Source organism: Papaver somniferum, chromosome 4, assembly GCF_003573695.1.
Source record: "Papaver somniferum cultivar HN1 chromosome 4, ASM357369v1, whole genome shotgun sequence".
Lineage (NCBI taxonomy): Eukaryota > Viridiplantae > Streptophyta > Magnoliopsida > Ranunculales > Papaveraceae > Papaver > Papaver somniferum.
Window position 1 is genome coordinate 26,972,764 of NC_039361.1, and position 72,089 is coordinate 27,044,852.

General features: G+C 36.1%; 5 protein-coding genes and 2 pseudogenes across 5 annotated transcripts; 5 read left to right on the forward strand and 2 right to left on the reverse strand.

Moving 5' to 3' along the window:
• Positions 1 to 19,461: 19,461 nt before the first annotated feature.
• On the forward strand, positions 19,462 to 21,709 carry LOC113275006 (glyoxylate/hydroxypyruvate reductase HPR3-like). Its single transcript, XM_026524435.1, has 2 exons — positions 19,462 to 19,988; positions 21,118 to 21,709. Exons 1-2 carry the CDS (start codon positions 19,539 to 19,541, stop codon positions 21,640 to 21,642), a joined length of 975 nt encoding a protein of 324 aa, XP_026380220.1. The 5' UTR covers positions 19,462 to 19,538; the 3' UTR covers positions 21,643 to 21,709.
• A 794-nt stretch (positions 21,710 to 22,503) lies between these two features.
• On the reverse strand, positions 22,504 to 23,986 carry LOC113273646 (probable WRKY transcription factor 56). The gene is made up of 2 exons (XM_026523295.1): positions 23,146 to 23,986; positions 22,504 to 22,817 (listed from the first exon to the last, which is right to left on the reverse strand). The coding sequence occupies exons 1-2, from the start codon at positions 23,739 to 23,741 to the stop codon at positions 22,640 to 22,642; spliced, it is 774 nt and encodes a 257-aa protein (XP_026379080.1). The 5' UTR covers positions 23,742 to 23,986; the 3' UTR covers positions 22,504 to 22,639.
• Positions 23,863 to 26,432, forward strand: LOC113272226 (glyoxylate/hydroxypyruvate reductase HPR3-like). Its single transcript, XM_026522100.1, has 4 exons — positions 23,863 to 23,869; positions 24,900 to 24,994; positions 25,309 to 25,599; positions 25,783 to 26,432. Exons 1-4 carry the CDS (start codon positions 23,863 to 23,865, stop codon positions 26,305 to 26,307), a joined length of 918 nt encoding a protein of 305 aa, XP_026377885.1. The 3' UTR covers positions 26,308 to 26,432.
• Positions 26,433 to 39,023: 12,591 nt separating this feature from the next.
• On the reverse strand, positions 39,024 to 40,850 carry LOC113272227. The gene has a single exon (XM_026522101.1). The coding sequence runs from the start codon at positions 40,848 to 40,850 to the stop codon at positions 39,024 to 39,026; it is 1,827 nt and encodes a 608-aa protein (XP_026377886.1).
• A 16,963-nt stretch (positions 40,851 to 57,813) lies between these two features.
• On the forward strand, positions 57,814 to 59,872 carry LOC113275008 (annotated as a pseudogene).
• Positions 59,873 to 60,177: 305 nt separating this feature from the next.
• Positions 60,178 to 62,056, forward strand: LOC113275007 (annotated as a pseudogene).
• A 402-nt stretch (positions 62,057 to 62,458) lies between these two features.
• On the forward strand, positions 62,459 to 64,147 carry LOC113272229 (glyoxylate/hydroxypyruvate reductase HPR3-like). Its single transcript, XM_026522102.1, has 5 exons — positions 62,459 to 62,463; positions 62,564 to 62,587; positions 62,804 to 63,209; positions 63,356 to 63,643; positions 64,025 to 64,147. Exons 1-5 carry the CDS (start codon positions 62,459 to 62,461, stop codon positions 64,145 to 64,147), a joined length of 846 nt encoding a protein of 281 aa, XP_026377887.1.
• Positions 64,148 to 72,089: the final 7,942 nt, after the last annotated feature.

The following is a 72,089-nucleotide window of genomic DNA, read 5'->3' on the forward strand; positions in this document are numbered from 1 at the left end:
TAAATCTAGTGTTGGAAGCGCTTTTGCTGAAATAACAAGAGTATGGGAATCACATAAACAACATCAAATAAGGCAATAAACAAGATCAATTTCAGCAAAACTCATAAAAAAGAAAAAAGAAAACTAACCTTGATGAATCCATGGAAGATAATAGCAGGGAGATTGTTTCGAAGAAAATTATGAACTATGAAGATTTGCAGAAGAAATAGTATGAAGATGAAGAAGAACTTAAAAAGATTGAAGAAGAAAGAAGAAAAGTTGCAATAATGGAATTTGCAGAAGAACGATGAAGTTGCAGAGAAGATAAAAAGAAAGAAGAAGAGAGTGAAAAGGAATATATATATAGAGGGAATTTCTCCTCGAGAAAATAAACACGATTAATACGGAAAGATATAAGCGGTTAAAAAGTAACGGTTACAAAAGACGTGTCGAGAAATAAATGGAAGAAAGAATACGTGTGATAAATGCAGAATATGAAAATATGAGCAGTTGCGGCATTTCTCACACCATTCTCTACTTTGCATAGAAGATATGAGAAAAGGAAAGATGTAGGATCAGAATCTCGCAATGACAATGTTTCAGCGAAATTATTAATGACACAACACAACAACGTCGCAGAACAATTTCAGAAATGATAAAATAAATGACGTCAACTAAGATCACGAGAAAGATATGATAGTCCTGCTGTCATCCACTATGTATTTCCTTATAAATAGTCGTTCGAGTTGTAAAGAAAGGGAGAGATCTTTTTTGAGTAAGAAACAAGTAAATAGGAGAGAGAAAGTTCAGAGCAGAGATCATTCTTGATTTCTTTATCTTTTCTTGTAAGAACATTCAAAGATTAATCAATAAAATTAAGAGTGTAAACCTAAAAATGAGTTGATTAACAATGAAATCATATGAGGGGTGTAGTGTAGGATTTCCTGCAACTACACTCAAGATTGTTTCGGAAACACAATTCATAGAAGTTTATAGAAGAACTATCCGCATGCATTTTTATTTCTTTATTTCAAGTTGTTGTGAGGTTTTTCTTCATTGACCATGCTGGATTTTACGGATCAAGAGAGGAGCGAGGGAGAGATTTTCATAAAACTCACATAAACAATTACATTGCTAAAACTATACCATCTTTCATTAATTACGGATCCCTCATGTAGGCTTATAAAAGAGATAACTCCACTAACCCATTACAAATAAAACTCCTAAATTTTGGCCACTAATTACCCAACTTACTTAATTAACTATCCATTCTAAAATCACGTCAGTTACTTCCTAAATATTTGGTTCCATATCCCACACGTTAAAGACCAGATCAATAAAATATCTAACAAACTATATTTTCATTGGATTGGAATTTTTTTACTGCATATTTTGAATTGCTACTTCCAACGTTTTCCCTTAATTCAGAATATATCTTCTTAATCATCAAGTCATCACCATCATAAATCGGAAAACATGGTCATCATTATCTTCAAAATAAGCAACATATTTAATTGTTTGTCGCCATCATCATCATCATAAAATCATCGTCGTCACGATGATCAACGTCAATCATTATTGGCAGATCAGCATGCCGCATCATTTCCACTAACCTAAAATATTATGCAAATCATATTTGCATCTTCATAATTTTTCTTTTCAAGTAGAATTTTTATCAATGTAGTTTTGAGTTTTACATTTATTTTAATCTCTCTCACTCCTCTCTGTGCCATGATGGATTTCCAACATGGTATTAGAGCTGGGTTGAGAGTTGAGTTAAAGGAGATGGTTATAAAGTAAAAGAAGTTTTAGAAGAGTTCAAAAACAAATGTTCAAAATTTTATGAAAATGTTAAGGAGTTTGAGAAATATGTTTCCAAAAGAAGAAAAAAATGATTTAATTGGTGTAGAAAAGGCTTGATGTGAGAAGGAAAATCAGTACGATGAAATACAAAATGATTTTGAGAAAGGATGCTATGAAGAAAATTGATGAGGATAACATTTTGTTGTTCAAAAATCATCAATTTTATTCATAGCAATTTTACTTTTCAAAATTATGTTTTATTTCATCATACTAATTCTCCTTCTCACATCAAGCCTTTTTTCACCAAATAAATCATTTATTCTCCTTCTTTTGAAAACATATTTCTGAAAATCCTTAAATTTTTTGAAACTCTCAAACATTTTCATAAAACTATGAACATTTGTTTTTGAACTCTTCTAAGACTTCTTTTTCTTTATAACCCTCTCCCTTAACTCAACTCTCAACCCCAGCTCTGATACCATGTTGGAAATCCATCGTGACATAAAGAGGAGTGAAAGATATTAAAATAAATGTAAAACTCAGAACTACATTGATAAAAATTCTGCTTGAAAAGAAAAATTATACAGATGCAAATTTGATTTGCATAATATCTTAGGTTAGTTGAAATGACGCGGCATGCCGATCTGCTAATAATAATGAGGACATTAATCATTGTGACGACGATGATTTTATGATGATGATGGAGATAAACAATTAAAGATGTTGCTGATTTTGAAGATGATGATGATCATGTTTTTCGATTTATGATGATGATGATTTGATCATTAATAAGATATATATTTTGAATTAAGGGAAGAGGTTGGAGGTAACTATTCAAAATATGCAGTAAGAATTTGTCGATCATGTGAAAATATAGTTTGTTACATTTGTTATCAATTTGGTCTTTAACGTGTGGGATATGAAACCAAATATTTAGGAAGTAATTGACGTGATTTTAGAATGGATAGTTAATTAAGCAAGTTGAGTAATTAGTGACTAAAATTAAGGGTTTTATTTGTAATGGGTTAGTGGAGTTATCTATTTTGTAATCTTATATAAGGCATCAATAGTGTTAATGAAAGATAGTGGGGTTTTAGCAATGTAATTGTTTATGTGATTTTTGTGAAAATCTCTCTCTCGCTCCTCTATTGATCCATAAAATCCAACATGGTGAATGAATGAAGAAAAGTTCACAACAACTCGAAATAAAGAATTAGCAATGCATGCAGATAGTTCTTCTATAAACTTCTGTTAGAGCACTGCTCGGTCAAACTCGCAAGCGTTGCTATCTCAAGCTTGTTTGTCAAGTTTAGTTGCCAAAACTATAAGTCTTGATTTCTAGTCTACATATAGCTAAGTCTCGGACTAGTATAGAAAGTGTAGTTGAGATCTAGACTCCACGGCGTTCATCATACAAAGACGAAGGACTATTCAAGGAACTGGTGGAATTTCATCGACTAAAAGGTATGTGGAGACTTGAACTTATCTATCACTCAAAAGTCTATCTACTCTATCTCCTATCTTGAGACAAAAGTCGTATTACTATATAGACTTCGATTATACACATTTGTTATTTCGGGCCGAGTTTATCTCGCTTATCTATTTCTAGAAATATGTGTTGGCAAGCTTTCACTTTGGCGAAGTTCATCTTTACAAGTGACGAAAGTCACGTTGATTATTTCAATATCTTGAAAATCATTTTGATGAAGAATACTGTGTGAGTAACCTCTATTTAACATCCTCTAAGAATGTTTCAATGATTGAAATGAGAGTTTAAAATATAACCTTGAATGGATATAAACATTGTATGTGAACTCATACGTGTGTAAGTCCATAATCCTTGAACCAAAGTATGCGTACTTTGCTGCTCAGGATAACCGAAACAAAAGTCTGCATACTGTCGAAAGTTCACGTCCCGTGAATTTCTACTGGAGTTTATGAACTGAAAACAAACTTAATCATGGTACTTAAATATGTGTACCGGTATGCATACTTGAGTAGGTTATTTTCTAAAAACAGTTTATTCATGAAATTAAACTTATATAAACTAAGGAATGCATATTTGCAAACCGTGGCTATAAAGTTCATGAATCGATTCGAGCGAATCAAAATCGTTTTTGCTTCGATTGTGTCTTATATACTTCTATGAGATCTAAGCAATTGAACAACTCTCTAACTAGTTCTTTTGAGTAATTTGAACTAGTTATGGTGAAGATGAATAAGGTTGATATGAAAGTACTCATATGGCTAACCATTTGGTTAACTACCGTTGAACCAACTAGGTGACACGTTTAGGTACGGTTACACAAACCTGAATGAACGTGCATTTCATTTGTGTATAACAAGCTAAGTTCGATCTAATAGTTGAAAGATAATAGCTTGAATCTAATCAGGTTTTCATCTAACGGTGAGTATTGAATGCTTTGTTACCTAGGTAGCATTGATTGCAAACCATGATTTGAAGACTATATAAAGAAGAACTCTAGCAACTGGGAAACCTAATCCCCACACCTCCTGTGTGATACTATTTGTATAAGCTAGAGTCGATTCTCCTTTAACCTTAGGTTTCTACCGAGACCTTGTAGGTTAACGACTTGAAGACTTTATTGGGATTGTGAAGCCAGACCCAACTATTTTCTATGTAGTTGCATGATCTGATCTTGCTGTTTCTATCGTATTTGAGTACAACCATAAGATTGGCTTGAGATTAATTTCTCCAATAGGAAAGATAGAAAAGTAATCACAAACACCTTCGTCTTATCGTTTGTGATTCCATAATACCTAGTTTCGCCATCATACGATTTAGATTATTGTGAGGTGATTGATAATTCTAGGTTGTTCTTCGGGAATATAAGTCCGGGTTATCAATTGGTTCCTATTCACCTTGATTTATCAAAAGACGGAACAAAACTCGTAGGTATTTCTGTGGGAGACAAATTTATCTATTCCTATAAACTTTTCTGTGTGATACAAATTTGTTTATTAAAGTCTTCGACTTTGGGTCGTAGCAACTCTTAGTTGTGGGTGAGATCAGCTAAGGGAATCAAGTGCGTAGTATCCTGCTGGGATCAGAGACGTAAGGAGCGCAACTGTACCTTGGATCAGTGTGAGATTGATTGGGGTTCAACTACAGTCCAGACCGAAGTTAGTTTGTAGCAGGCTAGTGTCTGTAGCGGCTTAATACAGTGTGTGTTCAATCTGGACTAGGTCTCGGGGTTTTTCTGCATTTGCGGTTTCCTCGTTAACAAAACTTCTGGTGTCTGTGTTCTTTCTTTTCCGCATTATATTTTGTTATATAATTGAAATATCACAGGTTGTGCATTGAATCAATCAATTGGTAAATCCTACCTTTGGTTGTTGATTGAAATTTATTAATACTTGAACATTGGTCTTTGGTACCGTTCAAGTGTTCTCTTGTATTCAATTAGACTCGCAGATTTTTATTTGCTTGAGTAAGTATTGAATCGAGAATTGAGATATAACTCTTGGATATACTTTTTATAAGATTGAGTCTGACTGTCTAGTTGATTCTCTTAAAAGTATATTGGTGTTTGTCCATACATATTGCTAAGCGAAATATTGGGTGTGGTTTTTAGACCCCCGCTTTTTCAATTGGTATTAGAGCAGGAAAACACGTTTAAAGACCTTATAAGTCTGTGTTTGTAGCGATCTGACTCTATGGACAAGAACTCTATCTCCATAAACGTACCACCAGTCTTCGATGGCTCAAACTACTTATGGTGGAAAATCGCGATGCGTGCTTTTCTTCAAGCTCGTGATTTTCAAACATGGGTACGTGTTGTTAATGGCTATGATCCTCCGGTTAATACAAAAGGCGATGTATCTATACCTCCGGATATTAGTAGATATAGTCGAGAAGAAATCCTTGCTGCAAAGCAAAATTCTGACGGTTTAAATGCTATCATACATGCCATTACCCCAGATCTTCAGCATCATGTGTCCACGTGCACAAAGTCTAAAGATTCCTGGGATATCTTAGAAACCGTATTTGAAGGGAATACATGTGAAAAAGAATATTATGATTGGGAAAACCTTCATATGGCAGATGAAGATTCAATTGATAAGTTTAATCAAAAAGTGTCTGAAATTGTTAATGCATCTTTTGCATTGGGTAAGACTATTCCTGAAAAGGACATTGTGATGAAGATTCTCAGATCTCTACCATCCAGATATGATTCTAAGAAGCATGCCATCGTTAAAGGAAATAACCTTGATGAGCTTTCCAGAAATACTTTAATTGGAAAGTTAAAAATTCTTTATTTTAGTCCAAACATAGTTAGGACATCTGCATTCAATACTGTGACCAACGCAAGTGAATCTTCTAACTTGTCTTGGGCTGATGAATGTTATTCCAATCATGATAAACATCTCTCTCCAGTTAATGCTTCAAATGATTCAACACAAGAAAAATATTTCCTGGGTGTCAACGTTTTGGATGCGTCTGATGCGTGCAATGAACTTTCAGCTCTTGCAGCAAGAACCTCCACCTACTCAATTTCTGATTCAGAGCTTGAGTTTGACTCAGATATTTGTGAATTCTTGAATAAAAGTAGAGAGATTCACCAAGAAAATCTTCAACTAAAGGCTTCGTTGAAAAAACTTGAATCATCGCTCCAAGTGAAAAATCTTGAGATAAATTGTCTTAATGATGAATTCACCAGAACCATGACTCTAAAGGAAAAAGAGATTGATACTATTAAGAATGACCTGCTAAGGTTATCCGGAAGTTCTGACAAAATCTCAACAATGTTATTCGGTCAGAAGTCCTTTGGAAACACAAATGGTTTGGGGTTTAAAAGCAAAACTGCAAACACAAACAACTTTTCTATTCCAACTAATGCTGGAACAGTGTATGGTGAATGTTGTGATAAGAAAAATGCAATTCAACAGAACAAAAATTCTTCATTGATTTGTTCGTTTTGTGGAAATGAAAATCATGTTCAAAGTATGTGTTGGAGATTTAAAAGGAACAACAAAAGAATTACCAAACTTCAGGAGAATATGCAGAGGATGAATCTGATGTTGGACGATCAACAAGTTTTTCATAAAAGATCCAGAAATTCCAGATTCCGACGAGGTAAGAAATCTGTTTATACAACAAACTTTGATATGCCACTAGTTGGTAAAAGATGTGAGCATTCAGCTCACTCTGTCACTGTCTAATACCAGTGACGTTCACATCCTCATCTTTAGCTTGAGAAAATGAGGCTTGCATCAAAAGTGGCTCAAGACCTTGTATATATATGTGTATTCTTTTCTTATTTTTGTTAATAAAATATTCTCATAATAATTTAGATAATGGATAATAAACCATGAAAGACTTTTTCAAAGTCATTCTAGGGTTTTGGAGGCCATAAGTCTATTTATAGTCATTTGTGATCAAGTCTTTCATCTCTTTTTCCTTGAAAGATACAATTCCATGGCTCCTGTAACTAGAGGTACCACCAAAAAGGATACAGTTGAAGAAGTTAATGTGTATCTGTGTGAAGGAATCACTTCCTCAAGGAAGAAGAAAGAGAGATTTACAAATGATGGAGAAGGTTCTTCCTCTAACTGCCTCTTGTCGATTTGTCATTTTGATAAGGATCTAAGAATTATGGTGAAAGACTTCATCAGCAAGAGAAATAATTTAAAATCTCAAATTGTTTCGTCTTTAGAAAATATAACTCACTATGAGCAAATGTTATCTCTAACAAAGAACACCCTGCGTGAGCTAAAAAGAGAACTTAGTGAGTCGAGTGATATTTCTGAAGATTTAAAGGAATTGAACGACCCCATAATCAATGGGTTTTTCAATAATGAGAAGGAATTCTCGGTAGATGCTCTGAGAAAGCTCTATAATGTCTAGGAAATCTTCTTATGAGAACCTTATTCTTGTATTTTAGGAAGAATAACTAGAGTTTGGAATAGCCATTATTGTGATTACACGTAGCTATATCCAACAGTTTCATCTTCTTTGTTTTTAGATTTATTTGCTTAAATTCTAAAGTTTGTTTGGAAGATGATTTTTGTAGTATTAATCTATATGATTTTATATATTGCAATTTGTTATGGGATGTGTGTGTTTGCGTCCGTGAACTATTATTGTCCCATACGTGGTCAAAAGTTAAGTCTTTCATATGTCGATATGCAAGTATTGATAAAAGATTGAATGAACTTTTGACAAACAAAAGTTAAGCCTTTTATGTCATCATGCAAATATTGATGGAAGAAAGGATGAGCTTTTGTTTACAAAGATTAAGTCTATTGTATGCCATTGGGCAAATAGTGATGAAAGATAGAATGAATCTTTGTTTATTCCGCAGTATTGATCTTTCCTGATCCATATTTTTTATGTATATACTGTTTGGCTCCGTAAGTTCTCTTATATATGTTGAGCATTTCCGATTAAATTAATCATGGGTTTTCTCGTGGTTAATATAATTTAGTATTTTGGATACAAAATCATATTCTTACGTGATTTGTGTTGTCCAAAGAAATCCTTCTTTTCTTGTGAAAGTAAGGTCGCTCTTGATGTTCTTTCGGGAATGACATTTTATGGGGGAGAGTTCTTAATCGAACTTGTGCTCAATTGCCAAATCTTTGTGGGGAGTGCGGCTGTGGAATATTATAGGGGTTATCTTGTATCTTTATAAACTCCTTTATGAATGCATTTAGTTTCGGCTATATGATTGCATCTAAAAAGTTGATATGTGCTTTATTTTGGTCATGAAGTGTCTCTATGGAAATTTCATCAGGATCCCACTAGTTTTCGTACCTTTGCCAATTTTATTGACAAAAAGGGGGAGAATTAATGTGTAGTTCACACTACAAATACATATGGTTTTCGGATCATTATGTAAGGGGGAGTGGTTTCCATGTGAGATGGAGTATTGAATAAGGGGGAGTGATACATATCACCATAGTATTGTTGTCGAAGTTGTGATACAATTGAACTTTGATGCTGTGTAATAATACTATGACACTGTGTAACAATGATTGAGAGATTTTGTTTTCTCATTGTTATGGCTACGGATTTTCAACAACGATGATGCTGAACTTACAACCTTTGGAATCATTTGAGTACTTGGAAGTGACGAAGATTTCGAGTAATGTTAAAGAACCAAGGAGATCATGCATGTGGAATAGAAGCTGCAAAGTTTATTTATTTCCAAATCCATATGTATTGATAGTTTTGTCACTAAAATTGACAAAGGGGGAGATTGTTAGAGCACTGCTCGGTCGAACTTGCAAGCGTTGCTATATCAAGCTTGTTTGTCAAGTTTAGTTTCCGAAACTATAAGTCTTGATTTTTAGTCTACTTATAGCTAAGTCTCGGACTAGGATAGAAAGTGTAGTTGAGCTCTAGACTCCATGGCGTTCATCATGCAAATACGAAGAACTACTCAAGGAACTGGTGGAACTTCATCGAATATAAGGTATGTGGAGACTTGAACTTATCTATCACTCAAAAGTCTATCTACTTTATATCCTATCTTGAGACAGAAGTCGTACTGCTATATATACTTCGATTATACACATTTGCTATTTCAAGCCAAGTTTATCTCGCTCATATATTTCTCGAAATATGTGTTGGTAAGTTTTCGCTTTGGCCAAATTCATCTTTACAAGTGACGAAAGTCATGTTGATTATTTCAATATCTTGAAAATCGCTTTGATTAAGAATAGTGTGTGAGTAACCTCTATTTAACATCCTCTAAGAATGTTTCAATGATTGAAATGAGAGTTTAGAATATATAACCTTGAATGGATAAAAACATTGTATGTGAACTCATACGTGTGTAAGCCCATAATCCCCGAACCAAAGTATGCGTACTTTGGTGCTCAGGATAACCCGAACTAAAGTCCGCGTACCTGTACGCGTACTGTCGAAAGTTCATGTCCCGTGAATTACTGTTGGACTTGTAAACTGAAAACAAACTTAATCCGGGTACTTAAGTATGCGTACCAGTACGCATACTTTAGTAGGTAATTTTCTAAAAACGGCTTATTCGTGAACTTAAACTTATATAAACTAAGGAATGCATATTTGCAAACCGTGGCTATAAAGTTCATGAATCGATTCGAGTGAATCAAAATAGTTTTTGCTTCGATTGTGTCTTATATACTTCTATGGGATCTAAGCAATTGAGCAACTCTCTAACTAGTTTTTTTGAGTCATTTGAACTATTTATGGTGAATATGAATAAGGTTGATATGAAAGTACTCATATGGCTAACCATTTGGTTAACTACTGTTGAACCAACTAGGTGTACACGTTTAGGTACGGTTACACAAACCTAAATGAACGTGCATTTCATTTGTGTATAACAAGCTAAGTTCGATCTAAGGGTTGAAAGATATTAGCTTTAATCTAATCAGGTTTTCATCTAACGGTGAATATTGAATGTTTCGTTACCAAGGTGGCATTGATTGCAAACCCTGATTTGAAGACTATACAAAGAAGAACTCTAGCAATTGGGAAACCTAATCCCCACACCTCCTGTCTGATACTATTTATATAAGCTAGCGTCGATTCTCCTTTAACCTTAGGTTTCTACCGAGACCCTGTAGGTTAACGACTTGAAGACTTCATTGGGATTGTGAAGCCAGACCCAACTATTTTCTCTGTAGTTGCGTGATCTGATCTTGCTGTTTTTATCGTATTTGAGTACAACCATAAGATTGGCTTGAGATTAATTTCTCCGATAGGCAATATAGAAAAGTAGTCACAAACACCTTCGTCTCATCGTTTGTGATTCCACAATACCTAGTTTCGCCATCATACAATTTAGATTATCGTGAGGTGATTGATAATTCTAGGCTGTTCTTCGAGATTATAAGTCCGGGTTATCAATTTGTTCCTGTTCACCTTGATTTATCAAAAGACGGAACAAAACTCGTAGGTATTTCTGTGGGAGACAAATTTATCTATTCCTGTAGACTTTTCTGTGTGATACAAATTTGTTTATTAAAGTCTTCGACTTTGGGTCGTAGCAACTCTTAGTTGTGGGTGAGATCAGCTAAGGGAATCAAGTGCGTAGTATCCTGCTGGGATCAGAGACATAAGGAGTACAATTGTACCTTGGATCAGTGTGATATTGATTGGGGTTCAACTACAGTCGAGACCGAAGTTAGTTTGTAGTAGGCTAGTGTCTGTAGCGGCTTAATACAGTGTGTGTTCAATCTGGACTAGGTCCCGGGGTTTTTCTGCATTTGCAGTTTCCTCGTTAAAAAATTTCTGGTGTCTGCGTTATTTTTTTTCCGCATTATATTTTTTTATATAATTAAAATATCAAAGGTTGTGCGTTGAATCGATCAATTGGTAAATCCAACCTTTGGTTGTTGATTGAAATTGATTGATACTTGAACATTGGTCTTTGGTGTTCAATTAGACTCACATATTTCTATTTGCTTGAGTAAGTATTGAATCGATAAATTGAGATATAACTCTTGGATATACTTTTTATAATATTGAGTCTCACTGTCTAGTTGATTCTTTTAAAAGTATATTGGAGTTTGTCTGTACAGATTGCTATTGATATATTGGGTGTGGTTATTAGACCCCCTCTTTTTCAACTTCCATGAATTGTGTTTCCGAAAAAATCTTGAGAGTTGGGATATCTTTGATATTAGAACTTGTTAATGGGAGAAGGTTTAGATGGTAGCAATGCCCTTCAGGACCCGTGCCGTTAGCAATCATCGTCCTATGAGGCCTGTTATCGTAAAAATCCAAGACATTGGATACACTTGGGAATGCTTCCAAGACAACCAATGATGCATGATAAACTGGTGAACTTGTAGATGAGGTTATTGTGGATGTTATACGAGGTATTGTTATGATAGTTATTTCGCAGACATTTTTGGGATGACATTATATTTGTTGTTAGTGTTGAGCCTTTTAGTAGAGGTTGTGAAATTGGTGAATACCGAGCGTAAACCTAATATGAATTACATCTATAATAAAATGAGAAAAGATCGAAAACGCTTAGAAAACAACTTGATTGAGGATGCTTCAGATTTGGAAATTATTAAAGAGGTAGTTGATAGAAGATGGAAACAAGAGCTTAATCACTCACTCTGTGAAGCAGCACATTACGTTAATCCTAGTTTGTTTGTTTTTTTTATAAGATCCACACATAACAAATGGATAGTGATATGAAGTATGCAACAATTAAGAAAGGTCTTTACAAGGTGATGTAGGTATTTATATCTACTGAAGAAGGGCGCTATCAGGCCAAGCTTCAACTGCGTAGCTACATTAATTTAGTTAGGGAACTGGGAACCTCAACTAATATTATATGAAGAGATAATTTGCAACATTGTAAGTTTTTCTTATTTTAAACTACAATAAAACTAGTTAATTCTTTTCAGTTTATTAAGTACAAAATTTTCTAGTTTTGATGTACATAACAGATAATTGATGGATTATAAATGGGGGAATCGATGTTTCAAACCTTCAAAAATTTGTAATCAGAGTATTGTGTCAAACTTGTAGTGCTTAACCATGCGAGCACAATTAGAGTTCATTCATTCATGCAAGTACAATTAACTTGTTCCCTTATGTCTTTAGAACATTAATCTATAATGTCTACTTCATTATTCCATATCCTCCTAATACAAATAAAACTACAATAAATACGAATAAAATATTGTCTTCATGCTTAGGTTTATAACGTCTCGTCCATTGGCTTACTTAGAAACTTTAAAGATTCTAAACTAAAAATTTAAGTATATATATGTTTCTTTATTCAGATCATTCAAAGAAACTGAACCGTTTCTTACAGAAAAGTATTGAATGATTCTATGTATATTCAATAATAAAATAAAAAGAACAGCGAAGATATGACATTGACCATAAATATAAAGTTGGTAATGTTATGAAACATATTTTCTTGGATGAACGTCATGAAAATGATGAATGGATAAACCCAGATAATGAGGATGATTTGTATACGCTAGGTGTTGATGTGCTAACTTTGGAACAATAAATTAGCAACGTAATGGGGCTTGACTCTGGACTAATTACTAGGAGAATTGCAACAACCTATGTCGTGCATGATATTCAATATCCAAACGAGTCACTGATGGATGGAGACGATAATGATTTGGATTGTGATGATGGTCTTAATGGACATGGTGGTGCAAGGTTTGAACCAATTGAAACCATGATTAATGGAATTCAGTTTGATCTTGAATAATTTAAAGTTGTAGTGTTTTTTTTTTGCTTCTTCAATAATCAAGACATTACACTTTCTAGTCTTTTATGTTCAAAGTTGTAGTAGTTTATGTTAAAAAGTTTACTGTTTAATTTGTTTGGACTGTGTGGAATGCATCCTTTGATGTTGAATGAATCAATGAATGTTATATAGAAAATTTTAAGTTGTATGGGTTTTAATGGTAATGTTAAACTTCTATGGTAAACTTTTTTGATGTTATGGGAATGTTATAAATACCCTCCATTTTGGTCGACCTTACACAAAAACCACCGAGGGGTAAAAAATAATTTTTTTTGGAGTCAATTTGAGAAAGTTGCTTCCAGTTTTGGAGACAACTTTGAGAAAGTTGCTTTCATTTCTGGAAGCAACTTATGCTAGTTGCTTGCACTTTTGGAAACAACTTGTGATAGTTGCTTCCAGTGAGGGGTATTTTTTTAAGTTGAACAAGGGTATATTACAAAGGGTTATTTTGAGGGTGGATTTTTCTAGTTGCTTTCACTGTTTTGTTCTTATGTTCCTTTTTAAGATGTTAGTCTACCTCGGTAGTTATGGTAATGTAAGGTTTCAAACTATCAGTAACATTCTTTCCTTGACAATGTGAAAGTGTTAAACTTTAATATTAAAATTTTATTTTTAACTAGGTAAAAGTCATGAGTACTATATATAAATCTCTAATAAGTAGATTCCGAGTATTAGGCTGAGTTTTGACGATTTCCAAGTCTAAACTCATTTCTCCTCGTTCCAAGCGACCCAACCAATTAGTATGACCGATGAGTGATTTCGACTACTTTGGGACTCATTGTGGAACTCAAGATTTAAAAACTGGTGACCAGGGCCATAAGAAATCCTAGGCATGGGTAGTCAATTGTGCACCCTTAGATGTACAAACTCTTTAGTAAGTTTTCCAACTCTTTGCAAGTTCGATTTGGAAATTAACCATGTTAATTAGCCCCCACAAAAAATCCAAACCCGAACTTTTTATAATTTCCTTCCCTTTTCAAATCCCGACTCCGTCTTTGTTGATAAGTAGGATTGAGGTGCCTCCACATCAACCTACATAATTCCACTTTAAATATATAATATTGACGATTGACGACCACAATTGTAACCAAAACCTTCGTAAGATGTGTAACAGTTCATACACATCAATTTTGCAATCATAACAAAATATATCCTGCACCGTGCATCTCTTACAAAGTGCAACATAATTATAATTTCTCTACAAATTCAATGACTTATGTCCAGTGCGAATTTGGTTATTGTTGATGTGGGTCCAAATCCTCTGAATCAAGTATTTGCTCCAATCCCATTCTTTTCAGGCCTCAAAATAACTCCAACCTTTTCTGGATCCGGACCAAAATTAATAAATGTGTATCAATACATCCTGAAATCAAATCATATCTATTAAAATAAAATATGATGTTTCTACTCATATCTAGTTGGACAATTGACTCTCCTTATTCTCCTCCCTCTAAAAAACTCAATCATGTACCATCTATGGTAAATAAATAAATTGTTTTCTCCATGTGTTGGTTGGGGTCTCTATGTAATATCTCGATTCAGCAGGTACGGTTCGGCAAATGGAATATCCCTAATGGTTTGTCCTTTTATAACATTGAGGCCTTTTCAGCACGACTGGATCCAGAGTTGAAAATATCTTTGTAGTTAAGCATGCTCGGGGGAATAATTCAGGGATGGGTGACCTCGAGGGAAGACGTTGCTGGATGACCGCAGCGGTGCCCATCAAAAACCATGCACCGTTGGATAACCGCAGTGACTAAGTGGGGATAATTTTCTTGGAAGTTCAGTCACTAGAGATAATACCAGAGCCGACAATGGGTCACCTGTTGAGGGTGAGAGAGTATGCTGGACGGGTTGAGTCTGATACTGGTCTCATGATTTTTGGGGAACGTCAGAGATCTGGACTTATATATATTCCAGAGGCTCCAATTTAAGGTGATGGGAAGGCAGGGTTCACCAAATGAAATATATACCTATGTAGTTAAGACTGCTTCGACAGAAATAATCCAGGAATAAGTGATCTCTCAGGATGATGTTGTTGAATGAACGCAGTGATGCCCCTTGAAACCCCCACACTGTTGGTATCCTAAAATCGGAGAAAAGGTAAAAGCGCTTTATTTCATTTTTTGAAAATGTGTTTATGAAGGTTGAGTACAAACAACCTCGCCTAAACCAATATAAATGGTATGTACAAGGGATGGTCCAATTAAAAGAGAGATTAGGGTTGGTCTAAGGGATGGAAACAGAAAAGAAAACATAGCTCAGAGAATTATAGGTTTGCAGTCTAAGTGTTGTTGAGAATGTTGCATTTAGCTTGGTGAATAGATGATTTATTTATAACTTAATTCTCTAATCTAAGGTCGGTGCATATAGGGATTACTTGTTGTGTGAAGCACTCTTCCCGTATTTTCAAAAAAACTAATAATTAACTAGGCCGAGTTTATTCCTTTCCACCCTTTACTCCCTTTTGCGGTGAGAAATAACCCGGATATTTTTCACATGTACGTAGATCGTCAGAACAAAACCTTAATTGATATCCCCAATTTTTGTGTGAATGAGTCATCCTTTGCGAAGATCTATTAGGGAGGGTAGGATATTCTCTATAGATAACATTGGTCGAGATATAAGAATATTCCCAGATTTATGAGCATGACTAGGATAAGTCACTCAAGACGTGCGAAATGCCTTAGAAATCGTGTGTAGAGCAGAGAAAAGCTGAGGTTGATCCTCATGCCTTGTGTAACCGGTCACATATATCATGTGGATGCCGAAGTTTAGCTAATGGGTTCCTTTGATGAGCATACAGATCTTAGGGATGATTATCCACGTTTTTTTGCAAGTGAATCAGACTCAATTTACTAGTTGTGAGCGTTTTTGAGAAGATGAAAAAGAGGCTTGTGCCTTAGGTGACACTTGTTCATGAGTATTGTGCTTGTACGAGATTTTTCATATGAGCTAGTTCAACTCAGATTATCATGACGCCAGCTGAGACTTAGCCACAAGATTAAGTCTCTTCAGAGTTAACTAGGACGTGTTCAATATAAAAAGTGATCCTTATATGCCTAATAATATCTCTATAAAACCATGGATAATTTTTTTTGAACAACGTATCTTGCAGGGATGTGTTAGGAGTCAGGTATGACCGTTTCCTATTATGGGGACAATATGACCAGTGTATCTCGAAAGGATATTTTAGAAGTCTGTCATAGGTCCCGAGGAAGAAATAACTAATGTATCTCGTGGGGATGTTCTAAGAATTATTCAAGAGGTATCAGTAAGTTGAGTTGGGGCCTAGGGTAGACATGACCAGCTGTATCGATCTCACGGATATGTACTTAGAGTAAGTTTCTAAATTCAAATAAGGATGAGTCGTAGTTACGGGAGACATGATGTCTCAACTTATGCTCATAAGTCAGTCGTGGAAGTTCTATGAGGCCATAAAACATTCACGACCAGTGTTTCTCGCGAGAATGTATGCTAGAAATCATGACTATAAAGTTCCTTGTGGGAAAAGGGCCGAGTATCTTTCGTGAGAGTTGAGTTTGACCATTAAATTCATCTTTGGACAGAGGGATGAAGCTGGGGATGAGGTTGTCTTTTAGGCGATGAGGGATGAAGATAGGGTTGAGATTGTGTTTCCACAAACAAGGGTTGAACCTAAGTATGAGCTTGTCTTTTGGAAACAGGGGATGAAGCGAGGGTTGAGCTTGTGTATCGACAACGAGGGATGATATCATCTTAAAAAATCATTGTTAGGTATCAGGCCTTAAACGTCTTTGATTTTGGTTTTCCCGAACTTAAAAAATGACTACTTTTTCCTAGGCTCGAGATGTCGTGAAAAATAACAACCCACTATATTTATAAAATTATAATTTTCCCTTAGTCCAATTTTTTTTCCTGAAATGGCCATTTTACCAATCATCAAAGTTTCACCATCTACAACTGGCTAAATGCGGTGAGGATAATATTGATGCAGGGTGGGGTCATTACACTATATATTATAGGCTTTCTACCTACGGATAAAATACCCAAAATCCTGGAAATAACCCAAGATCCATCAGGTTACGACCCTGTTTAATGGAACATCACCCATCGGGATCCTTCCTTATTAAGAATATTCTCGCTTTCCTAGCCTCGCCAACCGAAACACGTGATCGTGACCCCTTCTGGCATAAGATATGGATTTTTTTTTATAGAGCATGCTTGATTTTCCACATATTTTTCTTCACGCGAACAAGAGTGTGATTTTGAAGACTTTACTTGGGGAACATTAGCTATCCTTTTCTTTTATAGTTACAGAACCTATATCTAGATGATTATTCGTAACAAACCATGGATTTGATAGATCAGAAATCTCTATAATATATTTCTCGTTTATTTTGTGAGATAAAATCAATTAGGTTATGGAACATGAAAACCCTAATCGTTGATGAAAACTTTCTAAAGAGAATAGAAGTTTTGCTAGAAGATTTAGTCGGGCATCTTATAAAGAGAATTAGCGTTCTGCTAAAAGATTTACAAGAGAAATTCAAACAGAATCGATGTTATGTTAGGAGTTTTAAGGGTGCACAAACACAACTGAAACAGGTATTACATCTAGTCTGAAATCTGGTAGTAGGTAATTGGTATAACAACTTAAATCAGTGTGTGTTCAATATGGACTAGGTCCCGAGATTTTTCTGCATGATCATAGTTTCCTCGTTAATAAAACTTTCTGGTGTCTGTATTATTTTTTCTCTCCGAATTATATTGTTTTATCTTTATAACTGTGATATCACAGGTTGTATGTCGTTAATCTTAGATAGTATTAACTCAACTATAAAGAACATATAAGATCGTTCTTGTTGGTTTGTGTCATGAAATATAGTTTACAAGACTTGTTCTTGTTTGGGTTCGGTTCGTGTACAGTTCGGGTATATACTAGGTTTACCTTGTTAGAACAATCTTGTATACAATTTTGTAACCGAATGTATAGATTGTACAAGGATTGTTCATATAGGTTTCCGAATGGAAGAGTTGGTGGTGCACTAGTTAATTACCTTCTCATTTTTATAACCTTTCAAACACATCACAAATGGTGGCTGATTCAGTCACACAAACATGGGCATGTGGAGGGAGGAGGAGGGACATAACTTCAGGGCTTTTGGTATGATGATCTACGACACGAGTAAAAAATACCCAGATGTTTCTCGCCTCTGAATAAAATAGTCAGTCGAGGATATTATGGGAATCAAGAAATGTACTCGACTCATCCTTGTTTATTCCATTAATCACTGATGAGAGACTTATCGCTCCCCTCATCCTTATCCCCCGACTTGAGATCAGAGAGTTGAGCTATAAATATGTTATCAATCGATCTTGCTAAATACATCTCCCAGATATTCTTCTGCAACCAAGAATTACTCTGGTCTCTTTCTTCCTGCTTCCCTTTTTGAGACCAACCCTGATTCAGTCACCCTTGTGGCTGAAACCAGTGTTTGAAAGACCATAAGATTAGTTTAGGCAAAGACTATTCACGTTCAACCTTCTACAACTCATAAATTCATAAAATCTCACTTCTACTCAATCACAATTTTAGGTACCTTTAGTAATATAATAAAAGTGTAGGTTCTAATAAGTACTGATATATAAAGTTTTGATAAATTAATCTTGGATAAATTGGTAACATTGTATCTTTTTTCTTCTTTTTTAGACCTGACTTGGCCATGTTATTTTAATAATTTCACTAGATTTATAAGCATAATAAAAAAAATTAGGTTCTTACACATGATATTCTGTATAAGGTGATTTCAAGTTATCCATCCTCGGATGAAACATTCCTTGATTTTTTTTTCGGATGAAGCACTTTGGATGAGCCGGTAGATGTATCCTTTCGTTTTTGTGGTCCTTTGTATTTTTTTTTTCTGCTTATTTTTTTGTGGTTTTGGCTTTATGTACTACTCCTGTTTTTTTTTTTTTTTTGCATTAATGAATTCTAATAGTAAGTTTTGCTTTTAAAATAATGCAGCCAATATGTCTCTTGCATAAGTCAAGTGTGGTTCTGATATAAGTAGAAGTATGCAATGCAACAGAAAATAAGTTCGATTGAAAAGAAATAGGCACATGAGAAAGAGTCAACAACTTCCGACTTCTGCGCACTAAAACAAGTCTCACAGCACATTTACATATCAGAAATAAAAATATTTTTGATAAAGATGCAGATACCAAAAGATTTTGCTTCATAAAAAATTAATTCTTTTTTATTTTATAAGTCTTTCTGAAATTGTGTCGCTAGACTAATTTCTGGAATCTCAAACGTTAAAATTCGAAAAATAGCTAGCTAACGAATGTGTATCCAAACGCCCAGTTAATCTATGGCTCAAATAACCAACAATTTTTACATACCCACACTTGTCGGTAGGAGAACCTTACTAACTAGCTAGCAAGTGGAGTAATCTAGACATCCGGTGGACCATAACAACAACAGTAATTGTCTTTAACAAAAATTCCCAGTTCTTGCTCAAGAATCCAATTTCGATGGAAACAAAGAGGGATGAGTTACCAATTATTCTAACCCTACATCCATTCCCATTCATGCCTTCATTTGAAGAACAATTCTCCAAAAAATTCAAAACTCCAAAAAGAACTGATCTTTCAATACCTTTAATTGAATTCCTAACCACACATTGTGAATCCGTAAAAGCTCTAGTATGTGGTGGTGGTGGTCCTGTTCCAATTGAAACCCTCAATTGTTTACCTTCTCTAGGTTGTGTATTAACAACAAGTGCTGGTCTTGATCATATCGATTTGGTTGAGTGCAAAAGAAGAGGTATTGCTGTTTGTAACGCCGGTACTGCTTACTCTGAAGATGTTGCTGATCTTGCTGTTGGCCTTTTAATTGATGTTCTTAGAAGAATTTCGTCCGCTGATCGATTTGTTCCCGCTGGGCTTTGGCCTGTCAAGGGCGAGTTTCCTCTTGGTTCTAAGGTTCTCTCTTTTCTTTTTCAATTGAACTGCATGTGTGAATGTTTTTTGGTAACTTTCTAAATGGAATAGTCTTGGGCCTCTTGGCTAGTTCTTTAGCATGAAACGGCAAGGCTATCCAAATTCTGTTGCAATTTGAATGGTTTTGAATTATTATGTATGCAAAAATCAGGTATATATACATGTGAAATTTGGTTTGGTTGCATGTTATAATTTTCAATCAAAACCCCTTGAATCAAAGTTTGTATCTAAAATGGTGCATTACGCACTTGTCAGTTGGATAGCGAACACTTTCTTGTTTCTTCAGAGTTAGCAGTGCAGTTGTGTTGGTGTAGCTGTGTAGGTGGAATTGAGTTGCTGCCCCAACGTGTCTAAAGGCAAGGGCGGCAACCAGGTAAAATTTCAGCCTCCTGGATTTCTATTCAAGTAGAAGAGGCTGTTAGTTTTATGGATAGATAGATTTAAATCAGTGAAATACTGAAATTTCTATGTAGGATTCTGCCTACTTATTTAGAGCTCATGTCAGTTCCAAATTGCAATTGTTCTTTCTTTCCAATTGAACTATTTAAGTGCACTAGTCTTACCGAGGTTTTTTAGTATGGACTAAGCCATGTTGTTGAAATTTTGTTGCAATCATTGAATAGTTTTGAATTTCACCCTTTATCTTTATAAGTACTTGTGCAATTTGGTCACGTGTTAAAATTTTCCAAACAAATCAAAGACCTTAGATATAGTGAAATTCTGTAACGGAGCATTATGTGCCTATCAGTTGTATAGGGAACCTTATTGTTTCATGAGACCCAGCAGCACAGTTACGTTGGTCTAAGTGTGTAAGTTCGAATTGAGTTGGCGCAACATCCCTAAAAGCAAGGATGGCAACTAGAAAAAATCCCAGCCTTCCGGATTTTATTCAAGTAAGAATGACAGTATTGGTTATATGGATGGATAGATTAACATTAGTTGTATGAAGTACTGAAATTTTTATATAAGACTGTGGTGTCTTATTTAGAGCTCAGACAATTCCACACATTACAGTATTTCTTTTTCTCTTGCTTTTCTTGTTAAATTGATAGGAGTATGAAACATTACAAAAGATGACTATCCAATGTGATTGACGTTTGAATCCTCGCAGTTGGGTGGAAAGAGAGTGGGCATCGTTGGGCTAGGAAGTATTGGCTCCGAGGTGGCAAAAAGACTTGAAGCGTTTGGCTGCATCATCTCGTACAACTCGAGGAATAAGAAATCAACTGTTCCACTCCCTTACTATTCCAGTGTAACCGATCTCGCATCCAACAGCGATATTCTTATCCTTTGTTGTGAACTAAACGAAGAAACATTCCACATTATTAACAAAACTGTAATGTTGGCACTGGGAAAGAAAGGAATCATCATAAATGTGGGAAGAGGAGCCTTAATCGACGAGAAAGAACTTGTGAGGTGTTTGATTCAAGGAGATGTAGGAGCTGCTGGTTTTGATGTGTTTGAAAATGAACCTCATGTTCCTACGGAGCTTTTAGAATTAGATAATGTTGTATTATCTCCACATAAAGCTGTGGTAACTCCAGAATCATTTTCAGCTCTACATGAACTGTTGATAGCAAACTTAGACGCTTTCTTCTCGGGTAAACCCTTGTTGTCATTAGTCAAGAACAAGTGAACATAGTCTTCTGTAGGCTGAACTTCGTAGTGCTTAAACGATATATAGATACATGTGTAACGGAGTTTATATGCGCACCCATCATTTTACATTTTGTCGTTGTTGAGAGGAACAGAATTATCCTCAAATGGAAATATTTTAAGCACCATTTAATATTACATTGAACATACATTTGATCAAATATAAAAGAGCAGCCAACTTCATTAACCTTGAACAATCTAGAGATGATTGCCCAACTTTGAAGTGAATTTAGGGCTGTTTGCTATGCTATTTGGTCGTGCGGAATCAAAAGCTGAAACGTTATGGAGGAATTCACACGCAACAATCAGCATAAATGCCCAATCTTCTACTTTTACGTTATGTTGGAAAAGGTTCAAAAGTATACCGAAGTCCCAGTTAGTTGCCTCCTTATGTGGAGCATATTCTGAAACAAATGAAGTGAGAAAATGTGCGAAAAGCCATGTCGAACATGAGTCACATGACTAGGTGGCCGGCTGTCCACTGTTGTTCCCAGAGCTTGATGATTATGATCATTTTGTCAGGAACCGCTACCATGTGGAACAATGGTCCGGCAGCTAGAGTCTAATTGTTAACCCCTACTAGCAGGGCAAAATCAACCAGGCACTAGCCTCAATATTGCATTCTTTGTACAGTTGTCGTTCTCTCTCATTCGGGCCATACAGTATACCGTGTGAATGTGTGATCACCATTCCTTAATATATATAAGTGCTCTGTTGTTGCCATTGTTATGGCCAAGAGAAAGAAAATATTGATAGAAAAAAACGAAGAATTAAAAATAAGAAAATAAAACACAGATGGTGTGGTGCATATACTAAAAACTAAAAATGCATTGAGGTTTGAAGTATATAAAGATTGCATACATATATATGGATATATCTAAGTAAATTCAAAGACATATTAACAAGTTTGCGGTGTCAGGTCCTTGAATATTGATCAGTTGGTTAAACACGAGCATACATGCATGTGTGTATAAAGATTAGAACCTAGCAAGGAACTGCATTTGCCTCAGAAGCGGACTTAAAGTCTCCATAAGTTTCTCGCACGGATGATTATGAACACCTTCGTAAGTTGTCACCACGATGCTCGTGTCCTTTGAAAGACGTTGAATCTGTTTCTTGACGTTGCATGTATGATGCGTACAACGGTAGTAACTTCTTCTCTCATGTAAGAAAACAAAAGAAAATTAGCAAAATAAGCAGAACTGATATATGCATTGTTCCTGATAGTGCTATAATTGAGGGAGCACGTAAATGATTTTAAACATGAGTGCATGCGAACTTAATTTCTATGTAGAGTGAAAGGTTTAGTTATGGAATTTTAGTTTATTTCGGACGTCTTAGTGGCTCTGTAGCTGAGCACCCTTTTTGTGTATCAGTTTTTCCGTATCATGCATCTTTGTTTGGCAACCAAAAATTAAAAAGAACATGACTAATATTAAATGAGAACAATACATCTTCTTAGCTACATATACATATATATTACCTGGGATAGATGCTGTTCTTGACAGCTTTCTGTCCGTATTTCCTCCATCGATACCCATCGTCTAGGATATCTTCAACACTCTTTGTCTGAAAGGCAAACCTAGTAGGTCTATGCACCTTTTTCTTAATTCTGTTAACTTTCACTCCTACCTTACTATTGCTACTATCTTTACCCATATTTCCACAGCCTTTTTCTTCGGTTTCATCTGCTTCTTCTCGATCATTTTGATCACAGCCTACTCTTGTTACAGCAGATGATGTGGAGGCTGTAGTTCCAGTGGCTAACATATGACTTCCGGTTAATCCGATAGATGAGTTAAGGTTGTCGTTATTACCAGACAGAAGACTAACCCAATCTATGTCCATCAAAGAATTAATCTGTTGCTGTTGTTGCTGCTGCTGCTGCTGTTGTTGTTGTTGGAGGTGGTTTATAAGTAGTGATGATGAATTTTGGTGACCAAGTAACGATGATAATGGTGGTGGTGCGGCATCGAAAAAGAAATTGTTATTAGAATATTGATATTGCTGTTCCTGATCATGTTCTGTAGGTTCAAATGGTTGTGGTGGTGGTAGGGTTGCGTCTTCTGTAGGTTCCATGATTCTGATGAGAAGTGAAATCTTTTACAGGTTTTGAAAACAAAAAGAATAGACGAAGTTACTACTAGTGCAAAGCTTTGGAATTTATGTCTGAATTAGTTTGAGACAAAAAAAGGTGATAATGGAAGGTGAGAATAGGTTGGCCAGACACAAAGCAATGTGGTGATGACTTATGCATCATGCTGTGTATGTAGTAGTTTGATGGAGAGGATAGGAGCCTTGTAGCTTGCAAACCAAAAATTTGAAGGGAGGACCAACTATATGTCCAACTACATTCTACCTACTTCTGTTCAACTGCTAAGTCTGAAAAGGAGACGTACATACACAAAGAAACATAATATGTTTGATATCGTTATCCCCAATGCATGGAGATGGACAGATGGAGTATACTTTAAGTTTGTGTATCTCACCTGGCTTTTTATACCATCCATGCATATGGTTCACAGTGCACATTATAAAGTTTACTTTTGTTTCTCATTCACTAAATTGACATTTATGCAAAATTTACTGTGAAGACTCGTAGTAGTAAATACACAGTCCTAAATGTTGGTAGGGATTTTATCTGAGAATTCACTTCAAATTAACAGCTTGTTTGTTTGGATCTGAGTGGACCCTTTACTTGGGGCGAATCAGATATTAGACCGTTTGGTTTTAGTTTTTATCAGTTGTAACTCGTTACCTAACTCAAACGTTTTCTATGATGAACACGTTTGAATCAGGAAAAAAAAATGCCCTGATCATTGGATCAAGCAACTAACTGGTATTTCCCCAGCTGTCTGATAAAAAAAAAAAAACTGGTATTTTTCTTTTGAGTTAGATCTGACTCAAAAAATAAATACATCGAGTCAGATCCACATTAGTCAAGTGATTTCGGTCATATTTGGAAGGGAAAAAAAACAAACATGAAGGAATTTTGCCTATTTATTCATGGACATGCAAATAAGATCCAAATTTTCGTGATAAAATTTGAATCTACTAAGCAGCTGATAATTTGGTAGGGTTAACAACATTTTGCATAATTTGGGAATGGCAACCTCAAAAACGAGTGTGACAGCTCCTCATTTTGTTCTGCCCTTGAGTAGGTGAATTTTGTAGCACTGCAAGTGCAAAAATGTACAAACTTTTCCCAAGTCATTTTAACAGTGCAATTTTTTGCAGTAAATTTAGCCCAATCTGATGTACAAACTTTACAGGCGGAAATAGAGACCACAAGGATGAATATGGAATGTGACAGAGGTTCTGTCTACCCACATGTGAAGTAAGTTGAAAAAATCACACCCTTGTAAGAAATGTGTCAACTTCGCATCTCAATTAGTCCAATCATAGGACCCAACAACTAGGTAGATCTCATTAGTCCTGTTTGCGAAGTAGACTCCACTGAGCCATTTCAATATGCATTAGAAATCAATCAAATGGCAACAAAACCAGAACAACTTCCATTAGTTGACATTCTAACACCTTTCCCATTCATTCCTTCATTTGATGAAAAATTCTCAAACCAATTCCAAACTCTAAAACCAACAGAGCCTTCAATACCCTTTCAAAAAACAGTGTCAATCTGTAACAGCCGTTATCAGTGAAATCGAAATTTGTAGTCACTAAAGAATTCCTAGATTGTTTACCTTCTTTAGGTTGTATAGTTCTTACTTGTGTTGGTCTTGATAACATTGATTTGGATGAGTGTAAAAAAAGAGGTATTTTCATTGGAAATGCTGGCACTGTTTATTCAGAAGATGTTGCTGATTATGCTATTGGTCTTTTAATTGATGTTCTTAGAAGAATTTCTTCTGGTCATAGGCTCGTTCGTTCTGGGTTATGGTTATGGACCATCAACAAAGAGTATTCTCTGAGTTCTAAGGTTTTTCTCTCATTCTCTGTGCAAATTTTCTGTATTTTTAGCTAATTGTTGTTATTGGTATTTTATTTATGTTTCAATTTGCAATCTTGAGATCAAAACTGAGCTTGTAGCCAAAAATTAGTACACACAGCATGAAGTATTCAGAATTGTTTTGTTTCAATAACAACATTTTGATCCTTGCAGCTAACCGGCAAGCGAATAGGAATTGTTGGGTTGGGAAGTATTGGGACCGAGGTAGCCAAGAGACTTGTGGCGTTCAACTGCATTATCGCATACACCTCAAGGAATAAGAAGCCATCAGTGCCATTCTCTTACTATTCCAATGTTGTTGATCTTGCATCCCACAGTGACGTTCTCATCTTGACGTGTGAACTGAATAAACAAACCTTTCATATCATTAATAAGGATGTAATGCTGGCATTGGGAAAGAAAGGAATCATCATAAATGTGGGAAGAGGAGCTCTGGTTGACGAAAAGGAAATGGTGCGGTGTTTAGTGCAAGGCGAGCTTGGTGGTGCTGGGTTGGACGTATTCGAAAATGAGCTTCACGTTCCCATTGAACTCGTTGGAATGGATAATGTTGTATTGACTCATCACAATGCTGTGGAAACTCTGGAATCATATACAGATCTTCATGAACTGGTAATATCCAATTTGGAAGCTTTCTTCTCAAACAAACCGTTGCTGTCTTTAGTTAAGTACGATTGAAATGGCTGATCCATTTTACTTCTAGGTTCAGATTTTAATGAAATTTCATGTTTTAGTTGCAGTGTTTAAACTATGTTCTAGGCTCACTAGACAAAGAAACAACTCATTGGAAGTTTTATTTGACAATTACTTAAGCATCACTGCAATATACTTCTTGTTTTTTTTATAAGAATCACTGCAAGATACTGAAAAATATACGCAAGGCAGGAAGGCGCTACAAGTGCCAAGAAACAAAATTCTTGCAGAACAGAAAAAAAAATACAAATTTGATTTGTGGATTAGCTTTTGCACAGATTCGGCCGTGTAGCAGCCAAATGTCTTTGGATGTGCAATTTTTTTGGGTGCATTAGTAGCTGTGGTGGTAACCTCACTGTAAGATGGCTACATTTGGTGCACAAAATTTAGGATCCACATATCATTTTGCAAAATCAATATGAAAAGAGTGAAATTTGAAACACCTGAAAAATCAATAGAAAGACAAACATATTGCCTAATTTGACATGGGTGGTGGTGACATGCCAACTTTTTTTTTTTTTTTTAAGAAGTTTATTAATCATCATCAACAACAAGGAGTTTACAACTATTGGATGGAAGCCTAACAACAAGTTGTGATCCAATTCCTTTATTGAGAACCACACCTATCATATGAAAAAGAAAATCTCCAATAGAAACGTTCTCATCATGACTAGCCATATAGTTTCGCAACCTTTTCAGAAACTCTTCAGTATCACTCCCTAATCCACCTAAAGTCGTGAAGGCAAGAACACCAAACCCCAGCTTCTGACTCGTACATTTCTCCAAATACTTGGCCCTCTTTTTCGCTACCGCGTTGTCCATAGCCCGACCAAGATCAAAATTACGCTCCCAAGTGCCAGTGAAGGGGGAAACCACCGTGACATCCAAACACATATCATGGCCGTCATCCCACCCATACACAAGGATATCTGCAGGGAGTAAAGCCGAGCCAACATCCGAAAGGATTCCCAAATCTACTTCCTTTGTGGATGGGACACTCGCACGATAACAAATATCCGTGAAGGTATCACGCATTAGGTCATGCCTGTACTTGATCCCGACCCCCTGCTTGCAGTGCAAGGCGTGATCCCCAAAGATATTCATCCCAACACCACAAACAGAGCAGAAGTCTCCATTCTCAAAGAGGGGAATCCCGAACCTATACTGCAGAACAGCATGGAATTGCCTGGCCCCAATTGTCTGATTAAGCCCGTCAATAGGAATCGTCAACAAGTAGTCCTGAGCATGTTTAACTCGGTTACTCTGCCAGAGGGCCGAATCACGCTTCGACATGGTAAACTGAATGAGTATGTTCTTCTTCACAGCATCAAAGTATTTGACTGCCAAAGATCTCATAGAGTTGGGGGGGGGGGGAGTATCATCAATGCGTAAAAAAGAATCACCAATACCACATACATGTTTGAAGCGTGTCAAAGCGTACTCAAAACAGGAGCTTAGGCCCGACAACCCAGAGTGCCTCAAGATGGTCCCTTGCTGAGATCTCGTCTGAAAACAAGAAGCTACATAACAATATTGCTTCGCGTCCTCCATAGTATAAACCCCTAAACCACCATCTTTGATAGGAAGCTTAACCAATCTCTGCTGCAGCGAACCAAAACCCGACCCATCTCCCGTAACCAAGTGTCTCAGAAACTGTCTGAGATGGTCATCAAAAACCACCTGTGCCTCATCCAAAAACTCAGGTTTAGTGGTAAAGTATCATTGTTTCCATAGTTGGAACAGCGATACGTCATTACATCTTCATTACAGTCTGAATACTTAGATAATTTAGCATTGTCCAAAGGTTGTGATCTACCCAGTTATGTTTGATCATATATTTGTTACAAAAAACAGCTAGTTTTGCAGCCCAAATTACATTGTCTCTCCTCACCAAAGTAAAGTCTTGGACTATAAAGTTTATATCAAATTTTTCATTATTGCGAAAGTCTTCACTAATCTTGTATCTATGTTGTCGAGCTTTTGCATACATTCCTATCAGCAGCACCAAGATTGGCTCTGAATCACTTGTGAACGAAATCATGTGACCGCTCCACTGTGTTGCCCATTGGAAAGCCGCATACGCTCCAACTTGTTCTAACTCCTCTCTGGTTGTACAGTCAGCATAGAGCCCTCTAGCTTCCCTAACTGTATCTGTAAAATCACATAATGTCAGAAGAATTCCAACCTGTGTTGTACATTCAATCCTATTCAAGGCAATGTTTATTTTAAGAGTCATTTTTTCTTCTCATCTGTAGTTGTAGTCTGATTGGTCCAACTTCTAAGGGTAGTGGTAATCTGTAGTGTATCATCATTTTTTAGGTTTTAAAACAGATCATCCATTATACTATGGCCTGACTTGTTTATAGTATTATCACTATTGATGAACTTAATTATATTATTTGTCGTTATTGCACTATTTTGTCTTTCCTGTTTGAAAACTACCTTACACCTCACTTTCCAAATGAACCAGACCATGGTACTACATAAGACTTTCCAATCAATATCATAATCACCTCTTTGAGGGTTAGCAAAAAAATCAGTAAGCCAATCATGGAAAGAAGCAGTACCATTTCTAATGAAATCCATATCAAAATTAAAGTGCATCCATACCTGAGAGACGTAATTGAATTGCAAAAACAGATGGGTAAGGGTTTCCTGGTTCTCATTAGAAAGTTTGCACGTAGTTTCTATATCTGGGATAACTGCTGCCACTCGCATACTATTTGGAAATATGGAATGAGATGCCTTCCAGATGAAGTTCTTGATAGCAGGAGTAATCTCCATACTCCATATCATATTCCATTTTTTATCAACAGTACCACCTGTATTTATGTGATTATAAAGAGATTTAACTGAAAACGTACCTTTCTCATTTAGGGTCCATCTTGGAATGTCCAACTTGTTCTCCATAGGTATTACTATTTTTTTAATCTTTTCTATTGTTTGTTCATCAAAACACTTGGACAGTTTCATTAATTACCAGGATTTATGATTTGTCATCAGATCACTAACTTTCTTTATGCCTTCATTGTCCATGACAGGTCTCTGCATAGGAATTTTAGTATTTGGGATCCATAAATCAACCCAAATATCAATATTCTTACCATTTCCTACTTCCCAATAACAACATTTCTTGATTTGGTCTATACCATTTAAAAGACCTTTCCAAATCCAACTGTCCTTTCTCTTTGGTTTACTATCTATATGAAGGATATCACAGTTAGGGTAATACTTCTCTTTTAAGATAGTAGCACACAAAGATTTGAGATTTTGTTTCAAATTCCATCCCATCTTAGCTATCATAGCAAGGTTAAACTTTCTAACATTTTTTATACCTAATCCCCCTTCCTCAAGGGTTTTACAGATAGAATTCCAATTTTTTAAACACACTCTTTTTTTCCCATTTTTGTTTAATCCCTTTTCATTTTCCCCCCACCAATAGTCCCTCTGAAGTTTTGTTATTTTATCACAAATTTTAACCGGAATTTTAAAACTGTTCATTTGATAAACATACAAAGAAGTACTGACATTTTTAATCATAACAGTTTTTCCAGCATTATTTAAATTACCATTGTTCCATCCTATTACTCTAGTTCTCATTTTATCAACTAGAGGTTCAAAGCATTCTACCTTTGGTCTGTTAGTAAAAAGCGGCGAACCTAGATATTTATCAGTTAAGGGTATTGTTGTAACTCCTAAAATATCTTTAACTCTTCTTCTGATATAGGCATCAGTCTTAGGACTAAAGAAAACCCCCGAATTATTTAAGTTTATAAGTTGCCCAGAAGCAATACCAAAATATTTAAACAGTTTAACTAGGCTTTCACACGTCTTTTCATTAACTTTACAGAAGAGCAGACAATCATCTGCGAAAAGTAAGTGGCTTATGGGTGGTGCCTTATGGACTAATTTTATACCCTTGATCAGACCCGTGTTTCTGCATTCGAGATAGTTCGAGAAAGAGCCTTCATGCAAAACAGGAAGAGATAAGGGGAGATTGGATCTCCCTGTCTCAACCCCCTAGTAGGTTTAAAAAAATTGTGGGAGACCCATTTAACAAAACTGCTAGAGTTGTTGTCGAGATACATTGATGTACCAAGTTGTTAGAGCATTGCTCGGTCGAACTCGCATGCGTTGCTATCTCAAGCATGTTTGTCAAGTTTAGTTGTCAAAACTATATGTCTTGATTTCTAGACTACTTATAGCTAAGTCTCGGTTTAGGACAGTTGAGTGTAGTTGAGCTCCAGACTCCATGGAGATCATCTTACGAAGACGAAGAACTACTCAAGGAACCAGTGGAACTTCACCGACCAAAAAGGTATGTGGAGACTTGAACTTATCTATCACTCAAAAGTCTATCTACTCTATCTCCTACTCTTGAGACAAAGTCGTATAAGTATGATAGTTTTCATACATACACATTTGCTATTTCGAGCCGAGTTTACTCGCCTATCTTTTTCTCGAAATATGTGTTGGTAAGATTTCGCTTTAACCACTTTTCATCTTAACCTGTGACGGAAGTCATGATGACGTTTCAATCTTGGAAATAGCTTTGATGACGATAGTTGTGAATAACGACTGTTATAACATTATAGAAGAATGTTTCAATGATTGAAATGTAGAGTTGAGATTACGTACGTAACCAACAATGGATATAAGCATATATAGTGTGTTCGCACATTAGTGTATAAATCCATGCGCCGGAAACCAAGTGTGTGCATATGTGTGCATACGGCATTGGTGAAGGAGACATGTTGGGTACGCGTACCAGCGGAAGTTTTCGAACCGAAAATTTCTGCTGAGTTCGTAAGTTTGCAAACTGTTAAACCAGTCACCTTAGATACGCATACCCGTAGACCCAAGCAATTTTTTGACCGAAAATTTCTGCTGAGTTTCTAAGCTCAAATCCGGTAGCTATGGTACACGTACCCAAGCTGGTTAAATTTATCAAATCGGAAGATCGTGAACTTAAACAATAAATCAATAAGGAATGCAATCTATGCAAACCGTGGCTATATTGTTCATGAATTGATTCAAGTGAATCAAACCGATTTTTTTTTTCAATTATGTATATTCATAAAGACCTAAGAAATTGAACAACTCTTCAACTAGTTCTTATGAGTCATTTGAACTAGTTATGTGAAGAAGATGAATATGGTTAATATGGAAGTACTCATTTGGCTAACCATTGGTTAACTATTTTTTAACCAACTAAGTGTACACGTTTAGGTACGGTTACTCAAAACTAAATGAAATACATTTCATTTGTGTGTGACAAGCTAAGTTTCGATCTAACGGTTGAAAGATATTAGCTTGGTTAAATCAGGTTTTTCATTTAATAGTGAATATTGAATGCTTTGTTACCAAGGTAACTTGGATTGCGAACGCTGATTTGAAAAATATATAAAGTAGACATATAGAAACTGGAAAAACTAATCCCCGCACCTCTTGTGTGATACTAGCTGGTTTTTCTAGAGTCGATTCTCCTTTAACCTTAGGTTTCTTCTCGAGACCCTGTAGGTTAACAACTGAAACACTTCATTGGGATTGTGAAGCCAGACGAAACTACCTCTCTTGTAGTTGAGCGATCTGATCTTACCATTTTCTCCGGTAGGGCAAGATAAAAAGAAATCACAAACATCTTCGTCTCATCGTTTGTGATTCCACAATATCTAGTTTCGCTACCATACGACTTAGATTATTGTGAGGTGATTGATAATTCTAGGTTGTTCTTCGGGAATATAAGTCCGGGATATCAATGGGTTCCTGTTCACCTTGATTTTATCAAAAGACGGAACAAAACTCTTAGGTTTATCTGTGGGAGACAGATTTATCTATCATCGTAGACTTTTCTGTGTGATACAAATTTGTTAATTAAAGTCTTCGACTTTGGTTCGTAGCAACTCTTGGTTGTGGGTGAGATCAGCTAAGGGAATCAAGTGTGTAGTATCCTGCTGGGATCAGAGACGTAAGGAGCGCAACTGTACCTTGAATCGGTGTGATATTGATTAGGGTTCAACTACAGTCCAGACTGAAGTTAGTTTGTAGTAGGCTAGTGTCTGTAGCGGCTTAATACAGTGCGGTGTTCAATCTGGACTAGGTCCCGGGGTTTTTCTGCATTTGTGGTTTCCTCTTTAACAAAATTTCTGGTGTCTGCGTTATTTCTATTCCGCATTATATTTTGTTATATAATTGAAATATCACAGGTTGTGCATTAAGATCAATCAATTAAATTATCCAACCTTTGGTTATTGATTTAAATTGATTGACACTTGGATATTGGTCTTTGGTACCATCCAAGTTATCTCTCCAGTATTCGATAAATACTCGCAGTTTCCTGATTATAGATCAAATCGAGAGATTGAGATATTAACTCTTTGATATACTTTTATCTAGATTGAGTCTGACTGTCTAGTTGATTCTTTAGAAAGTATATTGGAGTTAGTCCATACAGATTTCTAATCGAAATATTGGGTGAGGTTGTTAGACCCCCGCTTTTTCAATTGGTATCAGAGAAGGGAAACGCGTTAAAGACCTTATAAGTTTGTGTTTTAATCTATCTGATTATGGACGAGTTTATCTCTAATAACGTACCGGTTCAGAAATTACCAGATGATTCTAAAAACTTGGATTCACCTGAGAGAACTGTCACATCTAAGTTAATATCTAAATATTCTCTTGATGTAAAAACTATTGATTGGGAAACTCTCCTAGAAGAACAGTTAGATGAACTTTATGATGAAGGTGATTCAGATATTGATAGAGATGTTGATGAGGAAGTCTCAGAGTATGTTAAGTTTTTGGATTCATGGAATATGAAGAAGATTACAACTTCTCATGTCTCACCTCTTCTGACTGCTCTCTGTCGAGAAAACAAGAAATTGAGAAGATGTTATGCAGGTGTTTATTTTTCGAATCGTTCTAACGAATCGATCCTCAAGGATTCTGAGAAAAACCTACATATGAAGCCACTTGAATGTGACAATCTTTATCAAAAGTACTTTTTGTTGGAAGAGAAACTTGCAGAATCTGAAGCAAGGTTTAACTCTCAACAAATTAGTTTTGATAACAGAAAAAGTGCTTGTCTCGCTCGAGAAAAACGCCTTGAGGCTGATTTAGCTGCTGCTCTTGATAAAATCAAGATGTTGGAAGATGACTTGAAAAAGTTCAATACTAGTTCAAGCAAATTAACAACTATGCTAGGAGCAAGTAAAAATCATCGTGATACACGAGGATTGGGATATAAGGGAATAGATGATCCAAGTATTAGCAAAGAGGTAAAATTTGTCAAGGCTAGTGATTCTTCTCAACAAAAGGTTTCCACTGATGGGAAAAGTGAAATACCTTCACAGGGCAGTTAAGGTTCGAAAGAGTAAAGTGTATCAACCTCCAAAGTCAGCACATACAGATCGAGGTAAGAACATTCCTTATGTTTTCCACTATTACGGAAATAAAGGTCACCTGGAAAGGAGATGTCGTTTCCGTATAAGGAATGAGAAACTTCATGATGTTCTTGTTTGGGCATCACAAGAAGTTGTGAAACCAAGATCATATGTTAAGGCTAATCCCTTTAATGCCACAGGTTGTAATTGTCCAACTTTTAGGCAAAGAAATCAGAGCTGTGATAAACCTATTTTTTTCTATAAACGTCATATGAATCCTTTTCACAATCATAATGGTTATCAAAAGGATAACTTCGTAAAGATGAAGACAAGATCCAATGTTCCCAGTTGGAGAAAGACTAACTTGTAGAAGAATAATCAATCCAATCCTCTTTCGAGAAATCTTGAAGAGAGTAACAAGAAGAAGGTTATGGTTGTTTCTAAACGCACTCATAAGTGGGTTCCAAAGAAAGTCAATGACACTTTGAGTGTGAAAAGGAATGATCTCCCAGAAAATTCCATGACTATGGAGAAGGCAATATCCATGATGTTGGAACTTAAAGAGTTCTTTGGAAAAATGGATTTGGATGTGAAAGGTTCTAAAAGTGATCTCTTTCATGATAATCCAAAAGTCACTTGTGGTGAGCAAGAAATTTTTCACCTCAACACAACTTGAGTGTGTTTTAAGTGCATCTTCACCAAGGAATGCCCTGCTATGTATACAGTGATGGAAGCACGAGAATTGGGGCACAAATTATGTTTGGTAAGGCTGTAGAATTCGATCGGATTCTTTTAAAAAGGCATGTCTATAAACTTGAGAAAGATTTGTGTTTTATTTGCTTAGAGTACTTATAATGATCCATGTACCTTTCTTATCGTTCATTTCTACCTAACTTGATATGGGTTTAAGGTTCTTAAATGTTTAGGTTTGAAAATAATAGTTCGGGATGTTTGGGATACATGGTACACTTACCAGGTATGCATAACATCATTTAAAATCAAAATCCAGGGATTTAGGTACGCATATCCATTTGCATACTGCTCCAGGATCCGAAAATCCGTTTGCAAACCCGTATGCATACTTGACGTCGATATTCGGTAAATTTGTTTTGGCAGTAACTTCTTCGTCCGAACTCGGAATGACCTCATTATTTTTGCATTCTCTTCCTATTTGAATTTTCTTAAAATTGGTGATGAGAAATCCTAAATTTGAATGAGTTGAGGTTGGTCTTTGTCCCGTATCTTGTTTTTGAGTAATTTGCTCCGTTTCGTTGCACTTGTTCTACTTCTGTTGGACTTGGGCACTTGGATTCTTGGAGTAATTCTCTTATAAGCTCATCTGTAGCTTTTACAAGAATGATGTTGGTGAATCACAAAGAAGGAAGTTCAAGAATAGGCAGTAGTACGCATTGCTATATGATTCTTGAATGTTCACAATCATCTTATGTGAACTATGATGCATGGTCTTTAATGACTTTGTATGTTCTTCTTTGTTAAAAAAATATTTTTATACGCCTTTGGTAACCACTCTTGGTATAAATCCGTGCGAAAAGATTGATTTTACTTTGAAAGGGCAAAGATTGTTTTTGCAGTATTAATCTTTATTGGTTTTATGTATTGCAATTTGTTATGGGATATGTGTGTTTGCGCCCGTGAACTATGATTGTCCCATACGTGGTCAAAAGTTATCTCTTTCATATGTCGATATGAAAGTATTGATGAAAGATAGAATGAACTTTTGACAAACAAAAGTTAAAGCCTTTTATGTCATTATTTTGATGAAAGAAAGGATAAAGCTTTTGCGTACAAGGATTAAGTCTTTCACATGTCATTGTGCAAATAGTGATGAAAATAGAATGAATCCTTGTCTATTCTGCAGTATTGGTCAATCTCCGATCCACATTTTTGTGCATATACTGTGTTGCTCCATAAGTTTTCTTATGATTAAGCATGACCAATTGAATTGATCACTTTCTTGTGGTTAATTTAGTTGTGTAAATCTGATTGAAATAATCATAGGTTTTCTTATGGTTAATTTAGTTGTGCATTTCGATTGGATTAATCATGGATTCTTTTGTGGTTAAATAAATTGAATACTTTGGATTCAAATTCATGATCTCATGTGATTTGGTTATGTCCAAAGAAATCCTTCTTTTCTTGTGAAAGTAAGGTCGCTCTTGTTGTTCTTTCGGGAATGACATCAAATGGGATAGAGTTCTTTTGAACTTGCGCTTAATCCATACCTTTGTGGGGAGTACGGCTGTGGAATATTTTATGGGTTATCTTGTATCTTTATAAACTCCTTGATGAATACATTTAGCTTCGGCTTTATGGTTGCATCTAAACAAGTTGATATGTACTTTTCTTTGGTCTTGAAGAATCTCCGTGGAAATTTCATTAGGATCCCGTTTTCGTACCTTTGCCAATTTTATTGACAAAAAGAGGGAGAATTAATATGTAGTTCACACTACAAACACATATGGTTTACGCTTTTTACGGATCATTATGTAAGGGGGAGTGGTTTTCATGTTGAGATGAAAGTATTGACTAAGGGGGAGTGATACATATCACCATAGTATTGTTGTCGAAGTTGTGATATAAGAACTTTGATACTGTGTAATAATACTATGATACTGTATAACAATGATCGAGAGTTTTTGTTTTCTCATTGTTATGGCTACGGATCTTCAACAACTATGATGCTGAATTGAACATCTACGGAATCATGGGAGTACTTGGAAAAGACGAAGTTTTCGAGTAATGTTGAATCACCAAGGAGATCAATCATGTGGACGAGAATCTACAAAGTTTTATTTATTTTGTAATCCATATGTATTGATAGTTTTGCCACTAAAATTGACAAAGGAGGAGATTGTTAGAGCATTGCCCGGTCGAACTCGCATGCGTTGGTATCTCAAGCATGTTTGTCAACTTTAGTTGTCAAAACTATATGTCTTGATTTCTAGACTACTTATAGCTAAGTCTCGGTTTAAGACAGTTTAGTGTAGTTGAGCTCCAGACTCCATGGTGATCATCTTACGAAGACGAAGAACTACTCAAGGAACCAGTGGAACTTCATCCGACCAAAAAGGTATGTGGCGACTTGGAACTTATCTATCACTCAAAAGTCTATCTACTCTATCTTCTACTCTTGAGACAAAATCGTATAAGTATGATAGTTTTCATACATACACATTTATTATTTCGAGTCGAGTTTACTCGCCTATCTTTTTCTCGAAATATGTGTTGGTAAGCTTTCGCTATAACCACTTTTCATCTTAACCCGTGACGAAAGTCATGATGACGTTTCAATCTTGAAAATAGCTTTGATGACGATAGTTGTGAATAACGATTGTTATAACATTATATAAGAATGTTTCAATGATTGAAATGCAGAGTTGAGATTATGTAACCAACTACGGATATAAGCATATATAGTGTGTTCGCACATTAGTGTATAAATCCATGTGCCGGAAACCAAATGTGTGCATATGTGTGCATACGGTATTGGTGAAGGAGACAGGTTGGGTACGCGTACCAACGGAAGTTTTCGAACCGAAAATTTCTGCTGAGTTTGTAAGTTTTCAAACTGTTAAACCAGTCACCTTAGGTACACATACCCTACGCGTACCCACAAAAGTTTTCGACCGAAAATTTCTGCTGAGTTTCTAAACTCAAATCCGGTAGCTATGGTACACGTACCCAAGCTGTTTATATTTCTCAAATCGGAAGATCATGAAATTAAACAATAAATCAATAAGGAATGCAATCTTTGCAAACCGTGGATATATTGTTCATGAATTGATTCAAGTGAATCAAACCGATTTTGTTTCAATTGTGTCTATTCATAAAGACCTAAGCAATTGAACAACTCTTCAACTAGTTCTTATGAGTCAATTGAACTAGTTATGTGAAGAAGATGAATATGGTTAATATGGAAGTACTCATATAGCTAACCATTGGTTAACTAATTGTGAACCAACTAAGTGTACACTTTTAGCTACGGTTACTCAAACCTAAGTGAAATACATTTCATTTGTGTGTGACAAGCTAAGTTTCGATCTAACGGTTGAAAGATATTAGCTTGGTTAGATCAGGTTTTTCATCTAACGGTGAATATTGAATGCTTTGTTACCAAGGTAACTTGCATTGCAAAGCCTGATTTGAAAACTATATAAAGGAGACATCTAGCAACTGGAAAAACTAATCCCCACACCTCTTGTGTGATACTAGTTGGTTTTTTCAGAGTCGATTCTCCTTTAACCTTAGGTTTCTTCTCGAGACCCTGTAGGTTAACGACTGAAAGACTTCATTGGGATTGTGAAGCCAGACGAAACTACTTCTCATGTAGTTGAGCGATCTGATCTTGCCATTTTCTATCGTACGTGTTCAATTGAATAATTGACTTGAGATTATATCTCCGATAGGGAAAGATAAAAAGAAATCACAAACATCTTCGTCTCATCGTTTGTGATTGCACAATATCTAGTTTCGCTACCATACGATTTAGATTATTGTGAGGTGATTGATAATTCTAGGCTGTTCTTCGGGAATATAAGTCCGGGTTATCAATTGGTCCCTGTTCACCTTGATTTTATCAAAAGATGGAACAAAACTCTTAGGTTTATCTGTGGGAGACAGATTTATCTATCATCGTAGACTTTTCTGTGTGATACAAATTTGTTTATTAAAGTCTTCGACTTTGGGTCGTAGCAACTCTTGGTTATGGGTGAGATCAACTAAGGGAATCAAGTGCGTAGTATCCTGCTGGGATCAGAGACATAAGGAGCGCAACTGTACCTTGAATCAGTGTGATATTGATTAGGGTTCAACTACAGTCCAGAGCGAAGTTAGTTTGTAGTAGGCTAGTGTCTGTAGCAGCTTAATACAGTGCGGTGTTTAATCTTGACTAGGTCCCGGGGTTTTTCTGCATTTGCGGTTCCCTCGTTGACAAAATTTCTGGTGTCTGTGTTATTTCTATTCCGCATTATATTTTGTTATCTAATTGAAATATCACAGGTTGTGCGTTAAGATCAATCAATTGAATATCCAACCTTTGGTTGTTGATTTAAATTGATTGACACTTGGATATTGGTCTTTGGTACCATCCAAGTTATCTCTCTAGTATTTGATAAAGACTCGCAGATTTCCATTTGCTTGAGTATAGATCAAATCGAGAGATTGAGATATTAACTCTTTGATATACTTTTTTCTAGATTGAGTCTGACTGTCTAGTTGATTCTCTAGAAAGTATATTGGAGTTAGTCCATACAGATTGCTATTCGAAATATTGGGTGAGGTTGTTAGACCCCCGCTTTTTCATAAGTTGCACCATTTACTGTTAAAACCCTTTTTGTTCATTATTTTCATTAAGAAGTCCCATTCAACTCTGTCGAAAGCTTTCGACATATCGATTTTTAGTCCCGTAAATCCTTTCTTGGATTTAGATTTCTTCATTTTATATATTATCTCATGGGCCAGGGTGATATTTTCAGATATCTGCCTTCCCGAAATGAAGGCAGATTGGTATGGAGAAATTAGTTTTTCTAGAAGACCTTTCATTCTCCCTGCCATCAACTTAGATATAATTTTATAACAAGTATTTGCTAAGGCTATTGGTCTGAACTCCGCAGGAGTAGTAGGGTTTAGATTTTTGAGAATTAAAGAGATGAAAGAAGCATTCATCTCTTTAGAAATATGCCCAGTAATAAAAAAGTTTTGAACCGTAGCAGTTACATCAATTTTGATGATTTCCCAATTCTGTTGAAATAAGTTGGGAGGAAATCCATCTGGTCCCGGATTTTTATCCGGTTCCATCGAGAACAGGGTTTTCTTAATTTCATTTTCTAGAGGAGAAGCACACAATATTTCATTATCTTCAAGATTAACAGAAGTAAGGATAAGATTTGTCACGTTCTTATCAATTTCCGGATTGACAGTGGAAGCAATTTTATGAAAATGTTTTGTAATACAATCTGAAATTATCTCTTTAGTATTTAACCAAACATTGTTTTCATCTTTAAGAGTTTCTATTCTATTGCTCCCAAACCTTTGCTTAGCTTTATTATGAAAAAATCTCGTGTTTCTATCTCCCAAAGCAATGTTCTGGTCTCTGCTCTTATCTTTCCAGAATTTTTGTTTTATGGCATACCATTTAGCAAGATCTTGTCTTAAGTTAGCTAGGTCTGTTATCTTATTCGGGTAATTTCCCATACTATTGGTCTTTTCCATGTCCTTTTTTATATTTTGAATATTACTATTGATGTTTCCAAAACTAGTTTTATTCCAAAGGTTCAGAGTATGTTTAACAATAACAAGGTTCTTGTTTACTTTGTGAGATGCAGAGCCTTTTATATTTTTGTTCCAGCTCTCCTGAATTAAGGGTTTAGATTCCTCGTGTTTAATCCATTCCCAAAAATATTTAAAAAGAGTTGGTCCATCATCCCATTGATTATAAGTATTCAATTTTATTGGCAAATGATCAGAGGTAAGAGGTCCTAAATGAGTAATGCTAGAGTTGGGAAATTTTCTATTACATTTATCATTTACTAAAGCTCCATCTAATCTCTGTTCAATATTCTGAGTGTCTTGTCTATGATTATTCCACGTGTAGGTATAGCCCATAAAACCTAAATCCATAAGGTTGCAATCATTTATTAAGTTGTTGAAAGTTCTGGCCTCATTCCTCTTAAAAAGGTATCTACTTTCTTTTCCTTCTTCATGAAGGACAACTTTTAAATCCCCTATGATTATCCATGGTTTATTTATTGTTTCTGCCATTTGACTTATAATGTTCCAAGAATGAAGTTTAAATCTTCTATATGGACTCCCATTAAAACAGGTAAGAGTCCAACTATTGTCATTATGATGATTTGTGACAGAAGCATTTATATGGTTGAAAGCAAAATCCTCAATTTGTAACTTAACATTAGTTTTCCAAATAAGACAAAGGTCTCCAGCAATACCTCTAGGAGTAACTAAGAAATAATTTTGAACATTTACTTGTTTCATGATATTTTCCATCTCTTTGTGCTGCTGTTTTGTTTCCGAAAGAAACAAAATGTTTGGATTATCTTTATCCAAAATATCTAGCAAGCTGTTTTTGGTCTCTAGTTTTCCTATCCCTTGACAATTCCATGAAATCATAATTATAAACTGCCAGAAATATGAAATTTCTGGATAACAAAATTCTACTAAAACTATGCATACACTAATAGATTCACAACAATATGAGACAATGGGGTATTCAAAAAAGTGTAAGATTGGGTTGCAAATAGTGACCATATGGCAGTTTTTCAAGCAAGTAGTGACCATATAATTATTTCCAAGCAGTTTTTGTAGATTAACTAAACAAGTTTTTCCAGAGAGGTTAGTTATCAAGCATATTAAGGGCATACAATTCAAGGTATGATCATATGGCAGATAAACTGAGATGATAAATTTAAGAGAATAAAGAGTTGGTGTTATAAATAACTCCATTACTTTAAGATTAAGATCCAGATGTTTTTTTTGCTATAGTTAATGGAATTTTCTGGCACCAAAAAATCTTTATCCATTGGCTGATTTACCTCATCTACCTCTGGAAGAGACAGCATAGAGGTTTGTGTATTTCTTTAAAACCCTGTTTTTCTTTGTTGTTTCCTTCTTTTTTTTCCAATTATAGCAAACGGAACCTGAATTCAAACAATTAAACATCAGAGTTGAGAGAGATTTTGTTTTCGTTTGCAAAATTTAAAGAATTTCATAGAGTTATTAAGGGTAAACAGAAAAGAAAGGAAGAAATTTGATAATGAATCAATCGGTTAAAAAAAACACTATGAAAATATGGATTTAAAGGGAAAATAAACCAAAAAAGGGAAGGAGTCGATCTGACTCAGTAATCGAAAAATTAAGATTAGAAGGTCAAGCAACCCAAAAGCATAAATTAGGAGAAAATATAAGAAAAGAACCAACTTAGAAATTAGGGTTCTTAAAAAAGAATGTTGAAACAATACTAAGGCAGGAAAGGAAAAACTTAGAGAATTAAAGTATAAATAAAGAATTAAAAAAGGAATCAAAGAGGATTGAGAAGAGAAAATTGAATATCAAAGTCTTCTTTTCGATCGATTGAAGCCTGTCTTTGGGTCTTTAGAACCAATCCCACAAGAGTCTTCAGAAAAGTTAGGGAATCAGGGTCTTTGAAGTCGATAGAATAGAAACAAAACTTAGTGTCTTAAAGGGTTTTTTAGTCTTGGTGTCTTGGTGTCTTGGTATCTCATGAACTTGGTGTCTTGGTAACTCGGGAACAATGGATCTTGGAGGCCGAAGAGTCTCGTTAACTAGTAGAACTCAGGTTAGGGAACAAATGAGATTAAAAGTGTAATTGTTGTCTCGAGAGTGTGTATTAACAGATCTGGAAAAGGGTTGCTTTGGATAACATTTATGGAAATTAATGGTAGTTTTCGACTATCATCGTCGTCGTCGGCGGCGGTTACTGGCTAGTTTACGGTGGTTTTGGGGTTATTGGTGGTGTTTACTGGTAACTTATGATGCATTTAGCGGTGGCGTAAAATCGCCTCAGTTTCGCATGAGAGAGAGAGAGAGTCTTTTCAAAGCTTGATGTTTACACCCATTAGATTAAATATCTAAATGTGTCAAACTGTCAACATTCATTCTTCAATCTCCATCATATGACTGGGAAAATCTGAACGTAGAACTGTTAAAGCTTACAAAATCTATTTCGATGGAAACAAGGAAGGATGAATTACCACATGTCCCGACTCTACATGGGCTGGTATCTTTTGTGCCAAAAGAAAAGTGAGCCACCTGTGCCAGTCTAATAGCATGGAGACACATGTTCTCTTTTAATTGTAACAACAAAACCGGTTGGACTTTCCTTTTTCCATTCCTCTCGGTTAGGGAAACAGAATCACAATTGATTCTTACGGTTAAAGAATTTGGAAGAGGAAAGATAAATAAATTTTTAATCTTTTTGTTTCTTTGAAGCATGCATTTTATTATAGAAGATTAAAATACAATTTGACGTGGGTATGTGGTGTCCACGAAGTCATGAAATACAATTTGACTAATAAAAGCCGGAATTGTGTGGTTCCAAATTTTGGTTGAGAAATTCCCCAGTTGACTTCCATCTGCCGCTTGGTTTCCTTCTCTGTAGTGTGCTGGAAGGCAGCCTGCGGAATCTGTCGTATTCTATTCTTTATTTCCTCAATCATCCCTGAGATGTGCCAAGGTGGGGGAGTAGGGATGTAATGATACATAGAAGGTTTTTTGACTCTTTGTCGAAGAGGAATTTTGGTTATTGCCTTTATGTTGCTTTCCTCGATGCTAAAAGCAGAGACCAAGTTTCTGCAGTTAAGGCAGTCGTAATTCCCAAAGGTTGAGCTAGAGCCATTACAGTTCATGCGCCAGAGTGCCTGCAGATGAAACCTTCCCGGATGACCTCTGACCGCCCCATCTGTGTTAATCTTAATCCAGTTCACGCTTGGGTTGGACCATCCTACCGAGATTGTTGAGATCCTTTTGGTGCCTCTCAAGTGGTTAAGTATCGCTGAATCTCATGTTAGGACTGGAGGTAAGGAATCTTGTACTGCAGAATATTCTTGTTGTTGTTTTTGAGACCATACTAAGATTTCCTCCAATGTTGTTTGCTTTTGCAATTGAACAACTCTCTAACTAGTTTCATTTGAGTCATTTGAACTAGTTATGCTAAAGATAAACAAGATTAATATTAAAATGCTCATATGGCTAACCATTAGTTAACTATTGTTTAACCGACCAAGTGTACACGTTTAGGTACGGTTACTCAAACCTAAATCAAGGTACATTTCATTTGTGTATAAAAAGTTAAGTTCGATCTAACGGTTGAAAGATATTAGCTTGAATCTAATCAGGTTTTCATATAACGATGAATATTGAATGCTTTGTTACCAAGGTAACTTAGATTGCAAACCCTGATTTAAAATCTATATAAAGGAGAACTCTAGCAACTGGGAAACCTAATCCCCACACCTCATATGTGATACTAGTTGCATAATATAGAGTCGATTCTCCTTTAACCTTAGGTTTTTCATGAAACCATGTAGGTTAACGACTTAAAGACTTCATTGGGATTGTGAAGCCAAACCCAACTATTTTCTTTGCAGTTGCATGTTCTGATCTTGTTGTTTTCTATTGTGATTGAGTACTATCTTCCTTAAGATTTTCTCGAGATTTTATCTCCGATAGGCAAGATTGAAAAGTAGTCACAAACACCTTCGTCTCATCGTTGTGATTCCACAATATCTTGTTCTGTTAATCGATTAAGATTATTGTGAGGTCATTGATAATACTAGGCTGTTCTTCGGGAATATAAGTCTGGTTTATCAATTTTTTCATGTTCACCTTGATTTATCAAAAGACGGAACAAAACTCGTAGTTATTTCTGTGGGAGACAGATTTATCTATTCAATAGACTTTTCTGTGTGATACAAATTTGTTTTTCAAGTCTTCGACTTTGGGTCGTAGAAACTCTTAGTTGTGGGTGAGATCATCTAAGGGAATCAACTCGTAGAATCTGGCTTGGTTCTTGAGGCGTAAGGAACGCAACTGTACCTTTATCAGTGTGAGATTGATTAGGGCTCAACTACATTCTAGTCCTAAGTTAACTTGGAGTAGGCTAGTATCTGTAGAGGCTTAATACAGTGCGGTGTTCAAATCTGGGCTAGGTCCCGGGATTTTTCTGCATTTGCAGTTTCCTCGTTAACAAAACTTCTGGTGTCTGTGTTATTATTTTCCACATTATATTTTGTTATATAATTGAAATATCACAGGTTGTGCATTGAATCGATCAATTGGTAAATCCAACCTTTGGTTGTTGATTGAAATTGATTGATCCTTGAACATTGGTCTTTGGTACCATTCAAGTTATTTCTTATATTCAACCGGGCTCGCAAATTCCTATTTGTTTGATTATGGATTGAATTGATAAATTGAGATATAACTCCTTGATATACTTTTATTAAGATTGAGTATGACTGTCTAGTTGATTCTCTTGAAAGTATATTAGAGTTAGTCCATACAGATAGCTAAGCGAAATATTGGGTGTGCTTGTTAGACCCCCGTTTTTTCAATTGGTATCAAAGTAGGAAAACACGTTTAAGACCTCATAAGTCTGTGTTTTTAGCGATCTGACTCTATGGACAGTTGTATTATCTCTGACAACGGAACACCATTTTAGGAGCACTCTGATTTGGTTCAAAGTTCTGAGCCATCTAAGAATTATCTCATACTTTCTCCCTTGACTGAAACTGTGATCGACTGGGAAAAATTCCTAGATGAACAGTTGGATGATCTTTCAGATGAAACTGACTCACAAGAGGGACAAGGTATTGACGAGGAAGTCTCCCAATATATCACACTCTTTAACCACATCTTAAAAATAAAAAGGTCAACAACCTGCCTAGCTAAATATCTGACACCTCTCTGTCAAGAGAACATGAAATTGAGAAAACTCTTCAAAGGTTATGATTTTGGTTACAAACTATTACAATCTACTGTTAAAGATCGTGACGAAGATGTACGTTCAAAAAGGTATGAATGTGATAATCTTCGTCGAAACCTCTTCGTGTTGAAAGAAAGACTTGCAGAATCTGAAGCAAGATATTACTCTCAACAAAAATGTTTTAACGACAGAGAAATCAGCTTCCTAGCCAGGGAAAAACAATGGAGGCTGATCTAGCTGCGGCTCTTGATAAGGTCAATTCACTGGAAGAGAATCCGAAAAGATTCAATGCTAGATCTATAAAATTATCCTCTATGCTTGGAGCATGTAAAGAACATCGTGATACACGTGATCTGGTCTATAAAGGAATAGACGCTCCAAGTACTAGTAAGATCAACTTTTTCTGCGCTAATGACAAGCTTCTAAGTGAAAATCACCCTGATATCAAAAGCGAAAAACTTCCTTCTGCAGCTGATGCTCCTAGAACAAGAATTTTTCTCCTTCGAAAACAACTCAGATGAGAACAATCAAGAACATTCCATACAACTGTTATTATTGCGGAAACAAAGGTCACCTTGAAAGGAGATGTCGTTTCCGACTGCGGAATGAAAATCTTCATAACATTCTTGTATGGATGTCTAAAGAAGTAATTAAGCCTGTTTCTCATGTTGTTGGAGTAAAAGGTCTTGTCTGCAATCAAGAAAAGTGTTGTGATGAGCCAATTCTTGACTATAGGTATGACACAAATCCTTTCTACATGTGTAAAGGGAAGAATGTCATATGGACAAGTGAATCTTCAAAGTGCTATGTGAAGAAAAAATATCATCGAAGGAAGAAGAAATGTTCAAACACCTTGCCTCTCACTGAAGAAAGTCTTGAATCTAAAATATCTGCTCCAGACTTCGTTCACATCAATAATCGAGTCGCATATCTCAAGAAAAGTATAAATATACTCAAACGCGACATTAAAAAGGCAAGGAAGGCGCCATTCTCAGGTATCTCTTGTCCTCCTAGTGATAATTCTCTTTTGACTAACCCCAGTGTTTCCTCTGAATATCTTCAAGGAAGAAAAAAGGAAGATGTCAATATTCCTGATGAGCAAAATGCTCATCAATGTACAACTTGACTGCTCAAAGTAGCATCCTCCTTAAAACCATGTGAGGATGCTCATAATTCTCAAGAATTCTCTCTGTCTTGACAAAGTAGTCTTTGTTGTATTGTTGTCATAATGATCATACCACTGTTGAGTCCTGCTCCAGTATTTTATTACTCATGGTAATATTTTTGATCAATAACTCTTGATCTTTTTTGTTGCTTACCTTAAAAAAAAACTTTTTGTTCTCTTCCCATTGACGAGTGAGTTGTTGCTTATCAACAATTATCTTATGTTCTCTTGAACTAAGACTATCTGTCAATTCATTTAGAATTTGTCTTTGATTTTTTCAAAAACTACTTCTAAATAAGTATCCATTACTCTCTTGGTTTCTAACCTGGTTCTTAATCATTAGTACACGTGCACCGGACCCTTACCGAACGTTTATGAGTAACCCTAGGGTTTCCCTATGAAGCACTCTTATATATATGTATCATGTCTTTTATTTTCTCCTGATACATACAAGTTATGTAAAGTCAAAAGTTCTTCTGAATTTTTGTGGTGTGCACAAAGGATGGATGCAACAAGGAACACAAAGTTGAGAAAGGAAAGGTTATGGAGTTTCACGAGAACCCTGTTTTCATAACTTGCTACCATGTTGTTGATCATGAAAACAAACTTCCAGTTCAGATGTCATCTCAACTAGTAGGAAATCTTCTTCGAGATTTTGATGTCGTACTGAACAACTTGGAATTGCAACAAAAAGAATCTTGAATTTCTGAAAAACAAACTGAAGAAAGCAACTGATGAGCTTGTCTATGTTCGATCTCTGGTTGATGGTCATGTATGATGAGTTTCAGTAGCGTCTTTTCTAAGAGTTTTTTTTTTTGTCTAGGAAACTTCTTATGAGAATTTATTCTTGTGTTTTAAGAAGGATAACTATGGTTTGGAATAGCAATTATTGTGAGTACACGTAGCGATTTCCAACGATTTTCATCTTGCAATGTTTTTATATTTATTTATTTAAATTCTAAAGTTTATTTGGAAGATGATTTTGCAGTATTAATCTTTATGGTTTTATATATTGCAACTTGTTATGTGATATGTGTGTTTGCGTCCGTGAACTGTGATTGTCCCATACATGGTCAAAAGTAAAGTCTTTCATATTTCTTTATGGAAATATTGACAAAAGATTGAATGAACTTTTGACAAACAAAAGTTAAGCCTATTATGTCTTTATGCAAATATTGATGGAAGATATGATGAACTTTTTTTTTACAAAGATTAAGTCTAGTATATGTTTTTATGCAAATAATAATGAAAAATATAATGAATCCTTGAATATTCCGCAACATTGGTCTTTCACTGATCCACATCTTTGTGAAAATACTGTGCGGCTCTATAAGTTTTCTTATGTGAGTATTTCCGATTAAATTAATCATGGGTTCTCTTGTGGTTAATTTAATTGAGCATTTTGGATACAAAATTCATGTTTCATGAGATTTGTTAATGTCCAAAGAAATGCTTCTTTTCTTGTTAAAGTAAGGTCACTCTTGTTGTTCCTTTTGGAATGACATTTTATGAGGGAGAGTTCTTAATTGAACTTGTGCTTAATTGCCAAATCTTTGTGGGGAGTGCGCCTGTGGAATATTATATAGGTTATCTTGTATGTTTATAAACTCCTTGATGAATGCATTTAGTTTCGGCTATATGATTACATCTAAAAAAGTTGATATGTGCTTCTCTTTTGGTCATGAAGTGTCTCTACGGAAATTTCATTAGGATCCCACTAATTTTTATACCTTTGCCAATTTTATTGACAAAAAGGGGGAGAATTAATGTGTAGTTCACACTAAAAATACATATGGTCTACGGATCATTATGTAAGGGGGAGTGGTTTTCATGTGAGATTAAGTATTGACTAAGGGGGAGTGATACATATCACCATAGTATTGTTGTCGAAGTTGTGATACAATTGAACTTTAATGTTGTGTAATAATACTATGACACTGTATAACAATGATTGAGAGCTACTGGTTTCTCATTGTTATAGCTACGGATCTTCAACAACGATGATGCTGAGTTGAACACATTTTGAATCATTGGAGTACTTGTAAGTAACGAAGATTTCGAGTAATGTTGAAGAACCAAGGAGATCAAGCATTTGGATGAGAATCTACAAAGTTTATTTATTTTGTATTCCATATGTATTGATAGTTTTGCCACTAAAATTGACAAAGGGGTAGATTGTTAGAGCACTGCTCGTTCGAACTCGCAAACGTTGCTATCTCAAGCTTGTTTGTCAAGTTTAGTTGCCAAAACTATAAGTGTTGATTTCCAGTCTACTTATAGCTAGGTCTCGGATTAGGAAAGTAAATGTAGTTGAGCTTTAAATTCCACGCCGTTCATCGAATGAAGATGAAGAACTACTCAAGGGAACTTGTGGAACTTTATCAACAAAAGGTATGTGGAGACTTGAACTTATCTATTACTCAAAAGTATACCTATTCTATCTCCTATTTGAGACAAAAGTCGCATTGCTATATAGACTTCAATTATACACATTTGCAATTTCGAGCTGAGTTTAACTCACTCATTTATGTCTCGAAATATGTGTTGGTAAGCTTTCGCTTTAACCAAGTTCATTTTTACTCTTGACGAAATTCATATTGATTATTTTAATAACTTGAAAATCGCTTTGATGCCAATAGTTTGTGGATAACAACTATTGTCATCCTCTAAGAAAGTTTCAATGATTGAAATTAGAGTTTAGAACAAGTAACCATGTTTGGATATAAACATAGTGTGTATTCACATTTTTGTAAAATCCAAAACCGGGAACCTAAGTATGCGTACCCGTACACGTACTGGTTGGTTGTTGGAAGTCCGGAACCTAGGTATGCGTACCCGTACGCGTACTGGCGGAAGTTTGGGTTCCGTGAATTTCTGCTGGAGTTTGGAAGTATGAATTGGTATGCGTACTGGCGTAACCAAACTCGGTCCAACTACTTAGGTATGCGCACTCGTTTGCATACTTAAGTAGGTTACTTTCTAAAATAGGTTTGTTCATGAACTAAAACATTTATATAATAAGGAATGCAATCTTTTGCAAACCGTGGCTACGATGTTCATGAATTGATTCGAGTGAATCAAAATCGATTTTTCTTCAATTGTGTCTTCTACACTTCTATGAGCTCTAAGCAATTGAAAAACTCTCTAACTAGTTTCATTTGAGTCATTTGAACTAGTTATGGTAAAGATAAACAAGGTTGATATGAAAGTGCTCATATGGCTAACCATTGGTTAACTATTGTTGAACCGACTAAGTTTACACGTTTAGGTACGGTTACTCAAACCTAAATGAAGGTACATTTCATTTGTGTATAACAAGTTAAGTTCGATCTAACGGTTGAAAGATATTAGCTTGAATCTAATCAGGTTTTCATCTAACGGTGAATATTGAATGCTTTGTTACCAAGGTAACTTAGATTGCAAACCCTGATTTAAAATCTATATAAAGGAGAACTCTAGCAACTGGGAAACCTAATCCCCACACCTCATATGTGATACTAGTTGCATAAGATAGAGTCGATTCTCCTTTAACCTTAGGTTTTTCATGAAACCATGTAGGTTAACGACTTAAAGACTTCATTGGGATTGTGAAGCCAGACCCAACTATTTTCTCTGTAGTTGCGTGTTCTGATCTTGTTGTTTTCTATTGTGATTGAGTACTATCTTCTTTAAGATTTTCTCGAGATTTTATCTCCAATAGGCAAGAATGATAAGTAGTCACAAACACCTTCGTCTCATCGTTTGTGATTCCACAATATCTTGTTTCGTTTATCTATTCAATAGACTTTTCTGTGTGATACTTATTTTTTTAGCAGGTCTTCGACTTTGGGTCTTAGCAACTCTTAGTTGTGGGTGAGATCATCTAAGGGAATCAAGTGTGTAGAATCCGGCGTGGTGCTTGAAGCGTAAGGAACGCAACTGTACCTTGATTAGTGTGAGATTGATTAGGGCTCAACTACATTCCAGTCTGAAGTTAACTTAGATTAGGCTAGTATCTGTAGAGGCTTAATACAATATGGTGTTCAAATATGGACTAGGTCCCGGGGTTTTCTGCATTTGCAGTTTCCTCGTTAACAAAACTTCTGGTGTCTGTGTTATTTCTTTTCCACAATATGTTTTGTTATATAATTGAAATATCACAGGTTGTGCGTTTAATCGATCAATTGGTAAGTCCAACCTTTGGTTGTTGATTGAAACTGATTGATCCATGAACATTGGTCTTTGGTACCGTTCAAGTTATTTCTTATATTCAATGGGGATCCCAAATTCCTATTTGTTTGATTGCGGATTGAATTGGGAAATTGAGATATAACTCCTTGATATACTTTTCTTAAGATTGAGTCTGACTGTCTAGTTGATTCTCTTGAAAGTATATTGGAGTTAGTCCATACAGATTGCTAAGAGAAATATTTGGTGTGGTTGTTAGACCCCCGCTTTTTCACTTTCCTTTGAAGCATTATTGATGGAGTTTGAGGTAAATACAAAGGATGATTAATCCATAACCATACCGAGCAGTCCATTGATCAAGATCATTAGAAGACACTCTTCTAGAGAAATTAGGACCCGATGAAGAACCAATATGCCAGTATTGAGAAGATGAGCATGTTGGTTTGGGTTTTGTCTTTTGATGCAAGGACCTGCAAGAGTGTTATGAGGACTTGAGTTTTCGGTTTATGAGATGAAATTAGCATCTTCAATGTCTGAAACTAAAAATCTATTAGGGATGTGATGCTATTAATTTTTATTGCGCTCTAGTAAATGCACAGATTCATGATCAGAGTCTTGGTTTCATTAGGAATGATATTTTCTTCATTTGCTTCAATCTCCCAAGATGTCGAGACGGTTCTTTCTGAATTCGATGAAGAGTCGGAGTGAAAACCAAACTGTTTATAGCCTTTGCCATCGGAGTAGGAAACTGCCGATTTGTCTTGATTTGAGGAAACTAGTGATAAGTTAGAATAGAAACTCTAATCACTCCAGTCACTATCCGTCTCATCCCTGTCAACATTATAGAGCATTTCTCGATAGTAATCTTCATCATCGTACATAAGGTCATAATCTTGTTCAGCTGGATGTTGAGAAGGTAGAGGTGGTGTTGGGTTTTGCATTTATTGATGATTGAGAAGGAATAGATCAATGCAGTCTTCATCAACATGACCCAGCCTGAGATAAAAGTTGCGGCGGATTCTTGGCAGCTTTTCGAACTCAAAATCAATCCAGTTGACACGAAAGATATCATTAGGAGCAAGGATTCCAAACTTTGGAGGACTGGAGAGATCAATTCTAAGTCTTATTTTCATATAGTTGTAACCAAAATTAACCGGGACTAGATCATCATATGCAATGAGTTCCCCTAAGTATGAGGTATTTGCAATCACATTTACTATTCTTGTATGCTCAGGAAAAAGGTTATGGATGGTTATCTCAAAGTCCTCACAGGTGAGTGAGAAGTTATCAGGGAGGACTGAAAAGTTACACGGTTGAATCATAAAATGTCTCCATATATCACTCTGGTACCTTCCCTTAAAACCATTTCATGTTGAAGTTCAAATTTCAGGAGGTAAAAATCTCTACCCATCTTACTAACAGAGAGTTCACCAAACAACTCACATCTACACCTTAAAGCATTTCTAAGAAAAAAACGAGTTTTTGTTCATTTTGGTTAAAAAACTACCCATTAAGCAATCTTCCCATTATCTAACAGGAATGTATCCATTCCTAGATTTGTTAGAGCACTGCTCTGTCGAACTCGCAAGCGTTTCTATTTAGTTGTCAAAACTATAAGTCTTGATTTCTAGTCTACTTATAGATATGTCTCGGATTAGGATAGAATGTGTAGTTTAGCTTTAGACTTCACGACGTTCATTGATTGAAGACGAAGAACTACTAAGGGGAGCTTGTGGAACTTCATCAACAAAAGGTATGTGGAGACTTGAACTCATCTATTACTCAGAAGTCTATTTCTATTCTATCTCCTATTGAGACAAAAGTTGTATTGATATATAGACTTTACTTTATACACATTTGATATTTCGAGCTGAGTTTAACTCGCATACATATTTCTCGAAATATGTGTTGGTAAGCTTTCACTTTAACCAAGTTCATCTTTTATTCTTGACGAAAGTCAAAAGATGATCATGTGAAAATCGCCTGGTAACATCTTATATGATTTGTGTGAGACAGTCGTTTGATGTAGACTCAGAATGTTTCGTATTGATCATTTGATCACTTGAAAATTGCTTTGAAGCTAATAGTTTGTGTGAGACGGCTATTCTCGTCTTCCAAGAATGTTTCAATGATTAAAATGGGAGTTTAGAACAATTAACCATTGATTGGATATAACACAGTATGTGTACTTGTATGCTAACTGTTGCAGATATATTCCAAGTTCGGGAATTAAGTATGCATACCCGTATGCGTACTGATTCAACAGTTGAAGTCCGGGAACTATAGTATGCATACCCGTATGCGTACTGGTTTTAATTAAGTTTGGTCGTGAATGACAGTATGCGTACCCATTTGCATACTGGCGAACATACCAAATCCGGAACTCTAGGTATGCGTGCCCATTTGCATACTTGAGGGGTTAAGTTATGAAATCGGTTATTCATGAACAAATACATTTATATAATAAGGAACGCAATCTTTGCAAACCGTGGCTAAAATGTTTATGAATTGATTCGAGTAAATCAATACCTATTTTGTTTCAATGTGTCTTGTATAATTCTATAAGAATATAAATAATTGAACAACTCTATAACTAGTTTCATTTGAGTCATTTGAACTAGTTGTGATTAAGATGAACAATATTGATATGAAAGTGTTCATATGGCTAACTTCGGTTAACTATTGTTGAGCCAACTAAGTGTACACGTTTAGGTACGGTTAACCATATCTAAATATAAAAGGTACATTTCATTTGTGTGTAACAAGCTAAGACAATCTAACGGTTGAAAGATATTATCTTGAATCTAATCAGGTTTTCATCTAACAGTGAATATTGAATGCTTTGTTACCAAGGTAATATTGATTGCAAACCCTAATTTGAAGACTATATAAGGGAAAACTCTAGCAACTGGGAAACCTAATCCCCACACCTCCTGTGTGATACTAGTTGCGATTAGAATCGATTCTCCTTTAACCTAGGTTTTTCTAAATCCATTATAGGTTAACGACTTAAAGACTTCATTGGGATTTTGAAGCCAGACCCAACTATTTTCTCTACAGTTGCATGTTCTGATCTTACTTTGTTCTATCGTATTGAGTACTATCTTTTCTAAGATTTGCTCGAGATTTAATCTCCGGTAGGTAAGATAAAAAGTTATCACAAAGCTCTTCGTCTCATTATTTGTGATTCCACGATATCATGTTTCACCACCATACTGTTAAGATTATTGTGAGGTGATTGATATTACTAGGAATATAAGTCTAGTGTATCAATTGGTTCATGTTCACCTTGATTTATTAAAAGACGGAATAAAAACTCGTAGGTATTTCTGTGCGAAACAGATTTATCTATTCAATAGACTTTTCTGTGTGAGACAGATTTGTTTATCAAGTCTTCGACTTTGGGTCGTAGCAACTCTTAGTTGTGGGTGAGATCAGCTAAAGGAATCAAGTGCGTAGAGTCATGCTGGGATTCAGAGGCGTAAGGAACGCGACTGTTCCTTGATCAATGTGGGATTGGTTAGGGCTCCACTACATTTCAGTCTGAAGTTAACTTGTAGTAGGCTAGAGTCTGTAGCGGCTTAATACAGTGTGGTGTTCAAAACTGTACTAGGTGTAATACCCCGATATTCGGCAGTGGTTGGCCGAATGGAATATAAGTAATGATTTGTCATTTCCTAACACCGAGGCCTTTTCAGCACAATTGACTCCAGAGTTGCCTGAAAATTCTGCAGTTAAGCGTGCTCGGGCGGGAGTAATCCATGGATGGGTGACCTCCCGAGAAGTTTCTGTTGGATTACCGCAGCGATGCCCGTTGAAAACCCCACACTGCCGGATATCCGCAGTGGCTAAGTGGGGACAATATCGATGGAGGTACGGGTCATTACAAATGGTATCAGAGCCGACGACGGATCACCTGCCGAGGATGGGAAGGCACGCTGGACGGGGTTGTTCCAGGTGCTTCTCACGGGGGGCAGGGAACATCGGATATCTGGGATTGTACATATTCCGGAGCCGAGGACGGCTCCAATTTAAGGTGGTGGTATTGTAATACCCCGATATTCGACAGTGGTTGGTCGAATGGAATATAAGTAATGATTTGTCATTTCCTAACACCGAGGCCTTTTCAGCACAATTGGATCCATAGTTGGCTGAAAACTCTGCAGTTAAGTGTTCTCGGGCGGGAGTAATCCAGGGATGGCTGACCTCCCGGGAAGTTTCTGCTGGATTACCGCAGCGATGCCCGTTGAAGTTTCTGCTAAGTGGGGACAATATCGATGGAGGGACGGGTCATTACACTAGGTCCCGGTGTTTTTTTTTGCATTTTCGGTTTCCTCGTTAACAAAATTTCTGGTGTCTGTGTTATTTCTTTTCCGCATTATATTTTCTATATAATTAAAATATCACAGGTTGTGCATAGTTCAATCAATTAGATAATCCAACCTTTGGTTGTTGATATAAATTGATTGACACTTGAACATTGTTCTTTGGTACAGTTCAAGTTATTTCTCATAATAATCAGGCTCGCTGATTTCTATCTATTTGATTTGTTGATTACATTGAGAAACAGAGTTATAACTCTTGGATGTATTTTCCTTGATTGAGTCTGACTGTCTAGTTGATTCTCTTGGAAATATATTGGAGTTAGTCCATACAGATTGCCTAAATGAAATATTGGGTGTGGTTGTTAAACCCCCGCTTTTTCAAGCTTGAAACCTAAACATATTATTGAAGAACACATCTCTATATTGCAGACTAGACATAGAGAACAAAGAATGAAAATAACATAAACAAAAAACTTTAAAAAACAAGGCAAAGACACAAAGAGATAAAAAGGACATGTGTGAATTCAAAACAAAAGGGTATTGAGTGGTATTTATAGACGGATTGAGAAACAAGAATCAGTAAAATATAAAGTATAATTGCATTTGAATAAATAATTAGGGGAAACATAAATGAAAAAGATTTGCAGAAAACATGAAGTTGTAAAAATGAGTTGAAGGGTTACAACAGAAAGTGAAATATGAACTTAGTTGTAATTTGTAGAATCGCCACCTAAAGTTCCTGCTTCTCCAAGTTTGAATAAAATATGATTCTGAAAAAGTAAGCTGAGATCATCCTTTTGGGTGATTAGTAATACCTTGGAAATAGATTTGAGTTCCAACTGCAATAGAGAAACTTGAGGAGAGGGGAAAACAACATCATGAGCTTTGAAGTCCAAAGGAGGAGCAGACGAAAACCAAATTTAAGAGAACCAATCAGCATCAAGAACTCAGAGACCAAACGTGCACACAACCAGGGAAATGGGGATTAAAGCTAATCAAAATCTGACATCAATAACTCAATTGATAGAAACAAATATGAATTAGGGATGAATTGAATAACAACCGACAACACAAAGAATTATGGTTAAATAAAAGAATACCAAAAACAATTTAAGGTCACACCCAATAAATTTACAGACTACATCATGACAGGGCCGTTGGATAGAAGAATTAGTCTAGGAGGATGAGGAAGAACATGATTAAGATCTGATTCAATTTAGGGTTTCCTAGGAAAATCTTAGAATTATTGGTTTTGTATGGAAAATCAATTTTATCTTTCCTAGATAAGATGAGGTATTATACGGATAGTATATACTTCGTTCATAATCCTCACAAAAAAAACACATATAATATCAAAAATTTAATCACCAGCTCTTGAAGCTTGATGGAGCCTGATCCGGAGGTATGATTTATATGAATCTGAATCATATTGTATATTCATCCAATCAATATATATATTGTTAAATCTTAATTTATGTTTTTATGTATGATTATTGTAGGACTCATGCCCTGTAGAGAAATTTACCGAAGGAAGTCAAGCTAGTCGAAGATTGGATTTTGATCAAGGTATAAATTTAAACATTCCTTTAAGTGATGAATGTATTGAAGAGCCATAAAATGTTAGAAACATTGATGAACGTATTAAAGAGCTAATGAGTACTAGAAATATCGATACGATGCATTCTAAAATACGATAAAAAGAAATTTTGATTATCGGAATGGAGTTCGAAACTGAAGGCGATGCATTCAAATTTTATAATGCATATGTTTTTATGGTGGGCTTTAGACTTTTAGTGTTAGAAAAAGAAGGCTATTATTGGGGCGTCACATTCTATTAGAGGGGCGTCACCTAATAGGACAAAAACGAGTCACCCAGAAGTAATATCAAAAACCCCTAATCTCAAATAATTTTGTAATGACCGAACAACCCTTTAGTTAATTTTAATTTAATTCAATTTTATTAGATAATAATTAATTTCTACAGTTGGAATCAATCCAAACCTGGACGTAAAACCAATTTCCACGGTTGGAATCAACCCAAACCTGGACGTAAAGTCAATTTCTACGGTTGGAATTAAAAGGAACCTGGACGTAAAATTGAAATTTACGGCTAGGTTGACGAAAGGAAAATTCAGTAAACTAAACCTAGACGTAAAATTGAAAGTTACGGTTGAAATTCAACTAAACCTAGACGTAAAATTGAAAATTACGGTTGGAATTCAACTAAACCTAGACGTAATACAACATGCAAATCAAAGTTTACGGTTGAATTGAACTAAACCTAAACGTAAGTTCTTCAAAAACTAAATTACGGTTGAAAAATTTAGTAACGTACCCAGACGTAACACTAGCAAAAAATAACTAAAACCCTAATTTTACTTCGATTTCATTCAATCTAACCTATTTTAAGCACAAAAACAAGTAAACAAAGATGGGTATGTTCGATTATTACCTTACATACACCATGGGTTTGTTCGATGAAATGAATTCAAATGGATTTACGATGAAAAGGATGAAGAAAAAGAGGAGAGGAAGAAGAAGAGCAATTGAAATGTGAAGAATGAAGAATATAAATTAGGTTTTGTTTCTGTTTTTAAGTTTTAATTTTAATTGAAGGGTAGTTTGGACAGTTACTATTGAATCAAAAGTATCCCATAACCAAATTTTTGATCACTAAATATCCAAGTGAAACCCCTCTATTGGATGGTGACACCCCAATAATAGCCTTCTAAAAAAAGTAGAACACACTTATTGGCCACGGGTGGCTCACCTTTGTTTTGGCACAGATGATGGGGACCCACTCTATGTGGATTCCTATTTATGCCTTAAGAGTTGAGAACAATTTCAAAATTTCCTTGGATAGATGTATTATGCAAACAGAGGTTTTGTTTACCCACATGTGAAGTAAGTATATAAAATAAAATCACACCCTTGGAAGAAATGTGTCGACATTTGAATTGACTAACCCTCTTGTGTGGGGCATAGTACTGAGAACTAGGAAGATCTGTAATTAGAAAGATTCTGTAACTAACCCAATTCTGAATCAATGGCAACAAACCCAGAAGAACTTCCAATAGTTCTTATTCTAAAACCTTTCCCGTTCATCCCTTCATTTCAAGAAAATTTCTCAAACAAATTCAGAAGTCTCAAAGGAACTGACCTTTCAGTACCTGTAAATGAATTTCTCAAAAAAGAGTGTCAGTCTGTGAAAGCCTTAGTTTGTGGGGCTAAATTTAAACTCACTAAAGATATCTTAGACTGTTTGCCTTCTTTAGGTTGTATAGTTCTTACTTGTGTTGGACTTGATAACATTGATTTGGATGAGTGTAGAAAAAGAGGTATTGTTGTTGGAAATGCTGGCACCGTTTATTCAGAAGATGTTGCTGATTTTGCTATTGGTCTTTTAATTGATGTTCTTAGAGGAATTTCTTCTGGTCATCGGTTCGTTCGTTCTGGGTTATGGTCTATCAACACAGAGTTTCCTCTGGGGTCTAAGGTTTGCTCTCTTTCTCTATTGAATTTTTCTTGTTTTAGGTAAATATTTTATTTAGTATCTTGTTTTAGGTTTCAATTTCTACTTTCTAGAACTGGATTATAGGTCTAGGTCATCAAATATTAGCTTGAAAAGAAGAATTAGTACCTAGGGAAATCTGACAACAACAATCTGTTTTTGTACTAGTGGAAGTATCAGTTGTCTAAGAATCGTCTTTGGTACGATGGAATGGCTTACATAATAGCCAAAGGATTGGACTAAAATTATCATCCAGCTTTCTTTAAGACTAAAATTGTATGGTTTCAAGTAGGGATTGTGAATCTTAGCCAAATGATTTCGAAGATCGTCTTAAAACTTATGGAACTGAAATTGGCAGATAGGACTGCTCAAATTATCATCCAGCTTTCTTTAAGCCTAAAATTGTATGGTTTCAAGTAGGGATTGTGAATCTTAGCCAAATGATTTCGAAGATCGTCTTAAAACTTATGGAACTGAAATTGGCAGATAGGACTGCTCAACGAACCGTCTTGTGGTAGGAGTGTAAGGTTCATTGCATGTTTTAGGTCTTTATAACTCATTTGTCACATGGTTGGATGTGCAATCAATCCTATTTAGAATCCAAAAGTTCAGGACCTGGAAGATTTATCCACAATGAGTTTGGAAAAGGGTTCTGGTGGATTTGACTGACTTGACTCCTACAGGAGTGCTGGAAAATATTAGATGACATGCATTGATTCTTTCCTGTTATACCAGTCTGCCTGTAGCATTTAGATGTGAGCATAGATATGTGTAGACTAGTCCATTTCAAATGTCTGGGAGTCCAGAATGCGTAGGGCCTATCACTCAATTCTATGGGTACCTGTATCCCTGTATTTCGAGCCAGCACTGGTGCTGACTTTACTTCAGTTTTTCTCTTTGTAAGGTACTTGTAAGGAAGTGTGTATGATACATATGCGCACCAAAAATAACATTTTGATCCTTGCAGTTGAGCGGCAAGCGAGTAGGAATTCTTGGGTTGGGAAGTATTGGGGTCCGAAGTAGCCAAGAGACTTGAGGCGTTTAGCTGCGTTATTTCATACACCTCAAGGACTAAGAAGCCATCAGCTCCATTCTCATACTATTCCAATGTTATTTATCTTGCATCACATAACGATATTCTCATCTTAACTTGTAGTCTGAACAAAGAGACCTTTCATATCATTAACAAGGATGTAATGTCAGCATTGGGAAACAAAGGAATCATCATAAATGTGGGAAGAGGAGCCTTAGTTGACGAGAAGGAAATGGTGAGGTGTTTACTGCAAGGAGAGATTGGTGGTGCTGGGCTAGACGTATTTGAAAAAGAGCCTTACGTTCCGGAAGAACTCCTTGAAATGGACAACGTTGTATTGGCTCCACATGTAGCTGTGGTAACTGTAGAATCATATTCGGCTCTGCATGAGCTGATAATATCCAATCTGGAAGCTTTCTTCTCAAACAAACCCTTACTGTCTTTAGTCAAGTATAACTGAAAATGGAAGATCCATTTTACTCCCAGGTTCCGATATTTTTCATGTTTAAGTTGCAGAACTTAAACTGTGTTCTTGGCTCACCAGACATAAAAGAAACACCTCATTGTGCTAAATCTTGGTTGTAAATTACCTGAATCATCTCTGCACTCATTCCAAGTGGAAGCATTAAATTTGTTGGTCGAACCCATTGAGAGTGAAAAAACTAGTCAGAAATTAGTCAATAAAAACTAGTCAGAAATTTCTAAATGTGCAAACAAACTGTCAACACTATCTGAACGCGGTTCTGTTTAACCACATGTTGCTAAAAAAAGATTCTGCAGTGAACCCAATTCTGAATCAATTGTCTCATCTGTTTCATTAAGAACCTTCAATGGCAACAAAAGCAGAAAAACTTCCATTAGTTCTTCTTCTGAATAATGTCCCATTCATCCCTTCATTTCAAGAAAAATTCTCAAACCAATTCAGAACTCTCAAACGAACTGATCTCTCAATACCTGTAAATGAATTTCTCAAAAAAGATTGTCAATCTGTGAAAGCCTTGGTTTGTGGGGCTAAATTTGCAGTCACTAAAGAATTCCTAGATTGTTTACCTTCTTTAGGTTGTATGGTTCTTACTTGTGTTGGTCTTGATAATATTGATTTGGGTGAGTGTAAAAAAAGAGGTATTGTTATTGGAAATGCTGGTACTGTTTATTCAGAAGATGTTGCTGATTTTGCTATTGGTCTTTTAATTGATGTTCTTAGAAAAATCTCTTCTGGTCACCGGTTCGTTCGTTCTGGGTTATGGTCTATCAACACAGAGTTTCCTCTGGGGTCTAAGGTTTTCTCTCTTTTATCTCTTGAATTTTCTTTGTTTTAGGTTAAATGTTCTTATTAGTATCTTGTTATAGGAATCATTTTCTACTTACTAGAACTGGATTACCTCTAGGCCATCAAGCATTAGCTTGTAAGGACAAATTATTACCTAGGAAAATCTGACAACAAAACATCTATTTTTGTGTTAGAAATGCTGGTAAAAGTGTAGATATATCAGTTGATTGAGAACTGTCTTTGGTTTTCTGTTCTGTATGTTTAAATCTATTAGGCCACAACTGAGCTTGTAGCGGAATTTATGAAATACCCACCTCAAAATGCATAAACAATGGTTATAGACCATTGCGAGAACTGATTTCGCCTTTTCAGTCTGCGGATGATATGCACTGATGAGTATGGATAACAGATGTATGCAGAGTAAGGATTTTGAATCAGTCAAGTGCATCAATACACTAGTTCATTGCCCTGGAATGGAAAAAGGCCTGGCACTCAGTCCCAGGTCTACATGAACCTATATCTCGAAGAAGCATTGATGTTGACCTTTTCTGAATTTTTACTGTTTCTGATAGATTCAACATAGGTGTACTCATGGACCATGTATCAATAACAACATTTTGATCCTTGCAGCTAAGCGGCAAGCGAATTGGAATTGTTGGGTTGGGAAGTATTGGGTCCGAGGTAGCCAAGAGACTTGTGGCGTTCAACTGCATTATCTCATACACCTCAAGGAATAAGAAGCCATCAGTTCCATTCTCTTACCATTCTAATGTTGTTGATCTTGCATCCTGCAACGATGTTCTCATCTTAACTTGTGAACTGAATAAACAAACCTTTCATATCATTAATAAGGATGTAATGTCGGCATTGGGAAAGAAAGGAATCATCATAAATGTGGGAAGAGGAGCTCTAGTTGACGAAAAGGAAATGGTGGGTGTTTAGTGCAAGGCGAGCTTGGTGGTGCTGGGTTGGACGTATTCGAGAATGAGCCTCATGTTCCCGAAGAACTCATTGAAATGGGTAACGTTGTATTGACTCCTCACAATGCTGTGGAAACTGTGGAATCATATTCAGATCTTCATGAACTGGTAATATCCAATTTGGAAGCTTTCTTCTCATACAAACCCTTACTGTCTTTAGTCAAGTACGACTGAAATGGCAGATGCATTTTACTTCCAGGTTTCGATTTTATTGAATTTCATGTTTAAGTTGCAGCATTTAAACCGTGTTCTTGGCTCACTAGACATAAAAGAAACACCTCACTGTGCTAAATCTTGTTTGTAAATTACCTGAATATCACTGCCAGATACCGTTTTTTTTTTAGTCTTTTCTCAAGCTGTCACTGCAAGAGATTGAGACGAAAACAGTTTTTATTCTTAAACTAGCCTTAAAGTTCTAAGAAACCAATAACAGCATTGAGCTATTGATGATTACAGCCAAATCCGGAGATAAAATCATGGACAGAGTGAGCACTTGTATACTTGTATCCCAAGTTGTTTGCAGATGAAGTGCAAGGAAAGGAAAAAGCTTCCAGTCTCATAGACAGACTGCAATTTCTCTTTATTGCGGATTCATGCATTTGCTTCGTGCCAAACAACAGACCCAAGGCGTGAAGGCGCAGCAAGCGCCAAGAAAGAATAGAAGTTTTTGCTACAGCAACAAAAACTTTGGTTTGTAAATCCCAGATATTGTGCACCCTAAAGTGCACTCATTCCAAGTGGAAGCATTCAATTTGTTGGTCGAACCCATTGAGAATGAATGCTTGATATCAGTAGTGAATGTAGGAATAAACTCCCTAGTCAAAATGAGGTTTATATTGTTTACACTCGCTACCAAAAATGTGTAAATGTGCAAACTGTCAACATTCAAATGGAACACTATCTGAATTCTGAATGTGGTATTGCAACAGAGGTTCTGTTTACCCACATGTGAAGTAAGTAGACAAAATCACACACCCTTGTGAGTAATGTGTCAAGATCACAATTAGTCAACCCTCTTTTGTGGTGCATTTGTTCAATCATAGTATTGAGAACTAGGAATACCTCAGATTCTCATTACTGCTGTTGCAAAGGAAAAAAAAAAGATTCTGCAGTTAACCCATTCATCAATGGCAACAGAAGCAGAACAACTTCCATTAGTTCTTATTAAGACCTTTCCCTTACAATCCTTCATTTCAAGAAAAATTCTCAAACAAATTCAGAACTCTCAAAGGAACTGATCTTTCAATACCTGTAAATGAATTTCTCATAAAAGAGTGTCAATCAGTAAAAGCCTTAGTTCGTGGGGCTAAATTTGCACTCAGTAAAGACATCCTAGACTGTTTACCTTCTTTAGGTTGTATAGTTCTTAACTGTGTTGGGCTTGACCATATTGATTTGGCTGAGTGTAGAAAAAGAGGTATTGTTATTGGAAATGCTGGCGCTGTTTATTCAGAAGATGTTGCTGATCTTGCTATTGGTCTGTTACTTGATGTTCTTAGAGGAATTTCTTCTGGTAATCAATTCGTTCGTTCTGGATTGTGGCCTATCAACAAAGAGTTCCCTCTGGGGTCCAAGGTTTTTTCTCTTTCTCTCTTGAATTTTCATTGTTCTTTTTTATATTTTGTTTAGGTTTTCAGCTTCTACTTGCTAGAACTAGATTAGCACTAAGTCAGACATTAACTTGTGATCTGAACAAAGAGACCTTTCATATTGTTAATAAGGATGTAATGTTGGCATTGGGAAAGAAGGGAATCATCATAAATGTTGGAAGAGGACCCCTAGTAGACGAGAAGGAAATGGTGCGGCTTTTGGTGCAAGGAGAGATTGGTGGTGCCGGGTTAGACGTATTTGAAAAGGAGCCTCACGTCCCGAAAGAACTCTTTGAATTGGACAATGTTGTATTGGCTGCACACATTGGTTGGAAAACTGAAGAATCAAATTCAGCTCTTCATGAATTGGTAATATCCAATTTGGAAGCTTTCTTTTCAAACAAGCCTTTACTTTCACCAGTTAAGTATGACTGAAATGGCAAGATTCATTTTACTTCCAGGTTCCTATTTGATTGAAATTTCATGTTTAAGTTGAAGCTTTTGAATTATGCTCTCGGCTCACTTGATAGAAAGAGACACCTCACTGTGCTAAATCTTGTTTGTAAATTTCCTAAATCATCGCTGTGAGGTACTGTTTTTATAATCAGAGTCACCGCAAGTAATTGAGAATTTTGATAAAGTACCCCTATTAGGAACACACAAAAAAACTGCCCCCGATATTTTGAAATTTGTTAAAGTGTCCTCACGTTAGTTTTTCCATCTAATGTTAGTTAAGACTAATTTACTTTACGTATTTGCCCTTTACTTATTGTCAAATTGATCTTTTACATCATTTTTCAGGTTCGTCGAGTCTGGTTCAGGATCGTTATGTTAGATAATTGTCGGTGTTTTGGAAGGTTCCGGAAAGTTCTGGAACATACTAGAAATCCTTTGTGTAGAGAAACACAAGGTTTCCTAGTTTAGGTTGATTTCCATATTTGGATAGGTTACCTAAATAACAATAGGTTTCCTAGTTGTTTAGAGTTTCCTTTTCCAAGGAGATTAATACTTGGGAATCAAGTTTGTGACTCCTATATAAGGAGGTCCAGGCTATGTGTTTAGACATGGAATTCAGTGGTTTTCTAGAGAGTTAGAGAATACACAATGTAGTTCTCTAAAGTCTTTAGGGATTCTATCCCACCTCTTGGGGTGGAATTTTAGTGAAGAGAAGATCGCCTTGTTCGTTGATGGTGGAAGATCATCGTTGGTGTTCGAAGATGCATCGTTTAGAAGGAGATCATCTCGGCTATATGAGATAAGTATTATCATGTTTGGTTAGACATTATTCATTGGATCGTTTTGTTCAAGAGAATTATTTTAGGGTTTATGATCAACACAATGTTGGATCGTAATTTGTTGATTGATTCATCAATCGTTAAATGTGTAATTCTCTATTTAGTGGTTCCATAATAACGAAGAAGTCGTAACCGTTTTGGTGGATGTAGGCATATTGCCGAACCACGTTAAGTCTTGTGTTCTTTACTTATTGTTTCTAGTATGTGTTTGCATCGTCTATCTTTCATTCTACGTCGATCCAAAGATTTAGTGTCTTGTGGGTTAATTCTATTTGGATTTCCCTAACAAGTGGTGCGGTTAGTTTGGCTATCCACCACAACAAGTGGTGCGGTGAGGGTGGAGAGGATTGAACTTAGAAATGAGGATGTTTCGGTTTTCTGTGTGTAGCAGAATTTTTTGGTTTCGAAGGATTTGATGTTTTCAAGTATTAAAGTATGAAGGATTTGAAGTTATCAAATATTGAAGATGCATAGGTTGATGTTATCAAGCATTCGGGTTTGAAGGGTTCGATGTTATCAATTTTGGGTATGAAGCAAGTTAAAGCGTTTTGGGAAGAATGGGATTATTTGATATTTTCCGCATTAGTTTTGGTGGTGCTCCACATTTGAAGAATTTGATGTTATACTTCTTGAAGCGTATAACCCTATGCATTCCGCATAGCTCCAAGTAAGTATTTGTGTAACCATATTTTGGTTAATTGATTGTGTTTTTTTTTACTTAATTTCGTATGAGGCTCTTGTGGACTATTTTGGAAGACCAAGTTGTTTTCGTTTGGGTGTGTTTGCTTCGCAAATCATGTTTTGAGAAAGCAAGAGCATTGTGGTTGAGATACAAGTTTCAGTTTGTATGTTGGTTGAAGTAAATATGATAATTTTTAGTGTCAAATTCTTATCATTATTTTAGGTACGAAGGGTGCAAGTTTGATATCGGTTGTCATCAGTTTGATCATGTTACTAATTTTTTGACCTAAGAAGTCGAAGGATGTTAAGAGGAAGTTAGACTCGAAGATGTTATGGATTCAATTGAATAAGGAAGTGAAGTTTTGGTGAGATCTTTTTGAAGATTTTGTTTTGAGAATTGTTGATCGTTATCAAGGATCAACATGTTTCAGTTTCGAAGAGTTTAATTCCGTTTGGAGTACTTTTTGCGCGTTGGTTACAAGTAAGTTGAAGTGTGATGATCGTTTGATGAGACGTGGTATGTTTTGGACTTCGTATACGAGGATTTTGGTTGTGGTGGAGTTATAGTTTCTTGATATTTAATGAGAAACAATTTTGTTAACACAAGTTATGGAATATGCATCTTAGGCATATGATTGCATAAAGGGTTATTTAGTTGTGTTTCTGTAAACGTTGTAGCTTCAAAGGGCGTGTACCTTTGGAGAGTGACGTGGCTATAGTTTTGGGAATAATTATGCTACGTATATATGATACGTTTAGTGACATCCATTTGGGTGTTTAGGGCATCTGTGCTACCGTTTCTGAGAGAGATGCTAAGTAGATTGTGACGTTTGTTTAGATGATGTTTTGGCAGAGGATTTTTCCAGTGTATCAGGGATCATCGAAGTGGTTTGAAGTGCAAGACCGTTTTGAAAAACATGTTGGTCTTTTGGTGTTGATACGTTCCAATTCGGAGGTGAAGACCCGTTTGACAGGAACAAGGTATAGTTTGGGCACTCTATGAGTTTAGGTACAATTTTACTGTTTGGTGTAGAAAGCGATTTTATCGCATACCACTTGGAGAAAGCACATTGCATGTTGTTCAAGTTTCTTGGACAATTTTGGGCTGATGTTTTCGTGTGCTATCTCGTGAACCTTTTATCATCTACTGTTATTTGGCGAAGTACTTTCTGGATAGTGATCAAGTTTTGGTTGCCAAGTTTATTTCTCACAAGAGGAAATAGTTTTGGTGTTAGTGTTGAAGAAGGTGTTCTTTCTTTAGTATTACAGAAATCATGTTTGTAATTCTTGATCAGTTTGGAATTCTCGGTGAAGAGAGTTATGTTATAGCAGTGATGGTATTTTGAGAGGTTTTGGTTTGGGTGGAGCAGTGTGTTCCTTTACTCATCTACTATAAATGTTGAGATTTTGGTTTCAATAGTACATAGGTGGTAGAAGATGAGATCAGAGATTTCTTTTGAGAAGTCTATTCAACAACAATTTAGTTTTATCATCCTTTGCTTCCCAGCTTAGCGTGAGAAGTTAGCACTATTGTCTTGGATAGTTACTTAAGAACTTATTACAGTTGCTTAAGAGTAAGAAGAGAATGGGTGAGCACAACAACGTATTGGATAGTTCTTGGGAGCTGGTGGAGTTGCCTAAGGTTAAGAAGACGGTTGGGCCTGTTTGGGTCTTTACATTTTTTGAAAGATGATTACCAGATCTCGTTTGGAACAGTTACGTACTGGTACACATTTTTCGGGTAAGTTTGACTAAAGGATATGCACAAGACAAAGTATGATTGTTATGAAGTTTTTCCTCCGTGATTAATCACATTTCTATCCGAGTCCTGTTAGTTTTATAGTGTGGTGGTTTGACTTAGTCGACGAAGTCGAAACTGCATTCTTGCCTGGAGATTTGGTGGAGAACATTAATTTGTCACAGCCCGTTTGGTTTGAGGTTGTTGGTTTAGTCTGGAAGTTTGGTATGTCAGCTTTTGGAGCCTCTATTTTGTTTGTTCACTAATGTAGTGATTTTGTGAAGCTTGACATGTTTGGTAATCTATTGTCTCGTTACTCGTTTCAGGGATATGCTCATGGAAAAGAGCAATTCAGTATTTGATTGCTTTAAGAAGCAATTGAGTTTGGAGTTTCGAGATGAAGGAGTTTTGTTCTGCTAAGAAGATACTTGTGCAGAAGTTTGGACGAGATTTGTTGACTTCGGTCGTTTGGGGGTAGAGTTGATACTTGATCTAGTTTGCTCGTCGTTGAGGTGCTGAGGCGATTGTCGTGCTTTGAAGATTGACTCAAATTAGTGAAATCTTTACTAAGGTGGAGATTTGTTGAAACATCGACAAGGTGGAGATTGTTAGATAATTGTCGGTGTTTTGGAAGGTTCCGGAAAGTTCCGGAACATATTATAAATCCTTTGTGTAGAGAAACACAAGGTTTCCTAGTTTAGGTTGATTTCCATATTTGGATAGGTTACCTAAATAACAATAGGTTTCCTAGTTGGGTAGAGTTTCCTTTTCCAAGGAGACTAATACTTGGGAATCAAGTTTGTGACTCCTACATAAGGAGGTCTAGGCTATGTGTTTAGACATGGAATTCAGTGGTTTTCTAGAGAGTTAGAAAATACACAATGTAGTTCTCTAAAGTCTTTAGAGATTCTATCCCACCTCTTAGGGTGGAATTTTAATGAAGAGAAGATCGCCTTGTTCGTTGATAGTGGAAGATCATCGTTGGTGTTGGAAGATGCATCGTTTAGAAAGAGATCATCTCGGCTATATGAGATAAGTATTATCCTGTTTGGTTAGACATTATTCATTGGAGCGTTTTGTTCAAGAGAATTATTTTAGGGTTTATGATCAACACAATGTTGGATCGTAATTTGTTGATTGATTCATCAATCGTTAAGTGTGTAATTCTCTATTTAGTGGTTTCATAATAACGAAGAAGTCGTAACCGTTTTGGTGGATGTAGGCATATTGCCGAACCACGTTAAGTCTTGTGTTCTTTACTTATTGTTTCTAGTATGTGTTTGCATCGTCTATCTTTCATTCTACGTCGATCCAATGGTTTAGTGTCTTGTGGGTTAATTCTATTTGGATTTCCCTAACAAGTGGTGCGGTTAGTTTGGCTATCCACCACAACACATTACACCGCTTTCAGGTTCATTACATCATTTCCCAAAAAGGGTTCATCATTTCAAGTGTTTTGGGGTTTAAGGTTGGAGGAAAACCTACCTTCTACAGCATTTTGTAGGTTCGTCGAGCCCGGTTTAAGATCGTGACAACACTTTCAGGTTCATCGATCCCGGTTCAGGATCGTTACACCGTTTTCAGGATCGTCGGATCATTTACCCTCCCCACCAAGGATATGTAGTTCAGGGGTACATAGGACTTTTAATTGGAAAGATAACTACCACCTAACACTTAACTGGATGGAATTTGCCTTTTGAATGAAACGGGGTACTTTAACAAATTTCTAAAAAACGGGGACACTTTTTTAGTATAGTGTAAAAAGTAGGGGTACTTTATAAAAAAAGCCCAAAAGTAATTGTTATTTTGATCTACCCTTGAAAATTTCTTAGTAATTGGGATTTCAGCATTTTTTTTGCCTTATAGCACACTAAAGACTATGTTGCAAGATACTAAAACTTGTTACATTGCATAAATAAAATTAAAAAAAAAAAAAGCTCTCCATGAGAAACTAAAATAAGTAAACAAATTTCAAGTAAAGACAGAATCAAACATGAAGAGAATTATGACTTGTATCCAGGTTGTTGTTGAATAAACGATCCACAACTGAGATGGAATCAACTCATAGAAAGCTTTTATCTCTGTATTGGTTTCATGTCTTCGCTTCGAGCTAATCAGCGAATCAGATGTGTTGCAAGCGCCAATGGAAGTAAAAAAAACCCTTTCCAAAGACAAGCATGCACAAAAGAAAACTAGGAATACCTAATGACTAAAGAAAACATGTGATGTACTGAGTTATTCTGTGATGTAATAAGAGAGGAGAGATTGTACTATGAGTATTCAAGTAACTCAGTTCCACTGTACTGCCTCCATTAACTTAATTCCGATGATAACAACAATTCCAGGTACAATCTTATTTAAGAGAAAGGGACCTAACGAAGCCCTAAGCAACACGGACTGCATGCGTGCCAGACTTGCATCCGTACAAGTAAAACTTAAAGCAGAATTAAATGAAAGTAAAAACGGCTAATTAAAGTTACTAAAGCTAAATACACCCCAGGGATGGTTGTAGGCACTCTGGTATCATGACAATACTCCCTCCTTCAGAATATCCTTGTCCTCAAGGATGGTAATGTGGAAAGTGCGCTCTGACATGCGATAAGTCCTCCCAAGTAGCATCAGCCGGAGTAGTATGAGACCATTGAATCAGCAGTTGTTGCACTTCTGTTCCCTGTCTAAAAATCTGGCGGGAGTCCAAAGTGGCAATTGGTTTGAGTATGATTTCACCCTCTGAATCCACCAATGCCAGTGAAGGAGCAGTAGTTGCAGAAGCGCCTATTTTCTTCTTTAACTGTGACACATGGAACACTGGGTGTATCTTGGAGTTTGGGGGCAGTTGTAGTTTGTAAGCAACTTCACAAATTCTTTGAAGCACAATAAAAGGACCATAATATCTGGCAGATAACTTGAAGTTCTTGCGCAGGGCCATAGAAGTCTGTCTATAAGGATGTAGCTTCAAGTAAACAAGATCACCCACAAGGAATGACCTATCTGTCCTTTTATTGTCAGCAAACCACTTCATTCTTTCCTGTGCCTTATGCAAATTCTCTTTGAGAATGTCTAAAACAACATCTCTTCTTTGTAAATATTCTTCCGCAGAAGCTACAGATGTATTAGATGTTGTAGGGAAAGCTAAATGAGGTGGTACATACCCATATAGTGCTTGGAATGGAGACATCTTCAAGCTGGTGTTGTACCACCATTCAGCCAATGGAAGCCACTGAAACCATTGTTTTGGCTTATGGCTTGTCATGCATCTCAAGTAGCCTTTTAAGCAAGCATTAACTCTTTCAGATTGGCCATCTGACTGAGGGTGATAAGCTGTGCTCATAGAAAGATGGGTGCCTAAAGTTCTGAAAAGTTCCTGCCAAAACTTGCTTGTAAAAACCTTGTCCCTGTCAGAAACAATTGAAGCTGGAAGTCCATGCAGCTTAAAGATAGTATTTAAAAACTCCCGAGCCACTGTAATAGCTGTGTAGGGATGAGTAAGTCCAATAAAATGACTATACTTTATAAATCTGTCCACTACCACCAGTATAACATCTTTGTTCTGTGATTTAGGAAGGCCCTCAATAAAATCCATGTTAATGTGCTGCCAAGCCTGAGTAGGTACTAGAAGTGGTTGTAAAAGTCCAGCAGGGTGTTGATGATCATGTTTGTTTTGTTGGCAAGTCTCACACTGGCTGACCAACATCAAGTTGTCTTGCTTTAAGCCTTTCCATTAAAAGTATGTTTTAGCTTTAACATAACTACCATGAATACCAGAGTGACCCCCAATGGCAGATGAATGAATAAAATTGAAGAGGTGTTGCCTCAAGTTAGAGTTGGTACCCTCATAGATTCTTCCCTTGAACCTCAGAATTCCCTCCAAGTATGTGAAGTTAGGGACTACAGATGGGTTAACCAAGAGTTGTGGAATAAGAGTAGAGGACACTACATCATTTGTGTAACTATTGATAATATCTTGAGTCCAAGCTGGAGCAGATAAGGCCATAACGCTGCAAGTTGATATGGAATCAATATGAGGAAGTATAGAAATAGCATCTGCAACTTTGTTATCCGACCCCTTTTTGTAATGAATGGTGTAGTTAAATCCCAAAAGCTTGATGAGCCATTTTTGCTGCATTAAGTTGGTAATCTTTTGATCCATAAAGTACCTAATGCTCTGCTGGTCAGTATTGATGATGAAATGGTGACCAGTGAGATAGTGTCTCCATTTGGTCACTGCATTAACCACAACCAGTAACTCCTTTTCATAAGTGGATAACCCTAAAGCCTTTGGCCCTAAAGGTTTGTTGTAGAAGGCAATTGTTCTACCATCTTGCATAAGAACAGCACCAATGCCTCTAGAACATGCATCAGTTTCTACTACAAAAGTTTTGGTGAAGTCAGAGAGGGCAAGGACAGGAGTGGTGCACATATAATTTTTAAGGGTGTTGAAAGCATCTTCAGCTGAGGGAGACCACAAGAATGAATTCTTCCTTAATAAGTCTGTGAGAGGTTTACTGATATTACCATAGCCTTTCACAAACTTCCTATAATAGCCTGTGAGGCCCAAGAAACCTCTTAGCTGTTTAAGAGTAGTAGGAACATGCCAAGACTGCATACAAGCAATCTTCTCAGGATCAGCAGCCACTCCATTTGAAGTAATAATGTGGCCTAAGTACTCTAAAGAATCTTGAGAAAAACAACATTTAGAAAATTTGACAAATAACTTGTGTTACCTGAGCAAGGAAAGAACCAAGGAGAGATGTTGAACATGTTTTTGGATGTTGGAGCTATAGATCAATATGTCATCAAAGAACACAAGAACAAATTTTCTCAAATATGGACCAAATATAGAGTTCATAAGTGCCTGGAAGGTGGCAGGTGCATTTGTTAGTCCAAATGGCATAACCTTGAACTCATAGTGGCCCTGATGGGTTCTGAAGGCTGTCTTATGTATATCAGGTGCATGAACCCTTATTTGGTGATACCATGCCCTTAAATCCAACTTAGTAAATATTCTGGCTCCATGTAATTCATCCAATAACTCATCAATAACAGGTACAGGGAACTTATATTTGATAGTGATGGAATTTAGCTTTCTAAAGTCAACACAAAACCTCCAAATGTTGTCTTTCTTTTTCATCAGAAGGATTGGGGAAGCAAA

What these genes read in the sequence shown, in the direction of transcription:
- LOC113272227 (XM_026522101.1), bottom strand. Translation starts at nt 40,850, where the DNA reads ATGATTTCATGGAATTGTCAAGGGATAGGAAAACTAGAGACCAAAAAC.
- LOC113275006 (XM_026524435.1), top strand. Translation starts at nt 19,539, where the DNA reads ATGGAAACAAAGAGGGATGAGTTACCAATTATTCTAACCCTACATCCA. An exon ending in AGTTTCCTCTTGGTTCTAAG is followed by an intron (nt 19,989 to 21,117) that starts GTTCTCTCTTTT and finishes GAATCCTCGCAG; the next exon opens with TTGGGTGGAAAGAGAGTGGG.
- LOC113272229 (XM_026522102.1), top strand. An exon ending in TCTGTTTACCCACATGTGAA is followed by an intron (nt 62,588 to 62,803) that starts GTAAGTAGACAA and finishes GTTCTTATTAAG; the next exon opens with ACCTTTCCCTTACAATCCTT. An exon ending in ACAAGCCTTTACTTTCACCA is followed by an intron (nt 63,644 to 64,024) that starts GTTAAGTATGAC and finishes ATCATTTTTCAG; the next exon opens with GTTCGTCGAGTCTGGTTCAG.
- LOC113272226 (XM_026522100.1), top strand. An exon ending in GAGGTTCTGTCTACCCACAT is followed by an intron (nt 24,995 to 25,308) that starts GTGAAGTAAGTT and finishes AATCTGTAACAG; the next exon opens with CCGTTATCAGTGAAATCGAA. An exon ending in AGTATTCTCTGAGTTCTAAG is followed by an intron (nt 25,600 to 25,782) that starts GTTTTTCTCTCA and finishes TGATCCTTGCAG; the next exon opens with CTAACCGGCAAGCGAATAGG.
- LOC113273646 (XM_026523295.1), bottom strand. Translation starts at nt 23,741, where the DNA reads ATGGAACCTACAGAAGACGCAACCCTACCACCACCACAACCATTTGAA. An exon ending in AAGAACAGCATCTATCCCAG is followed by an intron (nt 22,818 to 23,145) that starts GTAATATATATG and finishes ACATGAGAGAAG; the next exon opens with AAGTTACTACCGTTGTACGC.